This window comes from Dipodomys merriami, unplaced genomic scaffold (genome assembly GCF_024711535.1).
Source record: "Dipodomys merriami isolate MVZ:Mamm:240054 unplaced genomic scaffold, mDipMer1.0.p SCAF_71, whole genome shotgun sequence".
NCBI classification, from domain to species: Eukaryota; Metazoa; Chordata; class Mammalia; order Rodentia; family Heteromyidae; genus Dipodomys; species Dipodomys merriami.
The window spans coordinates 3,515,028-3,575,975 of NW_027206302.1; the positions used below are offsets into that span (position 1 = coordinate 3,515,028).

Here is a 60,948-nt window from a genome sequence, read left to right on the forward strand (position 1 = left end):
GCATCAACCAAATCAATCTGAACCCCAGACTTCTTTCAGTATAAGACTCCCCCACATCTCCCAAGTCAAGCAAAATACACCCAGACACCTTAGCATGACATTCCAGGTCTTTCACCGTCCAGAACGTCTTTGCCAACCTTCCAGGCACCTATCATCCAGTACAGCCCCAGTCCACACTCCTGCTTGTCCATCATGGCACACAGAGGTCCTCTGCCCACTCTGTGCCCACACCATGAGACCTTTCTTCTTCTGAATCCTCATGGTGAACTCCTGCACAGTCTTCAACACCCAGCTGAAAGGTCACCTCTCTGGATGTCCTCAGGCTGAAACTGATACCCCCTTCTCCACATCTCTTAGGGACCATCTCACAACTGATCTGCTTCTGTGTGTCCTCTCTCCCATGCTTGGTGTCCACAGGACATGGAACCCAGACCCGACACAGGATATGGGGTTCAGACCCAGAAAGTAGGGTTCAGACATGGCTGGGATCTAGGCACAAGGTTGGGTTCCCAACCCAGGATGTGAGGTGGGACACAGGGTATAAGGTTCAGACTCAGGGTGAAGTGCAGAAGCAGGTTGTGGTGTCCAGCTGCAGGGTGTAGGGATCACATGCAAGATTTGGGGTCCAGAGATGAGTTTAGGATTCAGGCACGAGGTGTGTGGCCCAGCTTCATCTCTGTGTCTTTCAGAGAATGGGCGGGCAGAAGGACAGCAGGAGATGGACAGTGGGGAATGGATGACCCCTGGGGCATTTGGAGAGAACGCAGCATGGGGCAGAAAGGTTGGGAGGCAGAGCCAGAGGGTGAGAATGGAGGAGCCACAGGAGCAAGCAGAGAGCAGGGAGAAGCCAGCCAAGGAAACTGAGGCCTGGGCGTCTGTGGTGGAGAATCTGGGAAGACAGGGGGGAAGAGGGCAGGACAGAGCTCAGCCCTTTCTACACACGCCGGGGGATGGGCAGATGAGTGGGGAGACAGTGGTCCTGTGTCTCTCCTGAGAGGATGACAGGATTTGGGGCTCAGCGCCCTGGGAGGAGGGAACCCCTAAGTTTCCTGAACCTCATGGGCCACAGCCAATGGCAGAGCTCAGTTGCTGCCCCTCCCCGGCTTAGCAGCCACTCCCTGCCCGCTCAGCAGGGCGCTCAGCAGCCCAACTCCGGAGCCGGGAGTGAGCTGCTCCAGAGCCCTTGCCCGGTTCCAGCATGAATCTCACCGCTTGCTGAATCCCAGGGCTAGCTCGGGAAAGTTCCAGGTGAGCCTGGGGAGGAGCGGCTCAGGTCCAGGTGTCTGTGGTCCAGGTGTGCCCTGCCCCTTGGCACTGGAGGTGGGGGAATTTCTTTGGAAGGGAGGGCATCGAGGGAGGAGGTCAAGGTGCCTGGGGCGTCCTTGGAGCCTGGTGGGGGTGGGAAGGACTTCTCATCTGCTCCAGGCTCTTCCTGCTCGCCCCAGCCATTGAAAGTGGGAGCCGGCAGCCCAGTGGGAAAGTGGGAGAGGGCTGAGGCAAGCTGAGCTTAGCAGCTCTGCCAGGGCCTGCCCAGCCAGCTGGGAGCAGCCTGGGGGCTAAGGGCTGGGCCTCCCGGGGAGTTCCTGGGAAGCCAGAGTTCCACCCACCAGAGGCAAGATGGAACAGAGAAGCCGTGACTCACTGCAGGGCCACCCTGATAGAGAGATGAGATGGGTGGGAAAGAGTCACCCCTAATCCCCCTTCACCCCGAACCTACCAGGTGGAGGAGGGAGAGCATACAGACTCACAGGCAGCTCACTGGCACTGGAGCAAAGAGGGCTCTGAGCAAGACCAGGCAGATCACAGAGGGTGGGCTCAGGAACCAGCCTGCTGGGGGGTTCAAATCCCAACTCTGCCATTTACAAGCTGTGGAGCAAGCAGTAAGCAACTTGATTGGCAGCTCTTAACTTCCACTTGCCTCATTTGTAAATTGGGAATATCAAAATACTACAGAACTTTCCTAAGGCTGCTGTGAAGGCACAGTGTACTGACATATGCCCGACACTATGTAAAAGAGGTAGATTGTGCAGGGGTCAGCGGTCAGGAGGACTATGACCTTCCAGCCCGACCCACAATTGGAAGGGTGTAATGACCCCCAAGACACTGTGCCCACAGGCTCTCTGAGGTTCCGGGGTACACAGCAGGGTAAGACCACAGTGTCTGGCTCTCAGCACATCCCTCCCTGAAATCAGAAAACTGGGGTGAGGAAGGTCACTCCCCCACACTTCGACCGCATCCCGAGCTGTTCCTTCATCTTTTTTGGGGGGGGGGTCTGGTCCTGGAGCCTGAACTCTGGGCCTGGGCGCTGTCCCTCAGCTCTTCAGCTCAAGGCTAGCGCTCTACCACTTGAGCCACAGCGCCAGCGCCACTTCCGGCTTTTTTCTTTTTGCTTATGTGGTGCTGAGGAATCAAACCCAGGGCCTCAGGCATGCAAGGCAAGCGCTCTACCACTGAGCTACCTTCCCAGCCCCACCGAGCTGTTCCTTAAAAGGAGGCAAATTGGCTTTTGTGGGTTTCTCATACCAAGTTCACTAGCAGAACATGATCAGAGACTGGTCAGTCCACAACACAGGAAGGGGAAAAGAGTTTTGCAGTCCGGGTTCAGAAAGGCTGCCTACTGCAAGCTTCTTTTGTAGAATCACAAAGTGAATTGTATCAGCATGGCTGAGTTAAGAGACCTATTTAACTTGGCCCAACCCAGTACTGGTATTCTCCTTCTTTCTCTCTCTTTCTTTCTCTCCCCACCCCCTTTCTACCCCTTACCCCCACTCTGTATGTGTGTGTTCCTGCCAGTACTAGGTTTGAATTCAGGGGCCTGGCCCCTATCCCTGAGTTTTTTTTTTTCTCTCAAAGTTAGCACTCTACCACTTGATCCACACTGCCACTTTCTACCTTTTTGAAGTGTAAATAAGAATTTTGTGGATTTGTCTACCTGAGCTAGCACTGAACCTCAATCCTCAGATCTCAGTTTCCTGAGTGGCTGGGATTACAGGTGTAAGCCACTGGCATCCTGCTCCAACTTTTCTTGAACACAGAATTCTTTTTCTTTTTCTTTCTTTCTTTCTTTTTTTTTTTGCTGGTCATGGGGCCTGAACTCTGGGCCTGGGCACTGTCCCACAGTGCCGCTTCTGGCTTTTTCTGCTTATGTGGTGCTGAGGAATCGAACCCAGGGCCTCATGCATGCAAGGCAAGCACTCTACCACTGAGCCACCTTCCCAGCCCTTGAACACAGAATTCTTTTCTCTCATACTATCAGTAGCCTGTGAGACAGGATTCCCTGAAACACGGCTTTGGGAAAGGCTGGACAAACTCTAGGAAACCTTTTGTTTGCAGATAGTGTGTGGCTCACACTTTATCTTTGGGTTGAATTGCCACTGGCCATGCTTCAGGTAAGTCGCACCTAGGCAGAATGCTGCTGGGGATATTTATTTATAGAGCATCAGGTACCTGGAGACATGAGTTCCAGTCCCCTTTGCAGCCCACTCCCAACCCAGAAAAGGACAGATAGCAGTTTCTTCTTGGGAGGGGTTGTCTGACAGGAGAAGGAAGAGGGTGGGGCTAAGGTGGAAGTGTCCAATGGGTACCTCTCCCCCTGCAGGCTCCTGAGAGGAAAGAAAGCTGTCTGGACCAGCCCTCATCCACCTTTACCTGAGTTCTGCACCTCATGCTTGTGTCACCTCACTTAGCTGTTTCCTTGCAGTAGCGCCCAGCGCTTGCGTCCACCATGAACTGGAGTGTCTTTGAGGGACTCCTGAGCGGTGTCAACAAATACTCCACAGCCTTTGGCCGCATCTGGCTGTCCCTGGTCTTCATCTTCCGCGTGCTGGTGTACCTGGTGACGGCGGAGCGCGTGTGGAGCGATGACCACAAGGACTTCGACTGTAACACCAGGCAGCCGGGCTGCTCCAACGTCTGCTACGACGAGTTCTTCCCCGTGTCCCACGTGCGCCTCTGGGCCCTGCAGCTCATCCTGGTCACCTGCCCCTCGCTGCTCGTGGTCATGCACGTGGCCTACCGCAAAGCTCGGGAGCAGAAGTACCGCGAGGCGGTGGGCGAGGGCGGTGGGTACCTCTACCTGAACCCCGGCAAGAAGCGGGGTGGGCTGTGGTGGACGTACGTCTGCAGCCTGGTGTTCAAGGCCGGTGTGGATATTGCCTTCCTCTATGTATTTCATTCCTTCTACCCGCAGTACACCCTGCCACCTATGGTTAAGTGCCACGCGGCCCCGTGTCCCAACGTCGTGGACTGCTTCATCTCCAAGCCCTCGGAAAAGAATATCTTTACTCTCTTCATGGTGGTCACGGCCGCCATCTGCATCCTGCTTAACCTGGTGGAGTTGGCCTACCTGATAGGCAAGCGGTGCCGCGAGTGTGTGGCGGCGAGGAAAGCCGCGCAGGTCACGTACCTGGGCTCTCCCGCGGACTGCGTCACCCTGTCCAGCAAACAAAATGACCTCCTCTCGGGAGACCTCATCTTTCTAGGCTTGGACACTTACCCCCCTCTCTTGCCAGACCTCCCTCGGGAGCATGTGAAGAAAACCATCCTGTGAAGGGCTGCCTGGACTGGACTAGAGGGCAGGGCCTGGATTGGAAGTTTCCAGAATCTGGGGGCGGGGGGGGGGGGAGGAATCAGTTAGAGACCAGCAGAGGGGAGATTTACACACACACACACACACACACACACACACACACACACACTCCCCACTTCCACCTGCCCCAGCTCTTCCCTCTTCTGTAAATGGCGATGCCCAGGGCCCTCTTGGAGATTAATAAAAGGGAATCGGTTACTGATTCCAGATGCCCTTTGGTTGTTTGGCCTTGGTGACCCTCCTTAGGTCACTGTGTCAATCTCTGTCCCTGGAAAGGGCCAAACTAAACTGGGCTAGATGAAGAGTCCCCACATCCTACCCAAAACGCCCTTCCAGTGCTCCAGGGGGCCGGGCCACTTGCTCCTGTTCATAGGCAGCCCTTCACCAGGCAGAAGTTTAGGCCCTTGGTTGCCTACAAGGTCATGATGCCGAGTACACGGGGCATGAGACATGGGCCTGGAGTGGCAGGTTGCAAGCCCGGTGTCACAGATACTGTGAAAAGTGACCGGACCCCCTCTCCAAAGTGGGTTCCTTAAAACCCATGAGGACTGAGGAGCGTGAGGCCGTGGACAGGATGAGCTGGCTGAATTAGGCCTCAGAAATGTTAACCTCTGCTATTAGGAAGTGCTCAATAAATGCCTGTAGGAAATGAGGCAATGGGGCCCCTCCCTGGCTGCACATTAGCCTTCACCATCCTTGCCAGACCTGGTGGGGGGGGGGCATCCTCTGGAGTCACACCCCAGCTTCCCTGGAGGCCTCCCTCAGAGGCATGGGCACGGAGGGCAGGCATGAAGACCGTGAGCCTAGCCCCATGCCAGCCGGGGTGGCTCATGCTGCCAACTGACATTCCTTGTATCTAGCAGGCACTGGAGCGCTGGTCTAGAAAAGCCACAGCCGGCCCATCCCCCTCCTATCCAAACTCCAGTCCCCAGGAAATAAAAAATGCCAGCCCTGGGCTGGCCCAACACTGTCCCTTTTTGTAGATGCCAATGGGTGAGGAGCTCAAAGCCCACTGCCAGAGGGAAGGTCAGGAGAGAGGCCTGGAACCCAAGGGGCAGAGGAAATGAGTGCAGGGAACAAGAGAGGGGCAACACTACTGGCGCTAGGCTTGGGCCTGGGCATGATGACAGCGGGCTCCAGCCCCCCTGGCTGCAGTCCCACCCACATACCTACCAGCCCAGCCAGGCTGGAGAAAAGGCGTGGGCTAGGGGAGAAGAGCTGCAGGTGTTTGCCCTGAATATGTGCCCAGGGAAGTCTAACCGCCTGGCCTGCCCTGCCCTGCCCTGCCCACCCACCCGATCACTCTCCCTTGGCTCATTGGCTCAGAAAGCCCCACCCCGCTGGGGAGTAAAGAACAAAAGCTGCCTCCAGGAGGCCCTCGGGCACGCGGGCACACAGGCACACCGGACGGAGCAGCTCAGGGACCGGAGAGTGGCTGTGAGACCCGAGAAGGGTAAGAGGTGGATAGGGCTGAGGACAGCAGGGGATCTCAGGCTGGGAGCTGGGCTTCAGGGCCAGAGCCAGCCACAAGGGGCCAAGATCCCTGGAGAAACCCCAGGAAAGCTTCAAGGAGGGGAAGAAAGAGCCTGCTGCACTAAAGGGGGCCAGAGGACCAGAGAAGAATCAGAGAAGGGGAGAATGGGCATCAGTTCCCTTTTCTTTTTGTCTAAGACCAGGACTTGAACTCTGTATCTGACACTTCACTCATTGGCTGGCGTTCTATGACCTGAGCCATGTCTCCAACTGCCTTTTCCCTTCTCTCTCTCTCTCTCTTTCTCTTTCTCTCTCTCTCTTTCTCTCTCTCTCTCTCTCTGCCAGTACTGGAACTTGAACTCACTCTCTCACAGTCTCCCTTAGCTGTTTGCTCCAAGCTGGTATGTTACTACTTGAGCCATGCCTCTACTTCCAGGTTTTTTGCTGGTTAAACGGAGATTTTAAAAAAAAATTAGCCTTGCAAACTTTTCTGCCCAACTGGGTTCCAACTATGATCCTCCTATCTCAAGCTCCTTGAGCAAGGAGCTAGGATTAAGGCATAAACCACTGGGGCCTAGCATCAATTCAGTTTAGCAAACATCCTGGACCAGGCCCAGAGCGGGGTCCTGGAGAGACAGAGATAAGAGGGATGTAGGCACTAGCAGTATAGCAGAAAGACATGAAGAAACCATTTGAGTACAGGTAACACGCCTGGTCACGGAAGAAGGAAGGGCTTTGGTGAGTGCCCTGGGATACTTGTCTGCAAGGCAGATTGCTGAGTCAGCCGCAACACGAGTTGGGGCTAGGGATGATTGACACTGCAGATAAGGGGGTGTGGAGGCTCAAGTACACAGACAAGGCCTGAAGGAAAAGAGGGCAGCTAGTAAGCCATTGCCAACCAGAGAGGGGGCTGTTCCTGAGAAAGAGAGGCAAGAGAGAGTAAGGAACACCTGGAATCCAGGCCCTGGCCCTCCTCAAAGCTGCAGTGGTCAGTATTCCAGAGCAACCCACTGTGGTCAAAAGCAGCAACCCTGGGACTCCAGCAGCAGTACACAGGGACAAATAGCTTCTGCTTAGTTCTGGAAGGAATGCCTCAGAAACTTTCTGGAGCCATAACTCTAATCCTGACACTGGACCCAGAGAGGAGAAAGGTGGGAGATTGTTCTAGAATCTACCTGGGGACAGGTGTGGATGTACCCTCCATAGGGCTCAGCTCAGGCAGTAGAAGCTGATGGCCAACCATTGAAGATAACCATCCACCCCTCTGCACTGGGTCCAGCCTCACTGGCCCATGGAAGATCAGATCATCCAGTCTCTTTTAGAAATTGGGGGTGTGGGGAGAGGTGTTAGCCAGGAGTCGGTGGCTCATGCCTGTAATCCTAGCTGCTCAGGAGGCTGAAAGATGAGGATTGCCGTTCAAAGCCAGCCAAGGCAGGAAAGTCTGTGAGCCTCTTATCTCCAATAAACCACCAGAAAACTGGAAGTGTCTGTGTGGCTCAAGTGGTAGAGTGCTCACCTTGAGCTGAAGAGCTGGGGGACAGCACCCCAGCCCAGAGTTCAAGCACCATGACTGACCAAAAAAAAAGAAAAGAAAAGAAAAAGAAAAAGAAATTGGGGAGGTGGGGGCTGCTAAGGCTGACATGTTGGGTTAAGAGAGACTTGCTGGGGCTGGGAAGGTGGCTCAGTGGTAGAGTGCTTGCCTTGCATGCATGAGGCTCTGGGTTTGATTCCTCAGCACCACATAAGCAGAAAAAGCCGTAAGTGGCACTGTGGCTCAAGTGGTAGAGCGCTAGCCTTGAGCTGAAGAGGTGAGGGACAGTGCCCGGGCCCAGAGTTCAGGCCCCGAGAGAGAGAGAGAGAGAGAGAGAGAGAGAGAGAGAGAGAGAGAGACTGGCTGGCATGACCACACAGGACAATCAATTGTCTTCCCCTGTGCTTATTACTTTGTAGAATAAAATACACCTTCATTTGGGGAGCTGAAGACCAAGGTTCAAGACCAGCTCTGCTACTTCCAGCTGTGGGGCCTTGGGCAGGTGCCTCTGGGCTTTAGTTCCCTTCCTTGTGCAATGGGGGGCAGTGGCATCCCCTCCCACTCCCAGACACTGTGAGTGAGCACAGCATGGCCCCACGGTGAGGCCACAGATTTACCACCTACGCCATACTTAAGGGTGCCCATTTCCAGGCTCTCCCAGACCTGAGTGGGTGCCACCCACTCAGGCGTCCACCTGAGCACATCCTCGTGAGGCACCGAGAACTCGGCCAACATGAACTGGGCATTTCTGCAGGGCATCCTGAGCGGTGTGAACAAGTACTCCACAGCCCTAGGCCGCATCTGGCTGTCGGTGGTGTTCATCTTCCGCGTGCTGGTGTATGTGGTGGCAGCAGAGGATGTGTGGGACGATGAGCAGAAGGACTTTATCTGCAACACCAAGCAGCCGGGCTGCCCGAATGTCTGCTACGATGAGTTCTTCCCCGTGTCCCACGTGCGCCTCTGGGCCCTGCAGCTCATCCTGGTCACCTGCCCCTCGCTGCTCGTGGTCATGCACGTGGCCTACCGGGAGGAGCGAGAGCGCAAGCACCGGGAGAAACACGGGCCCAACGCACCATCGCTGTACAACAACCTGAGCAAGAAGAGGGGCGGGCTCTGGTGGACCTATTTGTTGAGTCTCATCTTCAAGGCCGCCGTGGATTCGGGCTTCCTCTACATTTTCCACCATCTCTACCGAGATTATGACATGCCACGTGTGGTGGCCTGCTCTGTGGATCCCTGTCCCCACACTGTGGACTGCTATATCTCCCGGCCCACGGAGAAGAAAGTCTTTACCTACTTCATGGTGGCCACGGCGGTCATCTGCATTCTGCTCAACCTCAGCGAAGTCACCTACCTGGTGGGCAAGAGGTGCATGGAGCTCCTGGGCCCCAGGCGCAGGAAGTCTCGGCATAGGCACCACCTCCCTGACACCTGTCCCCCGTATGTGATCTCCCAGGGGGGCCACCCCCACGAAGGGAGCTCTGCCCTAGTGAAGGCCAGCTCGGCCACCATGGAAGCAGGTGGGTATCCATAACCTGCAGCAGAATCAGCAGGTAGGGTCACCCTGCTCCCTGCCTGTCCCAAGGCCACCACCCGGTACAGGGGCAAACGTGGGCTGATCTTCCCCTGGTGAGCAGGAAGGGACTGTGGGGACTCCAGTCTACTTGGTGGCCAGTCTGCAATGAAGGGTGACAGTGCGTCTGGGGGTCCTGAGCCTCCATGGACTTGATGGCTGGTGGGAATTTTATAAACAGCAATAGGGTGAGTCGGAACCCTTAATAAATCTGATTTTCTCCCCCCAGTTCTTTGCAGGCCAGGTGGTGAATGAATGGGGGGTAGGCAAGTGCAAGGGTTCGGATGGGTATCTCAAAAGGGTCTGAGCCCCAGAACCTCAGATCCTATCACTCCAGACCTCCCCCCATACACACATACAAAGTCTCCATCAACCTCACCTGGTGTACCACCAGCACAAGGAGAAGAATGACCAAAGGCAGGAGCTACACCAGGGCCCTGTAGCCCTGCAGCCAGCTGGCCAAGACAAAAGGACAGGGAGCCTTAGAGAATCCTGTGTCCAGCAGGAGCTGGTCCCCAGTGAGTGAATGGCATATGAATGCAACACAGGGGCTCCCTCCCTGCTCCCAGCTCCCCAAACACTGTAATAGGCAGAACCCTAGTAAGGGAGTCTCTCTGAGGGAAGGGAAACAGTGCAGACAGCAAACTAGGGATGGGACTTCCGGGGTGACTCTGAGGCATGACTCACCCGTACCTCATATCTGTGGAATTTCCCCCCTGTTCACTGAGACACATTCCTCCCTTCCCCTACCACTGTTCTGACCCGACCCAACCCCCAAACCATGCCTTCAGCCTGGACCTGCCCCTGAGTCTCTGGGAGAGCCACAGGCATCTCAATGGCATCCAACTGACCCTGTCTCTTCCCCTAAGCCTGCCCCCCCCACACACACACACAGGTGTGTGCATGCACACATGCACATCCCAGAAGTGTACTGATATCCCCCATCTGTCCAAGCTGGAAGCTGGTCTGGCACCCTCATTCCCTTCCCTCCCTCAGCCCCTCACACCCCACATCTCAATACAGTACCAAACCCCTGTACTCATTCCAGCATCTAAAGCCCGTTCCCAGCCTTCCATCTAGCTACCTTCTCACCAGGCCTCTCCAATCCCAGGATGGAGTGATTAACCTGTCCCTGAATCTGACCACGTCTTGGTTCCTGCACCCCCTTTTCCAAACCCTGAGGTCTCCAATCTCAGCAACCACTGAACCCCCATCTCCAGTTTCCTCCTTCCACTTACCACCAATAATACCTTGGGGCTTGTGGTTCCCCAGACACACAGGCCATACTGTGGCATGCCTATGGCCTCCATCATGCTGTCCCCTCTAACCTGGAATGTCCTTCCTAGCTCCTCTGAGACCTGTCCTTGGACCCCCAGGACAGCCTGCGTGCCACCTGTATGCCAGCCTAGCTCATGCCTCTCCTCTGTCCTTCTCTCCTCCAAATTGAAATGGCCAGTTTTCCTGAGTGCCTCTCCACAGCCAGTGAGCCCTTCAAGGGCAGGACACTGAGTCACCCAGCACTTGTAGACTTCAATAAATGTTTGCTAGCTGAGTAAATGGGCTGTGAGCTGCCTGGGGGGAGGAACGTGTCATGTTTATCTGAACCTTCAGCCACACCTAGCCCAGGAGCTCAGCAACATAGTTTTTCCTTTGTTTGGGTTGTTGTGAACTAAATCCACCATAAAATTCTTAACGGGAAACCCTCCATGTCCTGATTGCTGGACAAGATCTGCAAGTCACATCTCCGGTCACGAGTCCTGAGAGCAGAGCCCGGGGCTGGGGTTCAGTGCTGTGAAGCTGGACCAGGGAAGCAGGACCGGTGGGACTGTGCTGAGCTCAGGGTACAACTCTGAGCCGGAACCCTGTGAGGCAGGGGGTGGGGATCATTAAAAATTCCAGCACAGAGTTGTCCCATCCTGGAGACAGGCCCCGGGCCGTTGAACTCTCCTATTAGAGCAGGAGGGCTGGCCAGCAGGAAGGATCATTTCTTCAGTCAATCAAGATCATTTCTTCAGGAGCAACTATAACCTATGAACAGCTAATATCCAGCAACTGGGGAACAGGTGTGCCCAGGAAAGGGGACACGGTCAGGGCAGTGCTACCATACACCACCTACCACACACTGAACTTGCGACTGCAAGAGACAAAAATGGCTCCCATCACCAATCCCAGAATAGGGTGACCTTCTTGACCAAGCTGCATGGCCCCACACTGCTCAGAAAAAGGCAGTGTCCACATCTAAGCCAGATCACCAGTCCCAACAATGCCCTTAAGAGTCTAAAAGCCTCCCTACGAGTGACTGTTGGGTCTAGAGTGTGCTGTCACGCCAGACTGACCACCCCTGAGGGTGTCCTGTCCATTGGTAATGTTCAGACGTCCTGAGCCATGAACCAGACAGAGTTCAAACACCATCTCACCAGCCCAAGGCCTCCACAGGGGGCTGAGGCTAGCCCTGGCCACACTTCAGCCTTCACGCTGACTCATCCTCAGTTCCCGTGGTTCGCTCTGCCATTCAGGTCCCATCCTTTCCTTCCCATCTCCCACCCCCTCACCCACCCCCATCCCCACCCCTACCTCCTACCCTAGGAAATCCCCACTTGCTGCTGCGTCTGCCATCTTCCTCTTCTGCCCTCTGACCTGCTCTATCAGTGCCACCCACTTCTCACTCATTCCAGACTGAGCCATGGTCAAAGACCTCCTGGTATTCCCCCCTAACCAGTCAACACCAGAGCCACCTGAGTGTCACCCTCACCTCTATGTTCCATCCTTTCTCAATGTCATCCCCCACCTCTACAGCCATCCACTAGTTTAAGTTGACAAATATTGTTGATTTTTGTTTTGTTTGCTTTGTGGTTTAGAGGGTATTGTTGTTGGGTGTTTTGTTTTGTGGTACTAGTCCTAGGGCTTGAACTCAACTCTGGGCACTGTCCCTTAGCTTTTTTACTCAAGGCTGGCGGTCTACCACTTGAGCCACAGTTCCACTTCCAGCTTTTTGGTGCTTAATTAGAGGTAAGAGTCTTCCTACCTGGGCTGGCTTCGAACCTCAACTCTCAGATCTCAGCCTCTTCAGTAGCTAGGATTACTGGCGTGAACCATCAGCACCCAGAGATTTGAAGTTTTTAAAATTTTTTTTCTTTTGTCAGTCATGGGGCTTGAACTTGGGGCTTGGGTGCTGTCCCTGAGTGATAGATTAATAGACTTTGTCAGAGAACCACACAGACATCCAGGTACAGAGAACAAAGAAAGGTTTATTGCTGGAAGAGGGGCCGGCAAGACCCCTTCACACAAGGGAGAAGTGAGAAGCAGCACCTGCTATTGTCTGGGGTGACATATAGAACCTAGGGGGGTTAGGAGGGGCTAGAAGGGGCTAGGAGGTGGAGACCCTGGTATGGACATGAGGGCCAGGGGCTTCATCATGGTGGACTAGGATTTATGGCTGCTGTCCAAATGGTAGATAAGGGGTCCTGCAGCTGCTCAGACCTGAAGGTCACTCTAAGGGGCTCCTGTTGCCTTCTATGGTGGTAGCTGCCCCAGAGAAGTGCCATCCCAAGGTGAGGGGGGTTGGAGGCTATTTACTGCCTTTACTAAATGGGCCTAGTGTTGCCTAGGAAGGGAGCGTGCCAAGCCGTAGAGTGGGGAAGGGAGCTCATTTTGCTAACACTGAGTTTTTTCACTCAAGGCTAGCACGCTACCACTTTGAGCCACTTCCTCTTTCCTAGTGGCTAATTGGAGATTAGACTTTCCTGCCCTGTCTGGCTTTGAACCATGATCCTCAGATCTCAGCCTCCTGAGTAGCTAGATTTACAGGCGTGAGCCACCAGTGCCCAGCTAAAGTTTTTGTTTTTGTTTTTTATTGTTAGCAAACATTAGCTGTACAGGGAGAGGGGGTTATTGTGACATTTCTATACCTGCATATGAAGTCTTCATCAGCCTCACCTCTCTCTCAATCTCTTAGCCTCTTCCTCCCTTCCCCCCCAGCTTCTTAAAACAATTTCAATTAACTCCCCCCATCAAAAAAAAGAGGGGGGCTGGGAAGGTGGCTAGAAATTGTTAGTCTCAGTGGAAACTCAATGAAAGATTTGTTTATTTCTTTGCTTGTTTGCTTTGGGATATCATCTCACTGGGTGGCCCAGGCTGGCCTTGAAGTTGCAATCTTCCTGCTCTGTCCAGCCTTCAGAGTGCTAGGATTATAGGAATGCACTACCACACCCAGCTTGATTGCTTACTTTTGTGTGAAAGCCCCATACTGGGTGCTGAGAAGAATCCAACTTGGTTCCTGACCTCCGGGAGCATACATCCTAGACAAAAGGACAGACATCTCCAAACTTGGGGCATGCTGGGGAGCCACAGGGCACTAGAAAGCGAGGAGGGAGGACCTGACATCAGGCATCCAGGAAGGAGCTCTGAGACCTCTTACAGAAAACGGGAGGATTTCATCAAGCCAGGGAGGAGGGTGGGAGGGGATAGCATATATAAAAGGGTACCAAATCTAACGACAAAGGCTGAAGGAAATCCAAGCCTCGAAGTCAGACAAAGGTCCTGGTGACCTTTGTCACCCGGATAAAGTGGACTGGGGGCAGATTGTGCAATGCTCTCTTTGTAAATCCTTATCAATGATTTTGGACTGAATCCTGAACACAATGGCAAGGCACTGGAAAGATTTAGCTCAGCAGGGTTGCCTACGAGGCCTCGTGGAAGGAACCGTGGCAGGGCTGCCAGTTTGAACTTTGATGCAATTGGAGTAAGAAATCTGGACATCCTGAACAGTGGAGGGTGTGCCCGGAGCAGATGGAAAGAAGTAGCTGGATTTAAGAAATGTTTACGAGATAGATTCAATCTCAAGATTCTGTGACTTGGTTGGGTGTGGGGATGAAATAGAGGTGGGAATCAAAGTGACACCCAGGTTTCCTGGCTCTAGCTTGCAGTGCCATTTACCAAGCTGGAAACCAGTAGAGGAGCAGGTTTAAAGTAGATGTGAGGATTTCAGTTTCAGACATGTTCAGACTGAGATGCAAATAAGATACCCTGCTTAGTCCCTCTCCCTCAAGGACTGTCTTAGCCAATAGCTCTCTTCTTTCTACTGCTACATTTCTTTTTTCTTGCCAGTCATAGGGCCTGAACTCTGGGCCTGGGCGCTTCAGCTCAAGGCTAGCACTCTACCACTGGAGCCACAGCACCACTTCCAGCTTTTTCTGCTTATGTGGTGCTGAGGAATGGAACCCAGGGCCTCATGCATGCAAGGCAAGCACTCTACCACTGAGCCACCTTCCCAACCTCCTCCCCTTTTTTTGATAGGGAGAGTTAATTGAAAATAAGAGTCTCATGGACTTCCCTATCAGAGCTAACTTTGAACCATGATCCTTAGATCTCAGTCTCCCAAGTAGCTAGAATTACAGGTGTGAGCCACTAACACCCAACTACTTATTCTGGGTGTCTTTACAGTAGCCCCCTAGCCTTTCTCTTCCTTGACCTCCTTTCTTCCAGTAAGCCTTTTCTCCACCCACCAACCCTCCCACATGGGTCCTACACCCAGACTTGTCTGCTCACCTCTGGATCATCAGCTAGCCATCCAGTTCACTCACCCTTGTTCCTCCTCCAGCAGTCTTTCTATCCCAACTATTGACCCCCCGCTGTTCATTGCCTGTAGGGAAAATGAAGGAGAATGAAAAAGGAATAGGCCAGGCTCAACTGTCAACAAGCAAGGACTGTTTATTGAGGAACCACGAGGGACACAGACCTTCGCGTGGGTTGGGAGGTTGTGCCTGGGACTGGGTTGTGGGGTGGGCTTGTGTAGATCTTAACAAGGAAGCAGAGAATAAAAAATGGGCTATGATCTCTTGGAGGCCAAGGGTGATATCTTTGGCCAAGTCCGCAGTGGAACGCTGGGGTGTGGGGGCTATCATCTCCTGGAAGCCAAGGTCGGAATGACCTGCCTGTAGACAAGCACATGAGCACACACCTGTGCTTTGCTTGACCCTGGGGAATAAGGCAGGACTCAGTCCTTCATATTCCATCTTTAGATGCATAGAAAGATTGGGCCTAGAGGGGAGAGGCAGATCCTTCATTGCCTATTACCCCCTTCACAGCCTCCCTTCCTCCCTCTCCCCCTGAGACCCCACGGGCCTCAGATAACCCCCAGCTTGTAGATGCTCCCCACCCCCTTGCCTCTGTATGCCTCTCTAACACTCACCCAGTAAGACCGGCTCTGATAGCAAATTAAGACTAATTAGAAACACACAGACATCCAGGTACAGAGAACAAACGAAGGTTTATTGCCAGAAAAGACCCCTTCTCACAAGGGAGAAGTGAGAAGCAGCCCCGGCTATTGTCTGGGGGTGACCTATATAACCTAGGGGGTTTAGGAGGGGCTAGAAGGGGCTAGGAGGCAAAGACCCTGGTGTGGACATGAGGGCCAGGGGCTTCATCATGGTGGACTAGGATTTATGGCTGCTGTCCAAATAGTAGATAAGGAGCCCTGCTGCTGCTCAGACCTGAAGGTCTCTCTAAGGGGCTCTTGTTGCCTTATATGGTGGTAGCTGCCCCAAAGAAGTGCCATCCCAAGGTAAGGGGATTGGAAGTTGATTATTTACTGCCTTTACTAAATGGGCCTAGTGTTGCCTAGGAAGGGAGCCTGCTAAGCTGTGGAGAAGGGAAGGACGGACTAAGCTATGGGAAGGGACTCATTTCACTAACTGGCTCCATGCAGCACTCATTGCTGGGCACCTGAGAATCACACAACCAAATGACTTCTCTCCACTTAAACTTCAGACTCCAAAGCTCAAGTGAGCACTCAGCATTTAAGAAATTCTATATTCAGGGCTAGGAAGTTGGCTCAGTGGTAGAGTGCTTGCCTCACAAGCATGAGACCCTGGGTTCGATTCCTCAGCACCACATAAGCAGAAAAAAGCCGGAAGTGGTGCTGTGGCTCAGTGGTAGAGCACTAGCCTTGAGCTGAAGAGCTGAGGGACAGTGCCCAGAGTTCAGGCCCCATAACTGTCAAAAAAAAAAAAAAAAAGAAATTCTATATTTTTACCACAACATGACTATATTCTCTGGCTTCAAAAATGCCTGCCCACATTCTCCCAGTCCTCCATTTTAGTGAGAAGCCAGGTATCCCACACCTCTGGGGAGTGGGGCAGAAGCTAGCTCAGCCCACCACACCTGCCCACTTCCCAGGCTAAGCACCTGGGCACCCTGCCTCCTCCTCAGGACCCAGGCCAAAGTACCCCTGATCTGTGACAGACCCGACATTCATGTTGTATGGCAACTCGAGGAATTCGGTTGTGAGAAAACAGAGAAGCCACATTTTGGGAGGTCGAATGCCATTGGCTGCAGGTGGACTTCTGTCTCAAAGACCAGCAGCCCAGACCGGAGTGAGCACAACACTTTTAAAGGAAAAAAAAAATAGAAAAAAGAAAACATGTTGGGGTAGAGACCAAGCCTTAACAAAAAGTTATACATAAAACAAAGCAAGCTAGATGAGGATGCTTATTCCTAATAAAAGTGTTACACATAGGCAGAGCAGACTACCCAGGGGAACTATTGGGGCCACCAGGACCCCAATTATCTAGAGGGAACATGAGTTTCCGGGAGCCCAACAACTCATGACATAATTTGCAACCCAGAGAATGTCCTCTATCACTCTAGAGTTCTCAGAGTCCCATCTTCTATTAACTTTTCTTTTCTTTTTTTTTTTTTTGGGGGGGGGTCCGGTCGTGGGGCCTGAACTCTGGGCCTGGGCACTGTCCCTCAGCTCTTCAGCTCAAGGCTAGCGCTTTACCACTTGAGCCACAACGCCACTTCTGGCTTTTTGCTTTTTGCTTATGTGGTGCTGAGGAATCGAACCCAGGGCCTCAGGCATGCAAGGCAAGTGCTCTACCACCGAGCCACCTTCCCAGCCCTTCTATTAACTTAAGATGCCAAGAGCCATTACTTAGATCCAGGATCCATATTTCACCAGGACATGGGACCTGTCCCACATTTTCCCTTTCTAAGAATGCTATAATAGTTGTTTTGTTTTTCTTTTTCCTCTTTAAATTCTCTCTTGATGGGAGTAGACTGGGTTAACAAGAAGGATATAAAAGGGCTGGGAAGGTGGTTCAGTGGTAGAGCGCTTGCCTTGCATGCATGAGGCCCTGGGTTCTATTCCTCAGCACCACATAAGCAAAAAGAAAAAAGCCAGAAGTGGTGCTGTGGCTCAAGTGGTAAAGCACTAGCCTTGAGCTGAAGATCTGAGGGACAGCGCCCAAGCCCAGCGTTCAGGCCCCACGACCGGACCCCCCCCCCCAAAAAAAAGGATATGAAAGAGGTTGAAGACTGGATAGATTATTTCAACTATTAACCGAACAAAGAACCTTGTTGAAATTGTTTAGGACAGGAGAGGATGGGGCAGGGAAGTGATAGAGGGGATGAGACGGGTGGAATAGATTGTCATGTATGCAGAAGTGTAACACACGCACCGGTATAACCAACTAAGCTAATGTAAAACATTCTCCTGACATCACATCTTCTCCAGCTACCTATCCTATGGAAAAGACCAAAATCCTCAAACATACTTCTGTCCATATGGAGCACCCATACTTCTCTTCCATCCTTCTCTATCTGTTCTTTTCCATTGATGTTTCTCCATCAATACTACTTCATATATATTTCTGGATCCATCCTTGTTTCTTTCTTTCTTTTTTTGGGTTTAAACTCTGGGCCTGGGCACTATCCCTCAACTCTTCAGCTCAAAGCTAGCACTCTACCACTCAAGCCACAGTGCCACTTCTGGTCTTCTGAGTGGTTTAGTGTAGAGAAGAGTCTCACAGACTTTCCTGCCCAGGCTGCCTTTGAACCGTGATCCTCAGATCTCAGCCTTCTGAGTAGCTAGAATTACAGGCGTGAGCCACTGGCGCCCGCCCCACTCCTTCTTTCATCTAGACTTCTCCATCCAAGCTGCTTGGACCATTATTCTCCTCCCATTCTTCTTCACATTCTTCATCCATCCTTCCCCATCCGTTCTACTTCATATATCCTTCTCCATGAATAGTATGTCTCGCATATTTTTGAATTCCTCCCCCTCCATCCATCCTTCCCCATCCATGTTTGTCCATCCATTCCTCTTCACCCATCCTTCTCTATCCCTCCTTCTTCATTCATACGTGCCCCCCACCTCCAGTCAGTGGCCTCCAAGTTCTAAACTGTAATGGACCCTTTGGCAACAATGGCCAGTGAGAGTTCCCCCATGCACCTTGTCTGCTTGCTTGGTACAGTACACCATCCTGGCTTCCTCCTCTCTTCTCCATGGGTCTTTCCTAATCTCCATAGGTGACTCTTCTCCTATCTGCTCTTTAAATGTAAGATGTCTTATACCTAGTTCTCTGCCCTCTTTTCTCCTCCGCGTACATTTTGCCTACTGTGATCTTGTCCAGTGCCATCAGTGAAGCCATCTAAGACACTGCTGACCTCATTTCTGTGTTCAGACCTAACTTCCTCCATGAGTCTCATCCTCAGGCATCCCACTCTGCACTGGTCTTTAAATTAGAACTCCTAATCCCCCTGCCCAGAGCAGGCCTTCCTCTCCTTGGGAGATGACTCACTGGAGCAGGGCTGGGACCTTTTTGCTGCCATGGGCCACTGGATATTATGACATTGTTTTCAGGCCACATGAAATTATTAATACAGGCAGATGGGAGGTGAGGAGCCTACAAGAAGAATATGTGTCTTGTCACGTACTGAATGTTCAAGGTTTCTTAACCCTGCTAAAGAAAGGACACTGCTGGCAGAGGCAAGTCCAAGGGCCTTGAGATGGAGAAGGCCATGCGGGGGGGGGGGGGGGGCAGAAGGGCAGAGCTGAGGGAGATGGACAGAAGCGGCCAAAACTGCATAATATTAGGTTGCACACATTTTTTGTTGTTGTTGTTAGTTGTGGGGCCTGAACTCTGGGCCTGGGCACTGTTCCTCAGCTCTTCAGCTCAAGGCCAGCACTCTAACACTGGAGCCACAGTGCTACTTCTGGCTTTTTCTGCTTATGTGGTGCTGAGGAATCAAACCCAGGGCCTCATGCATGCAAGGCAAGCACTCTACCACTGAGCCACCTTCCCAGCCCTAGGTTGCATACATTTTAAAAAATGACCCAGTAGGTATGCATTTTCCAACTCCACTCTATAACATAACCACTTCTCTTAGTGTTTCTAGAATAGTTTAAGAGCCAGAAGGGGTGCTAACAAGCAAACTGATTTGTATGATTAAATGTATATGAAATGTCTTTGCCTCCATTTTTTTCCCCGGTCCAGCCAAGTGACCTGTATGAATATCTCAGACTTCACTGATCAGGGTTATTTCAGGCTAATGAGTTTTGTTATTCAAAATGTAGTATTTGAACCGAGTGATTATAGCTCATATCTTTAATCCTAGCTACTCAAGAAGTTGAGATCTCTTAAGGATTTGGGTTCAAAATAAGCCTGGACAGGAAAGTCTGTGAGACTCTTATCTCCAATTAGCCAGCTAAAAGCAGGAAGTGAAGCTGTGGCTCAAGTGGTAAAGTGCTTGTGTTGAACAAATAAGCTAAGGGACAGTGCCCAGGCTAGCACAAAAGAAAATAATAATAATAATAAAGCACTATTTGAAAGCATACCTCATAATGTAAGACAAACCCTTCCTACCAAAGGGTAATTTTAGAACCAAGTGTTATGTTCTCCTTTTGGGCCCTTCCCCCTCCCTAATATATCAGCAGCCTACTGGATGTCTCTGCCTGGCCGCCAGTCAGTCAGCTGACCTATTTTTGTCAGCACCTATTATTTATGGAGCATTAGTGTAGGTGCTGGGGGGAGGGGGACAGTTAAGGGTTAACAGACAGAGCCCATAATGAGAATAGATATAGGAGGAAAACTTCATATGCCAGTAAAAGCTATGAGGGCTATGAGGGCTCAATGTTGACATTGACAGGTGGATGTCAAAGGCACAGGTGTGATACCGAGAATAAAAATGCCAGTTCCTTAAACAGATTCCAAAAGCACTTTGTTGTTAGGCTTGGTGGTACATGTCTGTAATCCCAGGGCTTGGGAGACTGATGCAGGAAGATCAAGAGTTTGAAGCCAGCATGGACTACATCATGAGATTCTTTTAAATAAGCAAACAAGCATAAAGAAAAGAACAATGCTATGTCACAGACATCTTGTGCATGAAGAATTTGTTTGTTTGTTGGGGTATTGAGAGACTGGGCATCACTATATGGTCTTGAACTTGTACTCCTCTAACTTCAACCTCCCAAATGCTGAGATTACAGGCACAACCACCTCACCCAGCTCCCAAGAAGATAGCCATTGGTACTCAAGGCAGAAGTGTCATTCAAGACAGGAACAAACATCTTGGGGATAATAAGAGCCAAGCAAATAGAAATAGTTACAAAACTCTAATCACATTATCTCATGTGTTTTAAACGTAAAAGGCTTTGTGGGTGTAGCTCTGTGGTAGAGAGATTAACCAGCACAAAACCCTGGGCTGAATTACCTAGGCAGCAAGTTGAGCAAGTGGATAGCATTGTATAGGGATAATGGGAGACTCTGGAGATGCCCAAGAATGTAGAGTTATAGGCCAAAGAGATGAGAGAAGAGCCAGTCAAGGGTAGGCAAATGGATGTACTGAAAGGCAAGAGAATATAAGGTCCCAGAAGAGGATGGTAGGGCTACAGGTGCCATGAGAAGAATGCTTCTAGAAAGAGAAAGTGATCATCAGAAACAATACACTGATGTGGGCCAAGTAAAGACTGCAGAGAGGTGCTGGGAAGGTGGTTCAGTGGTAGAGTGCTTGCCTTGCATGCATGAGGCCCTGGGTTCCATTTCTCAGCACCACATAAGCAGAAAAAGCCAGAAGTGGTGCTGTGGCTGAAGTGGTAGAGTGCTAGCCTTGAGCTGAAGAGCAGAGGGACAGCATCCAGGCCCAGAGTTAAGGCCCCATAACCAACAACAACAACAACAAAAGACTGCAAAGAACTCAACAGATTCACAACAGGACAGCCATGGGTACCCAAGGCAGGCATGTGGTCTGTAGAGATGCATGCAGAAACTGGGTCTTAGGGGCTGAGTGCAAGCTAAGCAAATGAAGATCGTTAAGTGTGGCTGCCTCCAGAGCAGGAAAGCAAAAGGTGTTAAAGTTTTGTTGGAGTGGGAGACACCTGAGAAGGTCCACATTACAAGGGGATAGATCCAGTACAGGAAGATCAAGAATCTAAAGAGAGCCCTAGAGATGCAGACCCAGAGCCTGGCAGAGGCCCAAACTTATAGCAGGGCAGGTTGGCTACTGTAATGGGAGAAGAAGGAAATGGTGACACAGGTGCATGGTTCAGGTCATCCCATCCTCTGACTACAGCTCCTGCCCAGCCCTCTCCCTTAGCTCTTCCCTCCATATTTGCTCAGGGCCTCATAGGCAACCATTGCCCACTCTACAGATCCCCCCTGCATTCCCTCCCTTCTGTATCTGACCTGGGCCTGAGTCCCAAGCATCACCACTATGCTCATCTCACCGGGGACCTGCCCACAGATTCCAATCATCTCCAGGGACTGTAGGCTCTCAGAGTGTGGGAGCAGGTTCTACCCCAGCCATGGTATTCAGGAAAGGGTAAGAAAGGTTTGCTGGGGTTGGGAATTTGGCTCAGTGGTAGAGTGCTTGCCTTGCATGCATGAGACCCTGGGTTCGATTCCTCAGTACCACATAAGCAGAAAAAGCCAGAAGTGGCGCTGTGGCTCAAGTGGTAGGGCGCTAGCGTTGAGCTGAAGAGCTGAGGGACAGCACCCAGGCCCAGAGTTCAGACCACACAACTGACAAAAAAAAAAAAAAAAAAAAAAGAAAGGTTTGCTGAGGTGATCCCTGGAACAAATTGCCATCTCACCAGTGGCTCCGTTGACCTTCTGCCCCTCTGATGTAGCAGCACTCTGGGCCCCAGTGGGCCCTGCTGGGCTTTTTCCAGCTGTACGCCTAGGCCAGAATCTGCTAGAATAAGCCACACAACCAGAGTGAGGACCCTGGGAATCCACATCCCCCGGCCCCAGCTGGGTACTCAGTGCTGCCTGACAATGCCTGCCCCAGTCTCCTGGCTGTCATCTATGCTAGGGGCCTTCTCAGCTCCTCTACTCGCCAGTGTTCTACAGCATTCCATCTGTTTTACGTCCTCTCCCCCACAGAATGTAGAGACTCTCCAGGAAGACTATTCTCCCCCACGATTCCCTACCAATTCCCCACCAACTGCCTCTTCCCCTTCCTCCCTCCTCACCCACAGCAAGTCAATGGCACAAGCCTGGGCCTGCTCATCTCTAATCTCCTAGCCAGTGCTTAGGACCTTGTGGTCTCCAAAATCATCCGCCACCTCCTCACCCCTCAATACCTCTGTACCTCAGTGTTCTCAGAACTGTCTCTTCCAAGAAATAAAAGCCAACCCTGCCTTACCTCAGTGCCCTCTGCAGCCAGCTCATTTCTGATCAGTCTTTCCCAAGCTCTTCTCCTTCCTCATCTCCCACGCCCTCACCCACCACCTCTGATCCATCTTGGCCCTGCCCCAGCCAACTTCACCTACGGCTTTGTCACTCAGCCACTGGGTACTTTCTAGCCCTGTCTTGAATGAAGAGATGTTTAAGGATCCCAGGCTGGAAACGCTTCCCTTTGTCATGACTCTTGCTTTGTTCTGATTCACCCTGCAGGGTTCCTCTTCCTCTAACCCAGGCTTCTATGCCTCCTGTAGAGATGCATCCTGACCCCTAGAGATGCATCCACATGCAGCAAGCATCCACACATTCCTTTAGATTCATGAGCAGAATTCCATTGCGTTTGTCCTCAGTGTTCCAGGTCAAGCCAGGCCAGGGCTTACTTGTTTCCATTGTTTCTAAGGAGAGCATGTAGTGGCAAAACTTAGGGAGGTGTGAGCTCAGTTGTGTGAAAACCTGGTGTACAAATCCCCATGAGTCTAGGGGGGAAGGGTCATAGAAAAACAGAGGCCCCCAAACAGAGGATCACTGCCTTCCCATGTTTCTACAAACCAGTACCTTCTCGCATGCCCAAATTAAGTTGAATTTTTGTCTCCTGCAATTCAATGTCTGGATGTGACGCCAGGTTTTTTTTCTCCTACACTGTTCTTCCGGTATTCCTTCCACCACCCCTCTCCATTTCTGTGACTACCACCACCGCCCCCCCCCCACGCACACTGAATTGGGAGGTGCTCTCTGAATTGGGGCTTCTCTCCTTAGTCACCAACCCCCCCCCACGCCCCGCCCATCCACAGGTGTTCCTGTCCCAAGCTCTGTATCTCCCTTCCTCTTCTCTATATTGCCAATCTTTTATTGTCATAGAATGAATAGGCCTAACCGAAATCACCATCTGAACTATTTTAAGTGCACAATGCAGTATCATTAACTACACTAGTGGAGTGTAACCACCTCTACTGTTGAGCTCTGGAGCTTTCTTGTCACCCCTAAGTCACCACTCCACCCAGCCTCTGGCCACCCCTAATCTAGTTCCCGTATCTTGTTTGCATGCTGTACATGTGAAATTTCTGGGATTTCAATGAATCATGCTATACCTTCCCTTTGGTGTGTAGTCCATTTCACTGAGCACACTAAACATTCCTCCACACTGTACATGTGTAGAACTCCCTTCTTTTTATAATTAAAATTATAATAATGATGATGATTTTTGTGCTAGTATTGATGCTTAAACTTAGGGTTGTACACTCTTGTTTGAGTTTGTTGTTGTTTTTTTTTCCCTCAAGGCTGGCACTCTACCCCTTGAGCCACAACTCCACTTTCAGCTTTTTACTGGTTAATTAGAGGTAAGAGTCTCACAGATTTTTCTTTTTTTCTTTTTCTTTTTTTTTTTTTTGCCGGTCATGAGGCCTGAACTCTGGGCCTGGGCACTGTCCCTCAGCTCTTCAGCTCAAGGCTAGCGCTCTACCACTTGAGCCACAGTGCCACTTCCGACTTTTTCTGTTTATGTGGTGCTGAGGAATCGAACCTAGGGCCTCATGCTTGCAAGGCATGCACTCTACCGCTGAGCTACCTTCCCAGCCCCCTTCACAGATTTTTCTACCTTGGTTGGTTTCAAACTGTGATCCTCAGATCTCAGCCTCCTGAGTAGCTAGGATGACAGGTGCCAGCCCCCAGAGTCCAGCCTGGAATTCCATTCTGTTTTCTGTGGGACCTAAGTGCACATTCTGCTGGTGCCTCTTTTGTCTGCGTAGGCATTTGTCTCCGGACACTGAGGTGGTCTCCACAGTCGGCTCTTGTGAGTAATGCTGTCCACATTCACATTCAGCACACCAGCCCTGCTCTCTGCTGTCTCCTGACCCCTCTACCTCCATCTCCCCACTGGCGTTCCCCGCATGTCAGTGTTCTCAGATCTGTCCTGTCCAAAACTCACAATATCAACCTGGCTTTCCAAGCCACCTCATCTTCTTCTTGACTTTCTCAACCCTTTCTCATCACCTCCTCTCCCTTTACCCATCAGCTAGGAAGCTCTGTCTGGACCCCACTAGGCCATTCAAAACTGCCCTACCTGTGCCAACTTCACCTACACGGAGCCAATGGATGGGCTGCGGGCCTTGCATTGCCTGGGTCACAGGGAAAGTCTATGTCGAACTTTCTGAGGAGCTGCCAAGCTGTTTTCCACAACGATTACACCATTTTACCTTCCGACCAGTGGTGCACAAGGGTTCTTTTCTTTCCCAAGGTGGCTGGGATCTAAAAGAAAGCAGCCTGCCCAGAGCTCCACCCAAGCCCAAGGCTCCAAGATGGGCTATGATAGGATTAGATGAGGCTCAGAGATGAGGCTGCAGTGCTGTCTCTTGTGGGCTTGCTTGCCTCATAATAAAAAAAGGGTCTTTCCACACAAAGACCTGGTCAAAATGGCTGCACCAAGCTGGGTGTGGTAGCTTGGTGGCGCACCCCTGTATTCCCAGTGCCCCAGCATTAGAGAGGTAGGAGGATCCTGAGTTCCAGGACAGCTGAATGGCAAAACCCTGTGTCAAACGAAGAGGGAGAGGGGAGCAGCCCCAGAGTGCCATTTGCAAACACACACACATCACACAGGAGACTCTGCTCCCGTGTCTTCTGTCCCTCCGAACATGTTCCTTTTCTCCAATTTCGCAGCTAATGGCTAGCCAACCACTCCACTACTTAGGTCAGGCCCTCGCCAATTTGTGGGGAGTGTGAGGATGGTGAATTCCAGAGCCACAGTCCGGCAGCCCACACCCAATCTAAGCTCTCCCATGAGACAGTCCAAGCCCATCACCTCCTCAGCCCAGCATGATAATTCCAGAAGTTCCCGGAAGCTCCCACACTCTATAAACAACAGGCTAATCTCAGGGCATATTGCAAACAACTCACCCTTAGCTGGCATCCTCAGCCATCTTGGGGCCCCATTCCCGCTCACAGATTAAGGAGAGCAGCCTAAGAAAAGAGCTTCCTCCAACCTGGAAAGCTAAGAGAGGCTAGAGGAGGACACACAGCCCACCTGGTCCCTGGACCCCATAAGTAGAAGGAGGAGAAGGAAAGGGACATGAGACCCTGTTTTAAAAGGTTTCCTGGTAGAGAGCAATGGGTCAGGGAAAAACTTCTGGAAGGTAGGAAAGTCGGGGGCCGGGGGGTGGTACCAGGGGTGGTAGACAAGGCACTAAACTAGAATTGGAATATTTTAAACATCTGTGGTATACTAGAAGCCGGGGAAGGGCAATTGGTCTTCTCCAGACAGAAAACAGCTGAGAGAGGTGGAATGAGGCCAGGGGGCAGCGGGAGACCAGTCAGGCTATCATGGTGATCCAAGGAAGAACCCACCAGTAGCTTAAGGCTCCCAGGGCCACCCTGGTGGAGGCATGGGGGAGAGGGCTTAGTCCTGAAAACAGTTTGGAAAGAGCAGCATAATGATTCTGCCTTTGCATGTGGGCTGTGAACTATGACTGCTCCATCACTGAGCAGAGAGGGTCTTCATTCTGCTGCAGTCACCCGTGTCTAAGGCAGTCCAGGCCTGGGAGGGGAGGTCCTGGCCATCCCAGGAAGCCCTGCCCAAGGCCTTGGCAGAGCTCTATGCAGAGGCGGAGGCCTGGAAGCAAGACCAGCCTGGACCAGGGCCTGGAAAAGGTGCAATGGCTTCGGCTCTGCCACCTCCAGATGGCAGGTGTGGAGCCTGAGGGGCATGGGGGTGGCAGAGGAGCCGCCAAGCCCTGGCGTAACACAGCCTTGCCCGAGGCAGCAGGGTGACCTACATGGCCTCCCACACAGGCCCCTCTCAAGGAGCAGAAACTTAGGGTGGGACAGCAGGGCCTCAGGCCTTCAGAGTCTCTGTGGGAATGGCACCCCATCCCAGCTCCATCCAGAAGAGGCAAAGGCCACTGCTGGGGGCACTGCCTGGCACCAGGAGGAGGGCGCAGCTTTGTTGGGGTCTCAGTGACAGGACCTGCACCCTAGAATGGCCTGATCACCCAATCACCCACATAGACAGCAGCAGACACCATCACCTCCTACCAACACACACACACACACACACACACACACAACCACCACCTCCACCACCACTATCACCTCCCACCAACACACACACACACAAACCACCACCACCTCCACCACCACTATCACCTCCCACCAACACACACACATACACACCACCACCACCTCCCACCAACACTATCACCCACCAACACACACACCACCCCCACACTGACATACACACATCACCTCCTACACTGGCACATACCCCACCCCACCATCTCTCACAGTGATACACACACACACACACACACACACACACACACACACACACACAAACATACACCATCTCCAGACCATACCTCCATCTCCACAATCATACACATGCACAAACACATGCATCAAAATGTACCCACCCACATGACCCACACAACCCCACCACACACAACCACAGGCCTCGCACGCCTTCCGCGTGCCAGGTCCATCCTGTACAAACAGTGGGGCCCGGCCTGGGAGGTGCAGCAGGAACAGAGATGCCTCCCTGCCTGACATGACCTCAGGGAAGGCTGCGGGAAGCCAGCAAGGAGCAGGTGAGGAAGCTTTAGAAGGGGTGACTGGGGCCCCTTGGAAAGTGAACTCTTCCTACAGGGGAGGAGCCTGCCAAGTAAAGAGCTGGGAAAGCAGAGGGAACAGACACTGCTAAGGCAGGAAGCCTGTGTGGGAAATAGGAAGAAGAGGCTGTGATAGACAGCTGTGAGCAGGTGGTAAGCAGCAGCGGGCCGTTGGCCAATCCCGGGAGAGTGGGCATTGCTGGAGAGGTAATAAGTCACTGCAAAGCTTTAATAGGGAGTGACAGGATCTGATTATATCATTAAGCCACTACTTTAACTAAAAGAAACCATGGGAGAAATTTTTATTTCAAATCTCAGTGGCCAGGGCCTTTCTAATTATAACCAAACCCAGATGCCATAAAAACAAAATGAGTACATTTGGCTGTATGAAGCATGTTTAATTCTGCATGGGAAAAAATTCTAATGTAAGTTCAAAATACAAAGTGTTAGACAGGAGGGGAACATACTTTTGATTTTTATCACAGACAGAGGGCTAGTTCCTTAACATGTAAAACATGTCTAAGGAATAAATAACAAAAAAGCAACCATCCTCAGGAAAAAAAAAAAGTAGGTGAAGGTAAGTTGAAAAGAACAAAAATGTTTTCTGTTCCCAGAAGAAAAAAAATGGCTCTCACTCATAAGAGAACTGCAAAATAAAAATATAATTCTGTATCTCTTGCAAAAACCAAGTTTGCTAACATTAAAAACGGCCAGTATATTAAGAAACAAGGACTAATGTGTCTTGTGATACTAAAAACTGTTTCATAAAGGGGATTTGAAAATATTTATCAAAATTTTCAACAAGCATTGCACTTTAACCCAAAGTTCAGCAGGCACTGGTAACTCACACTTATAATCCTAGCTACTCAGGAGGCCAAGATCTGAGTATCGCAATTCAAAGCCAGCCCAGGCAGGAAAGTGTGTGAGATTCTGATCTTCAATAACCGCAGAAATCCAGAAATGGGGCTGTGGCTCAAAGTGGTAGAGTGTTAGCCTTGAGCAAAAGAGCTCCAGGGACAGCGTCTGAGCTCTGAGTTCAAATCCCATGCCTAACAAAAATTTAAAAAAGTAACCCAAAAATTCCACTTCCAGGAGCCTCCCATTTGTCTAGTTGTAAACTGGGCTAACCAAGACTTCTTTAGGGTTATTCACTGCAGTGATGATTGGAATAAGAAAGTGGAAGGAGAGAAGGAGGGAAGGAAGGAAGAGGAGAGAGGAGAGATGGAGGAAAGAAGGGAGAGAAAAAAAGGAGGGAGGAAGAGAGGGAGGGAGGGAAGGAAGGAAGAAAGGAAGGAAGGAAGGAAGGAAGGTAGGAAGGAAGGAAGGAAGGAAAGCTCTATCTATACGATGTCCATACTAGCAAGCTTTATATTAGTCAGAAACTGTCTAATGCTTTGTTAATGAGAAAGCTCAGTGCACAGGGGCAGGTACAGGTCCACAGGCTGCACGGAGACCTCTGTAGAGTCCAACAGGCACAGATGCTTCAGGAAGGAAACTCAGCCTGATAGCTGTGTGGCCAGGTGTGTGGCCTGAGTCACACACACACACACACACACACACACACACACACACACACACACACACACACACACACACACACACTGTGGTGTTCAGAACTGGCCCCAGAACTGTGGAGATGTTCTGAGAGAAGAGCTCAGAGGCAGAGCCCCGGGACTACATGAGCTCACTCCTAAGAAGAGAGAAACTGGGCCTTGGATGCCTGCGGTGGGAAACTAGGGTGGGAGGCTCCCCAGGGACCAGGCATCCGTGAGGGGTGTGAAGCCAGAGGAAGACAGTGCTCTGAGAAGGAAGACCTGGCCAGCTGGGCAGGTGCAGCTGAAGGTGGGGAGGTTGGGGCAGACAGATGACTGGGGGTCAGCATCATGGGTGGGGGTGGGGAGGATGCTTGCTGATCTGACAAACTATTTGAAGTAGCAGGGTAGATTGAGTTGAAGAAGAGTACCTGGGAGGAAATAGGGGCGGGCATATTTCATTGTGCAAAGCAGCAGGTGGCAGACTCCAGCAGAGAACCCCAGCAGCATCTAATCTCAGCACAGATTTTCAAGGACTGTGACCACAGGTCAAAGGTGGCCTGTGCCCTATGGCTTTGCACTATCCAAAATCAACACTGCAGAGCTCTCCCAACAGGTTCTACTCCTGGCTATTGGGATGTGGCCCTGAGCACAGCCCATCTTCTCCAAGATAAAAGTGGGAAGGACCATAGGGCCTCCTGTAGAGGCTGTAAGGGGAGGAGCAGCCTTGTCCCCCAGGGCCCAGCCCAGGAACAAAGATGTCTGTAGGGAAGCTGGGCCCCAGTGGCTCACACCTGTAATCCTAGCTACTCAGGGGGCTGAGATCTGAGGATCACAGTTCAAAGCCAGGCAGGCAGGAAAATCTGTGAAACTCTTTTTTTTTTTTTTTTTTGTCAGCCGTGGGGCTTGAACTCTGGGCCTGGGCGTTGTCCCTCAGCTCTTACAGCTCAAGGCGAGCACTCTACCACTTGAGCTACAGCGCCACTTCCGGTTTTCTGGTGGTTTTTATTGGAGATAGGAGTCTCACGGTCTCTCCTGCCCGGGCTGGCTTTGAACCGCGATCCTCAGATCTCAGCCTCCTGAGTAGCTAGGATTACAGGCATGAGCCACCAGCGCCCGGCTTCTGTGAAACTCTTATCTCCAATAAACCACCAGAAAGCCAGAAGTGGCACTGTAGCTCAAGTGGTAGAGTGCTACCCTTGAGCTGAAGAACTGAGGGACAGTGCTCAGCCCCAGAGTTCAAGCCCATTGAAGGACAGGAAAAAAAAAAAAAGATGTCTGCAGGGTGCCAATTCAGTGATCCTCCAAACTTCGTAGGCATTTTTTAACATTAAAAAGGGATTCCCTGCTGGGTGCCAGTGACTCAACCCTGTATCCTCACCATTCAAGAGGCTGAGATTTGAGGATCATAGTTCAAAGCCAGCCCTGGCCTGAGAAGTTGTCAGACTCATCTCCCATTAACCACCAGAAAAACAAGAGTGGCACTGTAGCTCGAAGTGGAAGAACACTAACCTTGATTGAAATTGCTCAGGGACAGCACTTAGGCCCTGAGTTCAAGCCCCACAACTGACACTCCAAAAGAAGGGGGAAGGGGAGAGTTTACCCAGCCAGGTGCCAAGAGCTCTTCTCATCTGTAATCCCAGCTACTCCAAAGGCTGAGACCTGAGGATTGCAGTTTGAAACCAGCCCAGACAGAAAAGTTCCTGAGAGACTCATCTCCAAATTAACCAGCTAAAGCCAGAAGTGGAGTTGTGACTCAAGTGGTAGAGCACCAACCTTGAGCAAATAAGCCAAGCAAGAGCGCAAAGTTCTGAGCTCAAGCCTCAGTACCAGCACAAAATAAAAGTCAAGAGGTACTCTTAGTTATTCTGGGACCACAGGCCTGACGGGGCAGGGTCACAGAGTCCGGTTCAATGGCCCTGGGCTGTGTAGACACCATGGCGCTGGTGGGGTCATCTCTGTCCAGACACCGAGGCCTTGGGGAGACTATGACTAAGACCCAGGGATTTCCCCAGGGGCGAAGTGGCAGGTTTTCCCCCAAAGATCTGGGGCCCAGGGGCTGTCCAGGTTCAGTTCCCAGCTGTGGCTCACTATCGGACATCCCTAGAGCACCCCGTTCCCCCCCCTCCCCGCGACATTCTGGGCCCCTTTAGGGCCCTGTGGCCACAGGGTCTGCCCCTCCCCTCTCTCCCCCGGTTCTAATCCCAGCTCTCCGGGTCGCCATCCAGGCAGGGAGACACGCATGAGTGACCCCACGAGGCCCGCGGGCCAGGTCACCGAGGTGGTGAGTCTGAGCGGGCCTTGCACTGCCCTCCTCCCGGCCCAGCACGGGACGGTTTACGCGGTCCCGCCCGCCTGTCCTCTCACCGCAGCCCGAGCCACGGCACAGCCACGGCCACCGGGGTCCCCTTCCCGTCCCGCACGGGCGAGCGAGCCGCTCCGGCGATGGCGGGATTCGAACCCGGACCTCCTGCGGGCCGCCGCTCGGGGCCCCGCCCCGCCGGCCCCGCCCCCTTCTCTTCCTCCTCCTCCTCCTCCTCCCCCTCCACGCCGCCCCGGGCTGCGCTCCCAGCCGCCAGCCCGGCTCCCGCCGCGCTCACCTGTGCTGCGGATCGCGGGGACACCGGGGCGGGTGCCGAGCCGCGGACGGTAAGTGCGGGCTGCCGAGCGCACGCCGATGCCCTGCGCCCCGGCGTGGAGCCGCGGCCGCCCGCCCGCCCGCCCGCCCGGGGCGGCCGGGCTGCGCACGGGGTGCGACAGAGCGGCGGAGGGGGGTCTCCAGGCGGCGGGCAGGGGGGCGCTGTCCCTCGGAGGGTCCCCCCGCTGGAATGGAGGGAAACTGGGGGGGGTTGATAATGAGGGGATCCACACCGTGGGTGTGGGGGGATCTAGCTTTGGAGGCACGTGAAGTGCCAAAGCTGGACCCCACAGAGAGGCCCCGGCGGTGCTGGGAGCGAGTGTCGGGGGGCAGCTGGGGGCCCCCCACGGGAACCGGCTCCACCAGTCCCCAGCCCGGGCCTGGGAAGGAAATTCTTGGCAGTTGAGTCGCCTCCTTGAGGTGTGTCTTGGGGCGGGTGTGGGCGCCGCGCCTGGAAGGTGGAAGGGGCGCGCGGCCCCCGCCTGCCGGGGAGGGGGCGCTCGGGGGGAGGGGGCCCCGGGGGGAGGGGGCTGCTGGGGGAGGGGGCCCCCGGGGGAGGGGGCCGCTGGGGGAGGGGGCTCGTCCTCAATCCGTCCAGGAAGGTCAGAGGTCTTTCCCGGCCGAGCCCGCCCGCGCGCGCGCGCCGATTCTTGGCCGGCCGCGGCCAGCCTGCGCCACGCGGAGCGAGCGCGGTGCGCGTGCCGGGCCACGCTCGGCGCCTTCCCGTGGCTCTCCCCGAAAGTCCAGCTCAGGACTGGAGTAGGCGCAGAGAACGGGCTCTGGGAATGGCGGGGAGGGGTGTCTCTCCAGGCACCCCATCCTGTCTGGGACTGTGATTCCCAAACGACAAGCACCCAGGAGGCGCGGGGTGCTGCGCTGTCCTGTCCAGGCGTCCGCCGCAGGCCTGCCCGCCCCTCTCGGTACTCAGTACTCAGTACTTTATTGGGTTCCTTGGAGGTCAAGCACTCGGTATTAAAACAGGAAGAGGCAAGCCAAAGCTGGAGCCGGTCTTCTAACTGGGGAAGATGATAAATAAGAACCTGCTATGAGAGAGACAGACAGACAGACAGAAGAAAAGAAAAAGATTTTTTGTGTGTGGTTTCAATTGGTGATTTCGCCCTTCTATGACGAAAACCAGAGGGGACCAGAGCAGAGGCCCCGCAGGGAAGAGGGCAGCCACCCACGTGAGGTTCTGGAGGGAGAGCCGTCCGGGGGGCCTCGGAGAGAGGAGGGGGGACCCTTTGAAGCCCTGTGAGACACTACCCGGACTTTTATTGCTATTGGTTTTTTTGTTGTTGTTGTTGGTCGGGGGACCTGAACTCTGGGCCTGGGCGCTGTCCCTCAGCTCCTCAGCTCAAGGCTAGCGCTCTACCACTTGAGCCACCTTCCCAGTCCCGCTACCAGGACTTTTAAGTGCACCCTCGACTTGGGACCGATTGTGTTGGAATGCACACTGCAGGGCCAGGCCAAGCAGCTGGGAGGGTGGGGCGCAGCCAATGAGGTAATTGAGGCAAGAGTGACAGCAAGCTCGCGCATGTTCCCAGGCTCTGGCCCAGCCAGAAGCCATCCCTTGGTGCACACAGGCCCACACAGGCCCTCCGAGAGGTGTGAGCGCTACACGGGTCTTGTCAGAGCACCAGCCTCGATACTACGTGCTCACAGCAGACCCACCCGTCCACACCCTCTGAGTCATCCGAAGGGGAGTGATGAGAGGCCCTGACCCAGGCACCGCTTGGCCACCACACAGCCTGGCAGGCTACTGAGTGACCTGGACACTCCAGGCCCAGCCCAGGAAGGGGAAATTATCTCTACACAGTCCCTGGATTTTGCACCCGTCTCCCCCTCCCAAAGGATAACCAAAAGCCCCGAGCACCCTCTAGCTCATTTGTTCCTTGAAATCTTCATTACCTGCTGGCTGGCAGCATCTTGGCAGGACATTTCCCTCCCCAGCCTTCTAGACTCCCACCTGCAGAATGGGCTCAAGAAGAGGGGCAGTGGTGGCTCACGCCTACAATCCCAAACTACTCAGGGAGCTGAGATTTGAGAATTGTAGTTTGAAGCCAGCTGGGGCAGGAAAGTCCATGAGACTCTCCAATTAACCAGCAAAATGGAGGTGTGGTTCAAGTGGTAGCACGCCAGCCTTGAGTAAAAAAGTTAAACAAGAACACAAGGTCCTGAGTTCAAATGCCGGTAGTGCGGGAACTGAATGAATGATAGGCAAACATCGGGGACCCCCTAACAATATGGTTTTCCCTATTCCCTCAGGTGGGCGCAGCCCCCGGCGCCCCCGGCAGGCGCCATGGACTGGAAGACACTGCAGACACTACTGAGCGGCGTGAACAAGTACTCGACGGCATTCGGCCGCATCTGGCTGTCCGTGGTGTTCGTGTTCCGGGTGCTGGTGTACGTTGTAGCAGCCGAACGCGTGTGGGGGGACGAGCAGAAGGACTTTGACTGCAACACCAAGCAGCCGGGCTGCACCAATGTGTGCTATGACAACTTCTTCCCCATCTCCAACATTCGCCTGTGGGCTCTGCAGCTCATCTTCGTCACTTGCCCGTCGCTGCTGGTCATCCTGCATGTGGCCTACCGAGAGGAGCGCGAACGGAAGCACCGGCAGAAACACGGTGACCAGTGCACCAAGCTGTACAGTAACACGGGCAAGAAGCACGGGGGCCTGTGGTGGACTTACCTGCTCAGCCTGGTGTTCAAGCTCATCATCGAGTTCCTCTTCCTCTACGTGCTGCACATGCTCTGGCATGGCTTCACCATGCCCCGTCTGGTGCAGTGTGCCAACGTGGCACCCTGCCCCAACACTGTGGACTGCTACATCGCCCGGCCTACTGAGAAGAAAGTCTTCACTTACTTCATGGTGGGTGCCTCTGCCGTCTGCATTGTGCTCACCGTCTGCGAGATCTGCTACCTCATCTTCCACCGCATCCTGCGAGGCCTGCGCCAGGGCAAGCCCAGGAACCGCAGCCTCCCATCCTCCACCAGCCGGGCCTCCACCTGCCGCTGCCACCACAAGCTGGTGGGGACTGGGGAGCTTGAGCCCGGAGATGACAAACTTCAGGCTTCAGCACCCAATCTGACCCCCATCTAACCACAGGCAAGGCTGGAAGAAAGGTGGGAGGGAATGAACAAAGCTGGGGGGCGGGGCGAAGGTGGAGGTGGCAGATGAATGCTTAGTACCCCCCCCCCCCCCTGCACACACTTTGAATCCACTAAGCTATCTCCATGTGGGGCCACTGTGCTATCTCCCTGGGTAGAGGTAACACTGCAAACCTAGGAGCAGCCTTCGGGAGGAAACATTTGAACAAGCAAGGTATGCACCCAAGGGTGGGCTTAGTGGTTACGAGGAGCGGGACTTGCAAGATAACCCGACGTCCACCCTTGGAGATGACAAGGCCGTGCTCTTCTGGGAGAGAACAGAGAAGAGATATGGTCCAGAGACAGCAGCAGACTGGGGGTGCTCAAGAAGAAAGAGGTGTTTGCCCTGAGCTGGGTGCAGCAGATACCCAGAGACATCACCCAGATGTGTGGTGTTCTGATGGGACGCTCCTTCTGCTAGAGGCCTGAAAGCCAGCCTGGGGAAAGGCAGCAATCTTGGCTCAAGACACTTAAGTCTCTTGGATTGTCACTTCTGTCAGTGGCAGCTCCCGCCCCCTTCCTCCAAGATATACTCCTGTTCTCCTCCTCAGCTCGGTAGCCCCTGGTCCCAGGAACTCAGGAGCATGTGCCTGTGGGAGTGTACCCCCAACACAGTTTCTCTGTAAGCAATAAAGGTGTGTTTTATACAGGCTGGCTTGGTCCTCCATGTCCCCACACTCAGCTCCCTGAGGACAAGGAAAGGAAAAGAGCCCTGTGGCTGAAGGATGAAGCTAGAAGCTAAGGTGGGGCGGAGGGGCGTGGAGGAGGGTGCAGTGACTCAGGCTGGAGCTGGGGTGTGCAGCTAAGTGGCAGCTCCGTGGCTGGACCTGCAGATGCACACTTGGGATTCTAGTTATGGCCACAAGAGGGCGCCATGCTTCTACAACACTGCATTCAAGCTTTCTGGGATTAGACTCCACCCTGAGTACACACTAAATCACAGTGACTCTCTCACAACAGACAAACCACAGGTACACTTCCTTCATCACCCATTACTGCTGTCACAGCCACACCTTCACCCTGTGTCCACAGAATCCATGCTATCCACACTCTCCTCCCTGCGCTCACAGCAGGACACACAGCCTACTACTCTACAAGACAGCATGCATCCCAGCCTGGCCTTTAAAGTCAGGAGCTGGTGAACAGAGAGCCAATGCAAGCAAGGAGAGGCGAGGGCACTGTGCAGACAGCACAGCCTGTGTGCGGCTTACCTTTGCCCTCACTATGGCCGTTAAGGGGTGGAGAAGCCAGCCAAGTTTAAAGGGCTGGGCTGACCCTGTTCCTTGCACCCCAAGATTAAATTATTGCTCAATCGTTTCTTCAGCCCAGCTTTCTATTGTGTACCTAGAGCCAGCTTTCCAGACCTTGACCCCATCATCAATGCACTGAGAAGTTTGTCATCAGTCAAGGTCTCTGTAGAACATAGATGGCACATTCAAACCAAGTCACTTGTGTGTGTGTGTGTGTGTGTGTGTGTGTGTGTGTGTGTGCGCGCGCGCGCGCGCGCGCGCGCGCGCGCGTCATTACTGGGGCTTGAACTCAGGGCCTGGGAATTGTTCCTTAGTTTTTTTCCCTTAGTTTTTTTTTTTTTTTTTAACCATTTGAGCCACAGCTCCTCTTCTGGCTTTTTGCTGATTAATTGGAGATAAGAGTTTCACAGACTTTCCTGCTGAAATTGGCTTTGAACCAAGATCCTCAGATCTCGGCCTTCTGAGTAGTTAGGATTACAGCCATGAGCCACCATCCCCTGGCTCCAAGAGTTTTCAAAGGCATAGGATAGAGGAATGTAGTAAGGAAACTCACTGGGGGACACTCAATGCCCAAGGGATTGTACCATTACCTTGGGGACTGATGCCAAGGTAACAATGGCCAGAAACTATGGGATGTATCACACCACAGCAGCCACATAAATTTCTCAGCTGCACTCCTCGCTGGCCAGTGGCTTCCATTGACCCGAGCCAACCAGAAGACAGAGGGCAAGGGAGCCTGGGAGAAGGGGGTAGGCGGTGTTAAGACAGAGCAGAGAGCAGCTCTGAGGGACTCAGTGCCCCTGTCCTGAGAGGATTGCTAGAGAGCAAAGGAGCCACTAGGTAAAACATTAGCATGATGTTCATGAAGCCAATAAATACGCCTGATACTGGAGCTGAATCATCGTCAGCCCCAGCTCCTGCTGGGTGGCTGCAAAGGTCTCAGGGAGGAGATCTGACATCTTCCAGGATGGTTCCAGCTGTCTGGCTAAGGGTGGCTTAGAGTCCCAACCAGAAAACACCATCCGCTGTCCCAGCAGGGCTGAGGGCTCTGTGAGACCATGCAGCGCTGGCCATGTTTCTTCAGGATGCCAGCCAGAACCAACGACTAAGAGCTCTGGCCTTTGGTCCAAGAGCTATTCTGAGCAAGGCAACTCATAGACCTCAGCTAGCTCCTGCTGGGCAGTCATTTGCAACCAATTCTCCATCACCACCACCATAAGGTGGCCCTTTGCATCCCACTGGCCTTCTCATGGCACATCCCTACCTTCTTGTCTCATCCCCATTGCCTGCCCCCGCCTCCCCTTCCCCCCCCCCTCCCCCCCCCCCCCCCCGCAAGCCTGAGGATTCAGCTCAAGCCTCCTTCAGCCATGCAGGTGATACATGGAGATTTGTATAGACCTTCCAAGTCCATACCTGCTACACACTGCCCAAGGTACACAGATTGTTTTGTCTTCATTCATCCTGGTCCCATACACCCCACACATGCCTATACACTGAGCTGATATTCTCCAAAATTCATGTAATGAAATCCCCCCAGTATGATGGGTGTTGGGTGGTAGGGCCTAGGAAAGGTGATTGGATCATGAGGATGCAGCCCTCCTGAGTGGAACTAGTGTCATTATAAGAAGACTTGGGGCCCTCAATTCAATCCCCAGCCAGATTTTTAAAAAAGAAAAAGAAGTATGTCCCTCCCCCACAGTATAACCCCTGCTTTCACTATATTTGATGTCAGTATAACTTGTGGAGGAGATGGGGAAAAACAAGTCATTTAAGGATACAGATGGACCTGTTGCAACAATGAGAAGTACAAGTTGTCATGTCAAAAACGAGCTTTACAACATCGGTGCGGGGGGAGGGGGGGAGTAGGATTGGGATGGGGGGGAGGGGGGAGGCTGGGAAGGGATGTGAAGGGTAAACAAAGGAGGAGGCTGCAATGCTTGGTAAGAAATGTACGCATTATCCTGCCCATGTAATTGTAACCCCTCTGTACAGTATGTTCACAAATAAAATAAAATTTAAAAAAAAAAAAAAGAAAAAGAAAAGCAGGGCAGGGGTGGCTCATGCCTGTAATCCTAGCTACTCAGAAAGCTGAGATCTGAGGATCGCGGTTCAAAACCAGCCCAGGCAGGAAAGTCCATGAGACTCTTATCTCCAATAAAGCACTAGAAAACTGCAAGTGGCGCTGTGGCTCAAGCAGTACAATGCTCGCCTTGAGCTGAAAAGCACAAGGACAGCGTGCAGGCCCAGAGATCAAGCCCCATGACCGACAAAAAAAAAAAAAAGGCCAGCCTGGACAGGAAAGTCTATGAGACTCTTATCTCCAATTAACCACCAGAAAACCAGAAATGGCTCTATGGCTCAGGTGGTAGAGCGCTAGCCTTGAGCTGAAGAACTCAGGGACAGTGCCCAGGCCCAGAGTTCAAGCTCCATGACCAGCCAAAAAAAGAAAGAAAGAAAGAAAGAAAGAAAGAAAGAAAGAAAGAAAGAAAGAAAGAAAGAAAGAAAGAAAGAAAGAAAGAAAGAAAGAAAGAAAGAAAGAAAGAAAGAAAGAAAGGAAAAGCAAGGTGTAGTAAAACATACTTGTAATCCCAGCACTCGGGGGTGAGGGTGCTGAAGCAGGGAGATCATGAGTTTAAGGCCAGCCTGGGCGAGAAGTAGACGAAGAAGATGAGGAAAGAATAGGAGGAAGAAAAAGAGGAGAAGGAGGAAGAGGAAGAGATGTAGAAGGAGATGGAGATGAAGGCATAGAAGAGGGAGAAACAATCGTTTGTTTTAATGATGGCACTGGAGGCTTGAACTCAGAACCTCTCACTCTTACTTGGCTCTTTTGCTCATGTCTAGCATTTCACTGTTTGAGCTAGGTCTCCAGTTCTGGTTAGTTGGAGATAAGTATCACAAATTTTCCTGTCCAGGACTGTTTGGAACTTTAGCCTCCCAAGTAGCTATGATTACAAATGTGAGTCACTGGCACCCAGATAGATAGATAAATAGATAGAGATTCATATCTATCCCAACTAAAACAAACAAAAGAAGCAATGTACTTGCCTGGCAGTCATTACCCCAGTCATCGAGAGCACAGGGGTACACCAACCCCATAGAGGCCAGCAGGGGGACAACTGAGCAAAGATCCCGCAACAGGGAGCAACCTGGGCCAAAGCAGGAGCACACAGTGTCAGGAAACGGATCAATGGACAAAACAAAAGGAGAGAAAGAAGGCAGAGACCTCAACAGACTGGAAAAGGCTGAAGAGAGGCTCCATGGCACACCGAGCAGGGTTGGGGAGACAAAGAGCAGGAGTGGGGGGAGCGTTGGGATTTTATACATTCTATGGTAAGACTCTTCTTTGGAATTTCTTGTCCTGTCCTGTGGGGGATTGGTTTATGGTGCAAACTGTCCCGTTTGGGGTTTTATGGTAGGGGGATCCTTCTGAGCCAGCAGTCCTGCACTTTCAGAGAAGGTCAGGGGTGAGGTTTTCCTGAGAACCAGGAAGGGGTCTCCAGGGGAGGGTGGTTAGTAGGCCTTGGGAGTTAGAGAACAAAGCAGATTCACAGCACAGAGGCCCCCTGGCCCTTCAATACGGCTGGTGAGAGAGTGGAAGAAGAAAGCCTGAAGATGTGGGTGAGGTTGTTCGGACCTTACCCCGAAGGGGATGGGAGCCATAGAATGGTTTTAAACAGGGCAATCTCAGGTCAGTGTGGAGGCTGAAAGGAGGTCAGTGTGAGGCTAGAGGCCAGACCAGTTTGGAGGCCCCTGGGCTGGAGGCAGACTGAACAGGGAAAGCAATAGGAACACAGGGAAGCATGGCTTTGGGGATTTTTCTCCACAGATGAAGTAGTGTACTGGCTGGTCCTAGCATTTTCCTCTTCCAGAGACAAAGACAGGTTATATAAACCCTGCTTTCCAGTGACATCAGCCCCAGCCCCTCCACCTGCTCCCCTCTCCCTCCCAGTAGATTGGATGGGAAAGGCCTGGTCTGGGAGGAAGCTCTGGGTCAGAGGTTTCAGTCCTCCAGGGAGCTCTGTTCCCATACTCCCAGGGTCAGAACCAAGAGGACTCAGTGGTCCCTTTTGGAGTCTCTAGAGGCTCAGCTGGCCTGGCCCTAAGGTATGAGCCTGAAAGGGAAGGTAGATGGCTCTGATACTCACTCCGCACAAGCTGCCGCCTTCTACTGGAGCCAACCATCCTGAAGTTCGGAGGTCTGAGCCCACTCTCTCAGGACTCCTGACAGAGCCCTGGGGCCCAGCCTGGGACCCTGGGGTCCAAGGACTGTCCCCCATCTTCAGGTCTTATATCCACCCGTCACCCTGTCACCTTCCCTCCCCTTAGCTTCCACACCCCTGCCAACCCTCTGCCCTGAGCTCTTTTACCTTTTCAGTCTAGAGACCATCCACAGAAGCCTTTTGTTCTGGTGTTTGGCAGCAGTGTCTTGAACTGATTTCCTACCAATGCTACTCAAAATGCTTCAAATGGATTGCCCACCAGCCCACCAAAGCAGGTTCATATAGCTCCTCATTCTGCAGAGAAAAAAGTTCTAGGCTCACTGGGTAGCCGTGGCTCAAGCCAGTAATCCTAGCTACTCAGAACACTGAGACCTGAGGATTATAGTTCAAAACCAGTCCAGGCAGAAACATCCACTGAGACTCATATCCTTAATTAGTCACACACACAAAATCTGGAAGTGGAATGGTGGCTCAAGTGGAAGAGCGCCTTGAGGTTTTCCTCTTTTGAGCTCAGAGACAGCACTCAAACCCTGAGTTCAAATCCCAGGACCAGCACACACACACACACACACACAAAACCTGGAAATGGAGATACAGGTCAATTGGTAGAGTGCCAGCCTCCAGCCTTAAGTGAAAGAGCCACAAGAGAACATGAGGGCTTAAGTCCAAGCCTTAGTACTAGTGTACGTGCGTGTGTGTGTGCATGCACACACACACGTACACACACACAATTTCGAGCTAGAACATGACAAAGGAGGAAGAGAAGAAGACCTCAGTTTGAGACCCAAGGCCAAATTCAGTCTCAAGTCACAGAGGTGATCAGAGATGATCAGAGATGGCTTCAGAGAGACTGAAGTACTTTGTTTTTCTCAGGGATTGTTCAAGTAAAATCTTGCTACAGTAAGTCATTGATTGGTGCTTGGCAAGTGCTCTGGTCCTTCCTGTATTCCAAGATGACTGAGAAGTGACTACAGGAGAGAGACAGAGACAGAGACAGAGAGACAGAGACAGAGACAGAGAGAATGGCTTAGAACAGAGACCATAGTTACAACACGAGGGAGGCCGTGATGCCTGGCCTTTATGCTGCTTGCAATTAATCTGTAGGCCAAGTAGGAGTTAGTGTTTCTCAACAGTAAAGCAGTTTTTAAACACCTCTTATAATTTTCCCCTTCATGTTTGACGTTTCCTCAATCCTAAGAGAATTAGGCTCAACATTTACAATAAATTGGTGACTTTCATTTAAGCCTAAAACTAGACACACCATTATAAAGTACAATACAGAGGTAGTAAAAGTCAAAGGACATCCAATTAAACTAACTGCATAGGAGATTCTCTTCTAGATGATTTCATGAGCATGGACTTCTAAAGACATGTTGGAGCAAGCATAGTCACTCCTGTCCCTAAATAGAAGGCACTGGATGGAACAATTTGTTTTCTAAAGCCCTAGAAGGGCTTTAATATCAGATAGTCATATAAACACACACACACACACACACACACACACACACACACACATGAATCCCTCCTTTACATTTCTCAGGGTTTACTTATTTATTATTTATATATATATATATATATATATATATTTTTTTTTTTTTTTTTTTTTTTTTTTTGGAGGGCTGACAAGTGACTCCATTTGGATTCTGATCATTTCTCTTCTGGTCTCAACAGTTTTCCCTCAAAATATCTTTGTGCCATTCTCTGCAGATTTCATCTGTTCACCAGGTTGTGGTTTTTCAGAGTTTTTTTTGTTTTGTTTTGTTGGTCATGAACTCTGGGTCTGGGTGCTATGCCTCAGCTCTTCAGCTCAAGGCTAGCACTCTACCACTTGATCCACAGCAACACTTCTGGCTTTTTCTGCTTATGTGTTGCTGAGGAATTGAACCCAGGGCCTCATGCATGCAAGGCAAGCACTCTACTACTGAGCCATCTTTCCAGCCCAGAGTTCTTTGTTGCTGGGATTCACTTCCCACCCCCTATGAGCTGGGAAGAGGAAGGGACAATCCAGGTGGAAGTCGGTCCATGTTTAAGCCAAGAAGAAATATAAAAATTACTCTTAAATGGACTTACGTGGCATTTTTATTTTTATTTATTTTTGGGGGGGTCCGGTTGTGGGGCCTGAACTCTGGGCCTGGGCGCTGTCCCTCAGCTCTTCAGCTCAAGGCTAGCGCTCTACCACTTGAGCGTGACATTTTTATTAAGTTGAATTCTGTCTGGCCTATAGATGATGTCCTCTTTTAGGCCTGGCTTCTTTACTGTTTCAAGCTCTCCTGTCTAGAAACAAATGGCCTAAACCCAGAATATATCACAACCTGAAAGAGCTCACACAGCAGACAAGTAAGACAACCACAATTTTAAATGTTCTAGGCAAAACAAATGGTGTATTTGGACAAGAAAGCAAGTTCCAGCTGTGCACTATAGAAGAGGACTTACCAAGCCAGGCTCACACCTGTAATCCTAGCTACTCAGGAGGCTGTGATCCGAGGATCACAGTTCAAAGCCAGCCTGGGCAGGAAAGTCCGTGAGACTCTTATCTCCAATTAGCCACCAGAAAACCAGAAGTGGCACTATGGCTCCAGTGGTAGAGCACTCACGTTGAGCTGAAGAGCTGAAGGACAGAGCCCAGGCACAGAGTTCAAGCCCCATGACTGACATAGGGAAAAAAAAAAAAGAGGACTAACCAAGGATCCCACTCAAATAACATCAGATTCCCTGGTTTCTCTGCTTCACCAAATGATGGTAAAAAAGCAGCTGGTGGTGGCCAAAGTAGAAAGATAGAGGAAAAGATCCTTGGCATTCAAGTAATTCCAACAGCTTGGGAAATCCAGTCCATCTTTCCTCTCCACCCAGGGTCAACTGCTATAAGCCCTAGCCCCCAAAGGGTGCATTTCCTCCTTGCTGGCTTGCCAAAGCTGAAATCAGAGTTTGGAATCCCAGACCCAAGCTCCAGGACTTCCCCGTCTTAGGACCAACCACTCCCCTCCACATGCCAAATAAAGAAGTACAGTGAGTAGCGATGCATTCATTTTGTAGCTCTGGCAGCCAAGGGAAGCAGCCCTTCCCCACACCTCTATCACCTTTTTCAGCTGTCTTTTAGGACGGAGACATTTGCCTTACTTTTAAATTGGGAGCACTGGGGGCAGGGCTGAGAGGTATGCATAGTTAACACTGTCCAAATCACAAGCCAGGTCAGAAGTGGTCAGAGATGACCTCAGGGGTTCTGAAAGTCTTTTTCTCCTCACGAGGATTGCTCAGGTCAAGTCTGGCTACCGGCTACCATGAGTCACTTGTGCCTGGCAAGTGCTCTGGTCCCTCCTATATTTCAAGATGGCTCGGGCTGGGAAGGTGGCTCAGTGGTAGAGCGCTTGCCTTGCATGCATGAGACCCTGGGTTCGATTCCTCAGCACCACCTAAGTAGAAAAAGCCAGAAGTGGTGCTGTGGCTCAAGTGGTAGAGTGCTAGCCTTGAGCTGAAGAGCTCAGGGACAGAGTCCAGGCCCAGAGTTCAGGCCCCATGACTGACAAAAAAAAAGAAAAAAGATGGCTGGAAAGTGACTGCTGGAGGGGAGGAGGGGAGTAAGGAGGGAGGGAGAGAAAAGGGGAGGGAGGGAGGGAGGGAAAGAGAGAGAGAGAGAGAGAGAGAGAGAGAGAGAGAACAAAGACCATACTACCTGGGAGATGCATTGATGTCTTGCTTTTATCCAGCTTTCAATTAATCCGTGGGCCCAAGTAAGGATTCATGTTTTTGTTTGTTTTGTTGGTTGTGGGGCTTGAACTCTAGGCCTGAGGGCTGTCCCTCAGCTCTTCAGCTCAAGGCTAGAGCTCTAACACTTGAGCTACAGTGCCACTTCCGGTTTTCTGGCAGTTTCTTGGAGATAAGACTTTCACCGACTTTCCTGCCCAGGCTGGCTTTGAACTGTGATCCTCAGATCTCAGCTCCCGAATAGCAGGATTCAGTTTATCTCAGAAAGAAAAAAAAATTACAAATCAGTTTTTAAGTCCATCTTCCTCCCCCAGTCACTTCTCAGCCCCTGGACTGTGACATCATCTCAAGATGTTATTACCCCAGGACCTCCGTGCTTGCTACCCCCTTAGCCAAGCATTCTCCTCATTTGCCTAACATAGTCCCCCAGACAAGCCCATGACTCCCCAGCTCTCCTACAGAGAGCTTCCCACATTTATAACCTTACATTATACATTTCTGCAACCAACCAGTGAGCACAGCCAAGACCAAGCCTGCCCACCATCCTCCTTTTTCACTCAAGGCTGGTGTTCTACTAATTGAGCCACAGCTCCACTTCTGGCTTTTTGCTGCTTGAAACTTGGGGAGAAGAATCTCACAGACTTTCCTGCTTGGGGGGGGGGGGTTGGCTTTGAACTTGGGTTCTCAGATCTCAACCTCCTAAGCAGCTAAGATGACAGGAGTGGGCCACAGGGGCCCCCAGGGCAGCAACCCCTTCCTCTCAGTCCCTTTCATTCCCCTTCAAGCCCCAGCTTCGGGTCAGGGGGTCTCAGGGGGCACAAAGGAGCTGCTTTGTGACCTTCGAGTGTGTAGCCGGCTGAGGTACAGGGATGACTGAGGACTCTGGAAGATCACAGGGGACACGGTGCCCCGCCCCGTCCCGTTCCCCGTCCCCACTCTGGGGCTCCTATCCACCCTTCACAGCCCCTCGGGCCCCCCTACCGGTTCTGCGAGCTCTAGCTGTAATTCTGCCCTGAGAGATGCTGGCCTTGGAGAAACCCGGATCCCTGGAGGAGGGGAAAGGGGGAAGGGGAAAGAAGGGGAGCGGAGGGGTGCAGGCAGGGACCCCGTGGGGGGTGTGGAGAAGGAAGGGGCGCTCACCCCCGCCCCGCACCGCGTGCCCCTGGAGTGGGCGGGGAGGCCCCGCCCCGCCCGTCCCCGCAGCCTGCGCCCTCCCCCGGGCGTTTCCTGCCCCCACCCCGCCCCTCCGCCGTATTTAAGGCGCCCGCGGCCACCGGCCCGGGCCGAGGTCCAGCTGGGCTCCCGCGGGCGCCGCTCAGGCCTTCGTCCAGGCAGGCACGCGGTGAGTCGGGAAGAGCGGGGCACCCCCGGCGGCCCTGGGGCTGCGGGACGCCGGGGAGACCAGGGCCAGCCCAGCCGCGCTCACCTCCCCGGCCTGGAGCCAGGATCCCTGCTGAGCCCGCTGCCTTCCGCTTCCATCCTTCAAGTTGTGACCTCGCCGATTCCCCAGCTAGTAAGAGGGAGACAGGATTCGAACCTGGGCTTGGGTCCACAGCCTGGCTTTCCAATGACAGCTCCCGCATCCCCTCCCTTCTCCCTGGCTTCCTCCTTCTATCCCTTCTGGGAACTTGGTGGCCTCTGCTGCCCCCTGCAAGGCCAGGTCTTCTCAGGAGACTAAGAATTGGCCTGCAGCTGCTTGGGAGGTGCAGAGGGCCTGTGGGACTCAGCACTCACCCCCAGCTTAAGTGACAGGTGCTCTTTACAGCCCACAGACGGTCGGGTGGGGCGTCAATCCCCTCCTGAGTGCCTCCTCCCTGAGATCAGTCATTAGAGAGAAGTATCGGAGGGGTGGGAGTTGCAGGGTTCTGAGATCTGAGGCCATTTTAAAAGCCCTGCAAATAAAACACCACTACACCAGGGTCTGTCCGACCTCAGAGAAAAGGGAGGCAGGGCTTGCCACAGCTGTGCGACCTTGGTTAGCTCCCCAAATTCCCCTTACCTCAAAATTCCCAGTTCCTATATAGGCAAAGGACCCATGGGTTCCAAGCTGACCTCCTGCACTGAGGTCATGCTGGGACTCTAACTGAGGACAAGAAGGCACAGACAGGTGATGAGACCGGGACTCTTAACTCATACTAAGACAAGCCCATGGGGAGGGGAGCAGCTTAGCACCAGCTGGGCACCATTGGCTCCAGCCTGTAATTCTAGCTACTCAGGAAGCTGATATCTGAGGATCACAGTTTGAAGCCAGCCCAAGTAGACAAATCCAGAAAGATTCTTATCTCTAATTAAGTAGTAAAATGCCAGAAATGGAGATGTGGTTCACAGGGTAGAGCACTAGCCGTATGCAAATAGCCAAGTGAAAGTGTGAGGCAGGCACACACACACACACACACACACACACACACACACACACACACACACACACACACACACACGAGCTTGGCCTCCATGCCCCAAGCTCTCTGATTGGGGCTTCAGTCAGCCTGGGTCTTTTGGCAGGTAGAAGGGGAGGGGGCTCCTCAGGACTTGCTGCTGGGACCCCCTGTGATACTTTGCTTCCCTGCTGACTCCCTGCTTCTGTCTCCCTGCAGAGGGAGGCCCGGGAGCCATGGGTGACTGGAGCCTCCTGGAAAAGCTGCTGGACCAGGTCCAGGAGCACTCCACGGTGGTGGGCAAGATCTGGCTGACCGTGCTCTTCATCTTCCGAATCCTCATTCTGGGCCTGGCTGGCGAGTCGGTCTGGGGCGATGAGCGGTCTGATTTTGAGTGTAACACTATCCAGCCAGGCTGCACCAACGTGTGTTACGACCAGGCTTTCCCAATCTCCCACATCCGCTACTGGGTACTACAGTTCCTCTTCGTCAGTACGCCCACTTTGATCTACCTGGGCCATGTCCTCTACCTCTCTCGGCTAGAGGAGAAACTGAGGCAGAAGGAGGGGGAGCTGCGGGCTCTACCATCGAAAGACCCACACGTGGATCGGGCCCTGGCATCTATAGAGCGGCAGATAGCTAAGATCTCGGTCAGGGAAGATGGACGCCTACGAATCCGTGGGGCACTGATGGGCAGCTACATGGTCAGCGTGGTATGCAAGAGTGTGTTTGAGGCCGGCTTTCTCTATGGCCAGTGGTGCCTGTACGGCTGGATCATGCAGCCGTTGTATGTGTGCCACCGTGTGCCCTGCCCCCACTCCGTGGACTGCTATGTCTCTCGCCCCACGGAGAAAACCATCTTTATCATCTTCATGCTGGTGATGGGTCTCATCTCCCTGGTACTCAACCTGCTGGAGCTGGTACACCTGCTACGCCACTACATCCGGCGGGGGCTAAGGCTCTGGCACAGCAAGGAGGAGCCCACAGCACAGGACCCATCCTCGCACCCCTACCCTGACCAGGTCTTCTTCTACCTCCCCATGGGCGAGGGGCCCTCCTCTCCGCCATGCCCTACCTACAACGGGCTCTCATCCATGGAGCAAAACTGGGCCAACTTGACCACGGAGGAGAGGCTGGCCTCTTCCAAGGCCCCCCTCTTCCTCGACCCACCCCCGCAGTGCACGGGGAAGTCTTCCAGTGGTCCCAGCGGCAGCATTTCTAAGATGCAGTATGTTTAGCAGCCGGGGCATATGTCACTCGAGAGCGGGGTCCTGAGAAGTCTGGTGACCTTAGCTGACCCCTCCTAGGAAGCTCTGCAGGGGTGACTGGACTCTGCGGTAGATGATTGGCTGGCTACTGCCTCATCACAGGTTCTGGATCCTGGCCCTCCCTGGTTGACCAGAGGGCACTTGTGGATTCCACCCCAGGAAGTGCCTTTGTCCCAGGCACTGATGGAGCCAGCTCCAGTGTTCTTGGCCAAGGGTGTTACAGACCCGGTGGCTTATTCCTCCTGATCCAGAGGAACCCAGAGTCAACTTATCCCATCCCCTGAAAGTCTCCTCCGTCGGCTGTCCTCACATCCTCTCCTCACAGGAAGGGAGGCTGGTGCAGGCTGCTGGGTCGGCCTGGCTGGGGCAGGTAGGACCGGCAGCCAGAACTGTCCCAAGACAAGTGCCTTGTTTCTATCATTACTCCCTTGTTCTGCTGTTTATGCTTCCAAAATAAACAGGACTTGACCTCAGGCCAGGTGTGTGTGGATGCTGTCCCATGCTTTGTTCCAGGGGTGGGGTGGTACTTTTTACCCAGGCCTTCCCCCTAGTCTTCGGTCCTGCTCAATCTGTCTTTGGTCTCTGCAGCCTGAGCCCTAAGCATTCTACCTTTTGAAATAGCCCAGGCACTGGCCTCTGTGCATCCCCACTGCTCAGTGACCTTTTCCATCCTGCCGTCGCCCACCTAGTGCCCCACTATGTTACCGATGTACTGTACTTCCTGATTGGACACCCTGCTCTCCAGGTGTGTCTGCGGTCACCATAGGCTAACTGGATGTATCTGTACCCATCCTGCTTCATCCTGGTCCCCTTGGGATTTTGGAAGGGAGGCTTAGGGCTGGTCCTTCCTACCGTGGCTCTTTCTAGTCTACCAGAAGGAGCAGCTCAAGTGTGTACAAACTTCATGATCCTTTAGGCACTGGTAGACCTGGAGAAAGTGTAAAATAGATTGGCACCAGAGGGTCCTGAAAGAAATGCTGCCTCCAGCATTTACCAGTCATGGGTCTGGAGGCCATCGGTAGACTTGAGTCATGGTTCTCTCCTCTCCAAAACACAGCATCTGCCACCTCAGAGACATGGTGACTGACTGTATCTGGCTAGTAATCATCAAGCAGTAAAATTCAGCCCACTCTTTCCAGCTAGGCCTGGAACATAGGTCACTCTTCCTCCAGGAGTTCCCCCATGATTTCTCCAGCCAATGACTCCTTCGTCTCAGGATCTGGGCCGCTGCTCAATACCTCAATCTCAGTGGGTTTCTAAGTATGGTCAGAGAGACACTTTTCTTCCCCAGAAGCCCAGCCTTGCATTAGTTCTGAGTATGAAGTGAAGGACTAGATTGGACACAGGGGATAGTTCACATGTTGGAAGGGGGGACCCTAGGAAGCTGAGATGCCCCAGGCAGGGTGAAGGCCAGAGGCGATGGTCTTTGAGCCAGATCTACCTGAGGGCCCTGGGACCCCATTTCTGCTATCTATCACCTACGTCCTACCACAGAAAGGAGGTTTAAGTGTAAGAGGTGAGCATCCTAACCTTCAAAGCTCACCTACTTTGAATTTAGTTTTGGGGCTAGGGTCAGGCCAAACTCATGACTTGGGCTTTGGCAGGGCTGGGGCTGGAATCTAGACTGGTAGCCATACAAACATGGGGGCAAGTGGCTGGGGGCTGAGGGGTGAGGAGTACGTAGTGGCCTGGGACCAGATGGTGTAGGTGAGGGGCAGTGTCTGTTTCCAGAGCTGCTACAAGGAAGACCCAAACTCAGCCTGGTGCTGGTGCTGGTGGCTTATGCCTATAATCCTAGCTACTCAGAAGGCTGAGATCTGAGGTTCAAAACCAGCCCAGGCAGGAAAGTCTATGAGACTCTCATCTCCAATAAGCCACCAGAAAACTGGCTCAAAGAATTAGAGTGCTGGGGCTGGGAAGGTGGCTCAGTGGTAGAGCGCTTGCCTTGCATGCATGAGGCCCTGGGTTCAATTCCTCAGCACCACATCACAAAAAGAAAAAAGCCAGAAGTGGTGCTGTGGCTCAAGTGGTAGAGCGCTAGCCTTGAGCTGAAGAGCTGAGGGACAGCGCCCAGGCCCAGAGTTCAGGCCCCATGACCAGAACCCCCCCCCAAAAAAAAGAATTAGAGCACTAACTTTGAGCAGAAAAGCTCAGACCCTAAGTTCAAGCTCCATGACTGACAAAAATTAAAATCAAAATTTAAAGAACACACCAAATTCAGCATGGCTGGGAAAGTCCATATGTCTGCTTTTACAGTTCTTGGTTACAAATCCAGGACCTGGTGTCTGAAAAGCTGGTTCCAGCTGCGTGAGGGTTACTATCTCCTATAATCCTAGCTACTCAAGAGGCTGAGATCTGAGAATCACAGTTCAAAACTAACTCAGGCAGGACAATCTGAGATTCTTATCTCCAACTAAACATCAAAAAGCCAGAAACAGAGCTGTGGATCAAGTGGGAGAGTGCTAGTGTTGAGCATAAAAGTTCAGGAACAGTGCCCAGGCCCTGAGTTCAAGCCCCAGGACCAGAAAAAAATCATCTTCCAGAGTAGGAAAAATAGGCATAGGGTTATATGAAGTATACTGGGAATTTTGCAAACTACAAGCTCATTTTATTTGTGACCCATGACAGCATGTGAACAACACAGGCCATACATAAAGCCAAGCTGGACAGTACCTAAATTTCTTCCCAATATATAATGTGCTAGCTCTCAGGCAGCTCTAGATTCCTGACCCCTAGCACCTTGGTGGGGGGACTCTTTATTTCCTTGCCATACCTTAACCTGACCATGGATATTTGGAGGAAGAGGAATCCATCACCCAACTGCTTTCTCCATGGTTAACCATCTCCCTCCAGCCTTGGTTCTAATCCTAGGAGCCACATGATACTCAGCTCTGTGACCTGCCACAAAATACTGCAGCCATAGGCAGGCCAGCCAGTGGGCCTGAGCACCTACCCACCCCTCTCACCCAGCTCAGAGTGCTCTGACCTGGGGGCAACTGGTTTACCTTCCTCCCAACACGCGCCTCCCTCCCCTGTAGGCCAGATGTGCTACTCCAGGTGATCAGAATCCAGACTATCACCTCTGGCCCCTAAACGTAAGTCTACTAATAAAACCAATGATGACATCAACTTTTCTACTCTCTTCTCTTTTTCACACATGGATTTTTTTTCTTTCAGATTTTAAAGGGAATGTATGATCAATTACATTAGACAAGGAGGCCCCACGAGCCAGGGCTCACATCTGTTAAATGTTCAGAGGTCATTCCCCCCTGTCTCTGTCTATACTTATTTAAGTAAAATCTGAGGAAATGGAGGTCTGACTCAAATGGTAGAGGACCAGCCTTGAACATAAAAGCCAAGTGAGAGCAGTGAGACTGTGAGTTTAAGCCCCAGTAATGGTATAAATTAATTATAAACAAAAGTATGTCTACAATTTTTTTCTCTCTCTCTCATTTTACATTACCTCACACACCCTTTCCTCCATTTTGCTAAGTATCTTTGCAAACAACACTCTGGGGCTTTACAATAAGGCTTTACTGTTAACTACTTAGCCATGACCCAATACTGGATTTCTGTAATGTTTAAAAACAATGGTCTTCTACAACAAACTGCTGTGATGTGGAAAGATGTTTTGCAAAATGCTATTTCCTTAAAAGAAAGAGATTCCAAGAAGTAAAAATTATTGGGTCAAAAGGTATTCAATTTTGAGTTGAAAGAAATTTAGGGGCTTTTTAAAATTCCTGCTTGTGAAAGTGATTCATTGTTGATGATCCAGAAACATAGAAAAGCACAAGGAAATTACAAGAAGGCAAGGCACCAAACACCTCCTAGGAGAGTGGAGGTGGAGCAGTGAACACAGGAGAGGAACACTGACCCAGCCCCATCCTCCATCCAGGCAGAAGTAATAGCCCCCCAGCCCAGTGACGAAATGGAAGCTTACTCTCTAAAAGAGGATGGAACAGAGAGTCTGGGATGGGGAAACAAAATGTACATAAGTATAAGTGCACCATAAAGAAAAATCAGGCTTTCATGGGCCTGTCTCTGTATGCTAGGGATTGACCAGAGCAGTCCAGGCAAGCTCTCTAGCCATTAAGCTATAGCACCAAACTGAGTGAGCCTTTGTTAAATACAAACACACACTTGAAGATCACGGACATTTAAGAAAACACTAAAGAAACTCTCCTTCCAGAGGAAGGAGAGATTTTGCATGGAGAATAAAACTTTTTAAATTACTTTGTTCAGAGAAATAAAAAGGCATGGCTCCAAGAAAAACAAAACAACATGTAGCTGACTAAAAACCATATAGTAACTGAAATTGCTTACCCTAAGACAGGAACAAGACAGTGTGTCCACTTTCCCTGTTCTAATTCAGTATGATTCTAGAATGCCTTACCAGAGCAATTAAGGCAATAAAAAAAATAGATTCAAATTGGGAAGGAAAAAGTCAAATAATATTCATTTGTGGATAATATGGTCCATTTGTGGATGATATGATACTTTAACAGACTTTATAGACTCCACCAAAAGACTATGAGAGGTGAGGAATACCTTCAGAAACATAGCAGGATATAAATCAGCCCTCTAAAATCAGTAGCTTTTCAGTATAGCAACAATAAACAGGCTGACAAAGAAAATCTAGAAAGCAACCCCATTCACAATAGCCTCAAAATCAATAAAATATCTGTACATTCACTTAACCAAGGAAGTAAAAGACCTCATGAAAACTATAAAACCTTGATGAAAGAAATTAAAGAAGACATCAAAAAAGGAAAGACTCCCTCCCTCAAATCAATATTGTGAAAACAGCTATCCTGTCAAAAGCAATCCACAGATTCAACACAATACCGATCAAAGTCCTAATGTTACTCTTCACATAAATAGAAAACTCAACCCAAACATTCATATGGAAGCAGAAGAGACTCCAAATAGCAAAGGCAATTCTGAGTAAAAAGAGTAACGCTAGAAGCATCACAATACCAGACTTCAATACTACAATACTACAGACCCATAGTAGCAAAACCAGCTTGGTAGTGGCACAAAAACAGCCTGAAAATCAATAGAACAGTATAGATGAAAAAAACCCACACAGCTACAACCACTTAAGTCTTCATACAGGGGCAAGAAACATACACGGGAGAACATAACACTGCTCCAACAAATGGTGATGAGAAAACTGGTTATCCACCAGCAGGAGACTGAAAATGGACCCCTGCCTGTCACTCTGTGCAAAAATCAACTCCAAATGGATCAAAAAGCTCAAAGTATGACCTGAAGTGGAAACTTTAAAACTACTGCAAGAAAACTGAGGAAAAACCTGGAAGTCATAGGCAGAGGTAAATTTTTTCTAAGTAGGCCTCCAGTTGCGCAGAGGATGGAAACAAGAATTGACAAACTGGGACCACATCAGTAAAGATTTTTCTGCCACAGAAAAAGAAACAATTGCCAGAACCAAAAGACAACACATGGGATGGGAGAAAATCTTATCAACTACTCAACAGAAAAAGGATTAATATCCAGAATACACAAAGAGCTCAAAAAATTAAACAGCAAGAGGACAAATAGTCCAATTAATAAATGGACAAATGAATTCAAATAGACATTTCTCAAAAGAAGAAATATAATGGTTGATACATTAGCCATGCAAGAAATGAAAATCAAAATCACACTAAGATTCCATTTCACTCCAGTCAGAATGGCAGCCATCAAGAAAACAAACAACAACGAATGCTGGTGAGGATGCAGAGAAAAAGGAACCCTTACATGGTTGGTGAGAATGTAAACCATGCAACCGCTACAGAAAGCACTAGGAAGGATCCTCAAATAGATCTTTCCTGCCATATCACTATTGGGTATCTATCCAAAGGAAAATAAATAAATATAGCAGAAAGACACCTCCAGGCCTACCTTTATTGCAGCACTATGCATAATAGTCGAATGGTAGAATCACAAGGTACCCAACAACAAATGGATAAAGGTGTGGTACTTATGGAATATTATACGACCATAAAAAAATGAAGCCATGTCATCTGCAGCAAAATGGGTGAAACTGGAGGATATCATATGGAGGCAAGCTAAGTCCAATATCATAAGATTTCATTCATAAATAGATTCTAGACCTACAAGACTTACATATTCATGTGCATACATGCCTGTATATGTAAGTGTATATACCTGTTAACATAAGTATATAAATATATGGAAATACATAGAACACGAGGTTAAATGATTACTTAGGAAAGGGGGAAGAAGAAAGAGAAAAAAGATAAAATGTAAATATAATTGAAATACATTGCAACATACATAAAGACAGTTGATCAATAGGGGTTTGTGGGGAGCTGGGAAAGAGAAACAGACTCTGCTGGGGAAGGTGGTACTAGCAGGAGGGGTTTCGCTAGTAAGAAGAGTGAATGAGGATTAATATGGTCAAAGTACACTGTTTACCTATATGAAAATGGAACAATGAAACCTGTTGGAATTGTTTTGGGGGGAGATAAGGGAGAATGATAGAATGATGAGACTGATTGGAATATAATACGCACAGACAGACACACACATACACACAAAAACACAGAGAAATATCATAATGACTCTTTCCCTGTTCAACTTTCTTTTTACTGGGACATGAACCACTTGAGCCACAGCTCTACTTCTGGCTTTTTGCTGGTTAATTGTAGATAAGAATCTCACAGATTTTCCTATCTGGGCTGGCTTAGAACTGCAATCTTCAAATCTCAGCCTCCTGAATAGCTAGAATAACAGGCGTGAACCATCAGTGCCCAGTGTGTATAATTATTTTTTCACTGTAAACAAACAAGTAAACAAGTTATTAGAAAGAGAAGACTCAATCAGAATTAAATGATGAGAGAGAGTTAAGCCACTCCCCAAAACTAGAGCAAAAGAAGATAGAGACAATGAATTATAATTATTATAATTGTAGGGCTAATGCTGAAGGTCCAAGAAATAGGAATTGCAGAAAAGGGGAATAGAAAAACTAGAGGCATAAGGAATTAAATTCAATAATGTCTAGATTTAAAAGACCACTCATTTTCCGGCCCAATCGATTAATATAGGTCCATGTTGCATAAAGGTTCTGAACACCAGAGACAAAGACATGTGGGGCTGGAGGTGGGCTCAGTTAATAGAGCACAAGGCAATGAGCTAAAGCATCAGGTACTAGTTCAAGTCTCCATCTCAGACCAAAAAAATGTTCTTCACATCTCTAGAGAGCAAATTCTACACATAATCTCCAGAATCAGAAAAGCATTGAATTTTGAAGAAGAAAAACAAAACACTGGAAGCTACAAGATAATGGAATCATGCCCTCAAAGTTCAAGAAACATGTTTTTTAACCTGGAACTTTATACCCAAGCCTGCAATTGTCTTAATACAGATAAGTGTTAACAAACTTACCCACATAGCTAGGTTGAGTGTTTTATATACATGTCATTCTTCAAAAACAATTTCACTCACTTTTGTAACAAATTTTACTTGCTTTTGTACCTATTTGTCCAGCCAAATTTTCTTCATTGGGGGTTTTTCTTAGTAATTTTAATGTCTTCACTTAAAAACAAATAGCTATTGGAAGTAAGTGTTCAGACAGCCTTATCTCATCACACCATATACTTTGATTTTGTTTGTGGTTCAACTAAAAGTCCTGAATGAGATTGTTCCTTGGCCCCATATAGAGATGTTTTATAATCAGGACTGTTCTAGTTTAGTAATGTAATTGGAAAGCTTCCTAACTAGGAGCTCAGAGCCTTCTATCAGAAGCTGCCAGAAGCTATTGTTAAACATGTGCTTATGGAATTTTGGATTTTGGCAATAAAAAGGATAAATCTGACATATGCACCAATTAAATGTCATCTCATTGTCAAATCAATTAAGTGTCAACTCATTGCTCTAACCAAGAAGCCGCAGACTCTTACATCTGGACTCTGTTGTAAAGAACATTAGCCACTCCCAGCTTCGATAAACCAGATTTATCTTTCATCTGATTAATCTAAGAAGCTTAAAGCAGTTAAATGGCATCCCCAGTTAAATCAGATGATGATGGTTTCTCAGTCTGTGTAGCTGACACAGTGGGAAAGGGCTTGAGTTAGAGAGAGAGAGAGAGAGAGAGAGAGAGAGAGAGAGAGAGAGAGAGAGAGAGAGAGAGAGAATCTTAGATAATTTGTGCTAATACTTGGACTTGAACTCAGGGTGAGGTTCTGTCCCTCCTTTTTTTTTTTTTGCATAAAGCTTTTTTTTTGGTGGTTAATTGGAGATAAGACTTTCCTGTTCAGGCTGGCTTCATATTGTGATCCTCAGTTCAGCCTCCCAAGTAGCTAGAATTACAGCTGGCTAAAGACCAGGGTCTTGCTATGTAGCTCAGGCTGATCTTGAACTCATATTCCTCTTACGAGTGCTGGGGTTATAGGTGTACACTAACAGGCCTAGCTAGGTCTTTGTTAAGTTTGACATCTTATTTTAAAGGCCTATCTCTTGCACAAATTCATCCCACAGGATGGAAGAGTGTAGAGCAAAGGATCACAGAGAGCCTGAGGTTGTAGAGTCCTGCTTATCTTCAGGCTGTTTGCTGAACTCAAAGGACTTCAATCAGTCCAGCTTGGCCCTGACCCACAGGAATCTCTAAAACCAGCAACAGGAACTCTCAAGGAGGAGGAGGGAGTGTGAATCCCACAAGGGGGAAAAGGACTGGCCTACAGGAAGCCAGGCCCAGCACAGAGCCCAAAGAGCTTCCCAAGGGGGGCTGCCCAGGCATTAAGTTAGGATCAAGTGCCTGGCTTTAACCACAGGAAAACACTCAGCTTATAGCGGACAGGCCTTGCCAAGGGCAGAGCCTAATAAATAGGCTGGAAGTCCTGGCAGCTTTCCAGGGAGCTCAATGAAGGATAGAGAAGATGACAACAGGTGTTTCAGAGGCAGACACATCCTGAGTTGAGAGGACAAGGACCCAGTCCAAGACCAAGGACTCTACCAGTCCAGTCATGGCATCATTAGGGTTTTTTACATTATTTCCAAGTGAAGCAATATTGAGCATACAATTGTGTTTCAACAAGTACACGTTATAAAGCAATCACTTAGCTGGGTGCCCCGTGGTTCATGCCTGTAATCCTAGCTACTCAGGAGGCTCAGATCTGAGGATCAAGGTTCAAAGCCTGCCAACACAGGAAAGTCCTTGAGATTCTTATCTCTAATTGACCACCCCAAAAGCTAGAATTAGAGCTATGACTCAAGTGGAAGAGCACTAGCCTTGAGCAAAACAGCTCAGGCAAAATAGCTCAAAAGTTATGTATATATGACCATATAAGATGATGCTAAGTGAAATTAACTCCAAGACTTGGTCACAAGAGGCTTTTCTTTATTGTTGTTGTTTTTAATGTACTATGTGATTTTTTGTTTCTTTTGTATGTTCTTCTCTTTATGGTATATCCTCTGTTGTTGCTGTATTTGATTTTGGTACACTGGTATTGTATATATATTTATTTGAATTATGGAAGGGAAGGGGAACAACAGAATGGTGAGACAAAGGACAAGGGGGAACCAATGCAACAGTGATTATCACAAGACAATATGTTGGAAACGATCTGTACAACTTGGGGGGAGGATGTTGGAAGGAAGGGAAAGTAGGAGAAAATTGAGGGAAAGGTAACAAGGTTGACTCATGTACTTATTACTTTACTTATGTAACTGAAACCCCTCTGTATATCATCTTGACAATAAAAACAAAAAATGCACTGAAATTATAACTGATTGCTGAATGATGATCCATATGTACGACTACTTAAAGATAATAAAAATTTAAAAAAAATAGCTCAGGAACAGCACCGAAACCCTGAGTTCAAGCCCCAAGACCAGTTTACACACCCACAAAAAGCAATCCATTTTTACATATTTGAAACACCAAGACAGGAAATAGAAGATAAGAAAACTATGGTGGAAACTAAGCTGGAAAAGGAGGTGTGGCTCAAGAGATAGTTTCCCAACCTTGAGCAAAAAAAGGCAAGCAAGCCTATTGCTGGTGGCTCATGCCTATAATCCTAGCTATTCAGGAGGCTGAGCTCTAAGGATTGTGGTTCCAGGCCAGCCTGAGCAAGAAAGTTCATGAGACTCTTATTTCCAATTAATCACCCAAAAAAACCTGGTAATGGAGCTGTGGCTCAAGTAGTAGAGTCCTAGCATTGAGCAAAAAAGCTCAGAGACAGTGCCCAGGCTCTGAGTTCAAGTCCCAGGACTACATACACACACACATACACACACACACACACACACACACACACACACACACACACACACACACACACACACACACACACACACACACACACATACACATAGCCAAGTAATTCAAGTGAGCATGTGATGCCCTCAGGTCCAGCCCCAGTTACTAGCACATACAAATACAAAAAAGATATTCAAAGAAAGAAATTACAGACCATAACTTTCATGATCATGGACATATACAATTTTTTTTGCTAGTTCTGGGGCTTGAACTCAGGGCCTGGGCACTGTCCCTGAAGCTTCTTTTGCTCAAGGCTCACAGTCTACCACTTGAACCACAGCTCCACTTCTGGCTTTTTCTGTTTATATGGTACTGAGGAATCAAACCCAGGGCTTCATGAATGCTAGGCAAGCATTCTACTACTAAGCTATATTCCCAGCCCAACACATATAATTCTTAACAGATGTTTTGATGGTGTCTAGAAAAGCCAAGGCACTACTCCTGGGATATAAAGTTAATGAAATATTAGAATATCAAAATCATGTGATTAGCCTGGCATGGGTGGCTCACATCTATAACCCAGGCTACTCAGAAGGCAGAGATATGTCTACCATGTTTATGGATAAGGAAGATTCAATGTTTTTAAGACTCTGAATCTGCTGAAGTTAATTTGAAAGCTAAAAATGATCTAATGAAAAAATCTCAACAAGGTTTTTAGACAGAAACTGACCTAGAAAAAGAATAAGTTGGAACACCTATTATCTGCTTTCAAGCATTACTATAAACCCAAAAGTGTGCTACAGCAACAGAACCATTCATATACAGAGCAGACTAGAACCCAGAAACAGACCCATAGTTAATTGATTTTTTACTGTTTTTTTTTTCTGTTTTTAGTCAATTGATTTTTTTTCCCCCTGGTGCTAGTACTGGGGCTTGAACTCAGAGTTTCTTGCTCTTGCTTGGCTTTTTTGCTCAAGCTGGCACTCTACCACTTGAGAAACACTTCCATTCTGGCTTTTTGCTGGAAATTGGAGATAAGAGTCTCTTGGGTTTGTCTGCCTAGGCTGGTTTCAAACTGCAATCCTCAGATCTAAACCTCTTTTTTTTTTTTTTTTGCCAGTCATGGGGCCTGAACTCTGGGCCTGGGCGCTGTCCCTCAGCTCTTCAGCTCAAGGCTAGTGCTCTACCACTTGAGCCACAGCGCCACCTCCGGCTTTTTCTGCTTATGTGGTGCTGAGGAATTGAACCCAGGGCCTCATGCATGCAAGACAAGCATTCTACCACTGAGCCACCTTCCCAGTCCCAGATCTAAACCTCTTGAGTGGCTAGGATTAAGGTGTGAGCCATCAAAGCCCAACAAGTCAATTGATTTTTTTTGACACATTTTCCAAAGTAAATCAAGGGGGAAAAAAGAGTACTTTTTTCTTTTTTTATCAAATGACTCTAGAACAATTAAACATGGAGAAAAAATGAGCCTCAGAACTTATTTCATATCATATACAAAAATTAACCCAGCCAGGCACCGGTGGCTCACACCTGTAATCCTAGCTACTCAGGAGGCTGAGATCTGAGGATCACAGTTCAAAGCCAAGCCAGGGAAGGGAAGTCCACGAACCTCTTATCTCCAATAAACCACTAGAAAACCAGAAGTGGACTGTGGCTCAAGTGGTAGAGCGCTCATCTTGAGCTGAAGAGCCCAGGGATAGTGTCCAAGCCCAGACTTCAAGCCCCATGACTGACAAAAAAAAAAAAAAAAATTAACCCAAAGACAGATGAAAAGCTTAAAATAGGGGCTGGGAAGGTGGCTCAGTGGTAGGCCTTGCAAGCCTGAGGCCCTGGGTTCGATTCCTCAGCACCATATAAGCAAAAAGAAAAAAAGCCGGAAGTGGCGCTGTGGCTCAAGTGGTAGAGCGCTAGCCTTGAGCTGAAGAGCTGAGGGACAGTGCCCAGGCCCAGAGTTCAGGCCCCACAACTGGACCCCCCCCCCCAAAAAAAAAAAGAATTTCTCTTCTTTTCAATTCCTAGAAGATATATATTACCAGCTCTACTTTTTTTTTTTTTTTGGGGGGGGGGTCCGGTCGTGGGGCCTGAACTCTGGGCCTGGGCACTGTCCCTCAGCTCTTCAGCTCAAGGCTAGCGCTCTACCACTTGAGCCACAGCGCCACTTCCGGCTTTTTTTCTTTTTGCTTATATGGTGCTGAGGAATCAAACCCAGGGCCTCAGGCTTGCAAGGCAAGCGCTCTACCACTGAGCCACCTTCCCAGCCCCAAGAAGAGAAATTCTTGAATTAGAGTGATCTTGGGTTCATATAACACAAAAACACAAATTATTTTTAAAATTAATATATAGGACCTCTCAGAGTAATAATTAATGGTGATCTGTGCCCATAAATCAACACTGGAACATGAAGTCAAGAAGATCTTGTAGCTGGACGTGGTGGCTCACACCTGTAATCCTAGCTACTCAGGACTGAGATCTGAGGATTGTGGTTCAAAGCCAGCCAAGGCAGGAAAGGCCAATAAACCACTCAGAAAACTGGAAGTGGTGCTATGGCTCAAGTGGTAGAGCACTAGCCTTGAGCTGAAAAGCTGAGGGACAGCGCCCAAGCCCAGAGTTCAAGCCCCATGACCAAACAAAAACAAAAAAAAGATCTTGAGCTCCAGGACAGACTATGTTGAGTTCCAGACTAGGCTTGGCTTCATAATAAGACTTTGTCTCAAAAAAAAATACTTGTATATAATATAATAACATCTATTACAATGACATATACTAAGGAGGCTGAGATCTGAGGATCCTGGTTTGAAGCCTGTCCAGGCAGACACATCAGAAAGACCTATACTGTAATTAACCAGAAAAAAGTCAGAAATGGAGGTATGGCTCAAGTGTTAGAATGCCAACCTTGAGTAAAATAGCTAAGCAAGAGTTTGAGTTCAAAGTCTCATACCAGTGCAAAACAACAACAACAAAAAACATAAAAACCCCAAACTCTATACTAGAAGCACACTTGACTTGAACAACAATTCTATGAAACCCATGAGGAAAGTTAGGTTCAGAGAGGTTAAGCAACCTTTTGGAAATCACAGCCATCAGGTAGCTATGCTAGCAAATGAATTCATTCGTATGTTCAGTCTTTTGCTGATCTAGTCAACCAATTGTTTCTGACATCTGCTCTGTGACAGGCCATACACTGGTCCTGAAGATACAGAGACATGGGGACGGAGCCTACGGAGTCCTCAGGGGAGGACCGTGACTCCTGAGCTATGGAGGCTGTGCAGCACCGGTTCTTCTCTAGACCTCTCCCCCAGCTATGCTGCTCCCTAGAATCAGCAACAGCCCAGGGACGGCTACAGGAGCCACTGTTTTCCTTG

General features: G+C 50.3%; 4 protein-coding genes and 1 long non-coding RNA gene across 9 annotated transcripts; 4 read left to right on the forward strand and 1 right to left on the reverse strand.

Annotated features, from left to right (window-relative positions):
* Positions 1-1,162: 1,162 nt before the first annotated feature.
* Positions 1,163-5,507, forward strand: Gjb5 (gap junction protein beta 5). 2 transcript variants are annotated; one of them, XM_070008971.1, is made up of 2 exons: positions 1,163-1,248; positions 3,701-5,507. In XM_070008971.1, the coding sequence occupies exon 2, from the start codon at positions 3,725-3,727 to the stop codon at positions 4,547-4,549; it is 825 nt and encodes a 274-aa protein (XP_069865072.1). In that variant the 5' UTR covers positions 1,163-1,248; positions 3,701-3,724; the 3' UTR covers positions 4,550-5,507. The 2 variants fall into 2 exon arrangements, with proteins under 2 accessions (XP_069865072.1, XP_069865073.1); XM_070008972.1 differs by having other exon boundaries at positions 3,704-5,507.
* A 450-nt stretch (positions 5,508-5,957) lies between these two features.
* Gjb4 (gap junction protein beta 4) lies at positions 5,958-33,745 on the forward strand. Of its 3 annotated transcripts, none has more exons than XM_070008702.1 (3): positions 5,958-6,041; positions 8,012-9,112; positions 33,659-33,745. In XM_070008702.1, the coding sequence occupies exons 2-3, from the start codon at positions 8,326-8,328 to the stop codon at positions 33,721-33,723; spliced, it is 852 nt and encodes a 283-aa protein (XP_069864803.1). In that variant the 5' UTR covers positions 5,958-6,041; positions 8,012-8,325; the 3' UTR covers positions 33,724-33,745. The 3 variants fall into 3 exon arrangements, with proteins under 3 accessions (XP_069864803.1, XP_069864805.1, XP_069864804.1); XM_070008704.1 differs by having other exon boundaries at positions 5,961-6,041; positions 8,244-9,112; XM_070008703.1 differs by lacking the exon at positions 5,958-6,041 and adding an exon at positions 6,057-6,799.
* Gjb3 (gap junction protein beta 3) lies at positions 33,693-35,187 on the forward strand. Its single transcript, XM_070008705.1, has one exon. The coding sequence runs from the start codon at positions 33,693-33,695 to the stop codon at positions 34,494-34,496; it is 804 nt and encodes a 267-aa protein (XP_069864806.1). The 3' UTR covers positions 34,497-35,187.
* A 4,979-nt stretch (positions 35,188-40,166) lies between these two features.
* Positions 40,167-44,788, reverse strand: LOC138817946 (uncharacterized). The gene is made up of 3 exons (XR_011368940.1): positions 44,697-44,788; positions 43,684-43,974; positions 40,167-40,307 (listed from the first exon to the last, which is right to left on the reverse strand). It is a non-coding gene; the product is annotated as an uncharacterized lncRNA (long non-coding RNA).
* Positions 44,789-45,013: 225 nt separating this feature from the next.
* Positions 45,014-47,836, forward strand: Gja4 (gap junction protein alpha 4). 2 transcript variants are annotated; one of them, XM_070008745.1, is made up of 2 exons: positions 45,014-45,057; positions 46,310-47,836. In XM_070008745.1, the coding sequence occupies exon 2, from the start codon at positions 46,327-46,329 to the stop codon at positions 47,326-47,328; it is 1,002 nt and encodes a 333-aa protein (XP_069864846.1). In that variant the 5' UTR covers positions 45,014-45,057; positions 46,310-46,326; the 3' UTR covers positions 47,329-47,836. The 2 variants fall into 2 exon arrangements, with proteins under 2 accessions (XP_069864846.1, XP_069864847.1); XM_070008746.1 differs by lacking the exon at positions 45,014-45,057 and adding an exon at positions 45,072-45,228.
* Positions 47,837-60,948: the final 13,112 nt, after the last annotated feature.

Coding starts and splice junctions, on each gene's coding strand:
- Gjb3 (XM_070008705.1), top strand. CDS start 33,693: ATGGACTGGAAGACACTGCAGACACTACTGAGCGGCGTGAACAAGTAC.
- Gjb5 (XM_070008971.1), top strand. CDS start 3,725: ATGAACTGGAGTGTCTTTGAGGGACTCCTGAGCGGTGTCAACAAATAC.
- Gja4 (XM_070008745.1), top strand. CDS start 46,327: ATGGGTGACTGGAGCCTCCTGGAAAAGCTGCTGGACCAGGTCCAGGAG.
- Gjb4 (XM_070008702.1), top strand. CDS start 8,326: ATGAACTGGGCATTTCTGCAGGGCATCCTGAGCGGTGTGAACAAGTAC. Junction 9,113..33,658: donor CTCGGCCACCATGGAAGCAG/GTGGGTATCCAT, acceptor CTATTCCCTCAG/GTGGGCGCAGCCCCCGGCGC.